General features: G+C 49.9%; 1 protein-coding gene and 1 long non-coding RNA gene across 2 annotated transcripts; both read left to right on the top strand.

Annotated features, from left to right (window-relative positions):
* The first annotated feature begins 7,013 nt into the window (after positions 1-7,013).
* Positions 7,014-9,434, top strand: LOC146072213 (uncharacterized). The gene is made up of 3 exons (XR_014472992.1): positions 7,014-7,200; positions 8,295-8,407; positions 9,165-9,434. It is a non-coding gene; the product is annotated as an uncharacterized LOC146072213 (long non-coding RNA).
* A 13,684-nt stretch (positions 9,435-23,118) lies between these two features.
* Positions 23,119-52,246, top strand: ST8SIA1 (ST8 alpha-N-acetyl-neuraminide alpha-2,8-sialyltransferase 1). Its single transcript, XM_083180782.1, has 5 exons — positions 23,119-23,594; positions 39,721-39,865; positions 41,097-41,206; positions 44,691-44,783; positions 50,585-52,246. The coding sequence occupies exons 1-5, from the start codon at positions 23,398-23,400 to the stop codon at positions 51,072-51,074; spliced, it is 1,035 nt and encodes a 344-aa protein (XP_083036908.1). The 5' UTR covers positions 23,119-23,397; the 3' UTR covers positions 51,075-52,246.
* Positions 52,247-72,089: the final 19,843 nt, after the last annotated feature.

The following is a 72,089-nucleotide window of genomic DNA, read 5'->3' as shown; positions in this document are numbered from 1 at the left end:
GCCTACTTTTGAAAACTAGTTTCAGAGAGATTATAGTTGGTAATAGATTTTTGCACAGCGCCCCATTGAGGGGGTGTGTCATGCTCCACCCAATGGGCGTGTCTAGTTTCATATATGGAGAGATTGTGAAAAGAGATTGTGACCATGGCACCTGAAAGCAGGTGTGTCTACCGCTACATCTGAGGGGAATCTTATAAAATTAATTATATAAAAATGTAGATGATCCCAAAGCAGTTAGTAAGAGATACTATACTTGGTAAAGTGCTGGGAAATGGTGCTGATGATTCAGTGTAAATGTATCTATCTCTCATTCCTTTTTTCCTAAAAAAATGTAACAGTGTAATGGGGCTAGGTGGAATGAGGGAGATTGGTAGACTAATGAGGGAGAGAGGGAGATTGCTGTTATTTCAGGGAGTCTCCTGTAGAATGCAGGAGGGTAGGCAACTATGACACAAAGGTATGCAGCAGGGTAGACACACTAGGAGGGGTAAAACAAATGATTGATGATCTAGGTAGATTAGAGAAATGGTCAAGATCATGGCAACTACAGTTTAATGCCAAAAAATGCAAAATCATGCACTTGGGTCTCACAAATCCAAAGACTAAATATAGTATAAATGGCATTATAATGGAAACTACTGAGGAAGAGAGGGATCTAGGTGTCACTATTTCAGGGGACTTAAAGGCAGGTAGGCAATGTAACAAAGCAATGAAGAAGGCAAGTCAGATGCTTGGTTGCATAGGGAGAGGTATCAGCAGTAGAAAGAAAGAAGTAATAATGCCACTGTATAGGTCATTGGTACGGCCTCACCTGGAGTACTGTGTTCAGTTCTGGAGACCGAGGGGGACATTTAACAGGATTCCTAGTTGAATTTGTGCAATATTTAGGCACATTTTGGCCAAACTGCTTACTTAATAGGGTGCGTTAAGTCACGTAATTCGCATATGTTGTGCAAAAAAATCGCACTTTTTCACTTGCCGGTTTTAATTCGCATTTTTTTCACATCCAGATGTTTTCGCATTGAAAAGAAGATACTTGTGTATTATCACAGAGCCCATGCCTTATCGCATGCCATATTACATGCGATTTGCATAAGATTTGCATACGATATAGCGCACCACCGCTAGCCACGTCAGTTCAAAACGTGCGGTACGCGTCCTGTTCATACCCCCACTATCCACGTCGGTGTGGAGTTGATATTATAAAGTGTGGCGAGCGCAGCGAGCCACTGAGCCCGAAGCGTGGCGAGTGCACGCGGAAAATGGGCCCGAAGCGTGACGAGCGCACGCAAATTACTTGACATGTATTCTGCGTCCCCTCGCAGGGCTCACTGCGCTCGCCAAGCTTCAGGCTCACGTGGATAGTGGTGGTGTGCTAAATCGCATCGTATGCAAATCGATGCAGCTATGGTTATGTGCCCTGTACTTGTCCTCTGTTGTATCCAGCTGTCAGTCTCTCTCTCCTGGGTGATATACTCTGTACTTGTCCTATACTGTCTATAATTGTAACTCATTGTGGGGTAGATGCATGAACCAGTGATAAGGGAGGAGAAGTGATAAAGTGCCTGGTACTTTATCACCGGCCAATCAGCTCCTGACTGTTAAGTTACAGGCTGCTTTTAAATAGGCACAGTTAGAGCTGATTGGCCGGTGATACAGTACCAGGCTCTGTATCACTTCTCCTCCCTTATTACTGCTTCATACATCTGCCCCTATGTTCTTGCTATTGGTTTATGTGCTTTGTAAATGGGTGCTGCGGATCCCTTGTAAATAAATAAGGATAATTAGTAATAGCAAATGTGGGGGCAATGGTCACACAGTAGCCCCCAACTTCACCTCATAGAATTCGGCAGTGATAGGGAATGTCGCTGATTTCCGGGAATGCCTCAGTGCGCAGAGTGGAACATTGCAGAGAACTGAGCACAGGACAATATCTCCTCTTAGGAACAAGACACATCTGCATTGCAGACAATCACTCTGCCAGCATCACCACCCTCAGTGCCAGCACGTTCATGTACACACACACACAATATCTACATTCCGATAGCTAGTGATGGAGCCGGGCTCCCTCTTGCTGGCAAATCGCCAGACTGTCTCCGCTGCCGATCCGCCAGCAGCGAGGCGCTCCATCTGACTGAGACGCGCGTGCGTATCATACGCACGCGCGTCCCAGTTTCCGGGCGGTTGGGCGACGGGAACCCTGTCCCTCTCCGCTTCAGGGAGACGGACAGGGTTGGGGGGGGGGGGGGGTTCGGGGAGGTGGTGGGGACCCCGGGTGACCGCCGACAAGCCGGCGGGGACCCGGGGGAATCGGCGGGGACCCGGGGGAAGCACCGTCGGAAGGGGACTCGCGCACATCTCATGCGCGTGCGTCCCCTTTCGCATATCAGATGGCGGCTGGCGGGGGATGGCGGCTGGCGGGGGATAGCGGCTGGCGATTCTGCCGCCATCCCCTGCAAAGACAAGGCCGGCTCCATCTGTATATTCCGATACGCCATGTTGGTAAAAGCATTTAAAGGATATTTGTAAGCCCCCGGGATATTTGCAATGTTCTCTGCAGAGGAATTTCTATGTACATGTGCTCTGCAAGTCAACATACTGTATACGTAGCATAAACCTAGGTTCTATTACAAGGTCACCGTGGGGAACATGGTGAAGTCGCTCACAACTATTCCATTTAGATTCCGAGCTGTACGAAAATGCGATTCGCGGATCTGTGCACCATTGCGCTGCGAATAATGCTCTGTGATATAATCTGTGCACCTGTGCAGAACGATTTTAGTCACATACGATGGTGAGCAATCAGGGCAGGGTGTAACAAGGAATAACAAAGCCTTTTGGCAATAAGATGACCCGGTCCCACGCCCCCTCCCCGCACAGCTTATATCCAGTACATTCTTTAGAAGTAGAAGCTTTAAGGTTTGATACTTTTACGCCTGTAATCCTCTATTTGTATCTTTCTGTAGTATCTGTAGTATCACTTTCTGCTGGAATGCAAAAGTTATAAAAAATCTGGACCCGTTTGCTGTACGGCCCTCCCCAGAGCAGCACCTTATGGGCAGATAATGTGCGCGAGGGGTGGAGCTTACCAGTGGGAACAGAGGATGACCAGTACAGAAGTGTAAGCAGTAAACTCAACTAAAAAAGGTTGCCCGTCTCCTATGCCAGCTCCAGTCCAGAGTGGGATTCACATGGAAGATGGCGTATTTTCCCCGGATGCGTGTATGACCATGTATCGGACAGAACCCTATGGCAAAGAGCTACTTCTGGTTCATTCTTCATCACCAGATGTCAGATACTTGTGTCCTGATGCAGTCATTTGGTCTACAGCATTACGGTCGACAGTCATTAGGTCGACACCATTAGGTCAACATGGGAAATGGTCGACATGGGGAAAGGCCAACATGGGAAAAGGTCGACATAGTTCTAGGTCGAAAGGTCATTAGTTCGTTAGTTTGACAGGTCATTAGTTTGACATTGTCTAAGACGACAGTAAAAAGGTCGACATGGGGTTTTTCACTGTTTTTTTGAGCCGACATGTGCCGACAGGCGGTATTTCATGCCCTACCATCCACTAGGGCATAGTGGGAGAATAAAACAGTGTGCCGAGCGCAGCGAGCGATGCGAGGGGATGCAGTGAACTTTAAACTGTGTCCATGTTGACTGTTGACATTCAGGTCAAAAAAACTGTGAAAAACCCCATGTCTACCTTTTGACTGTCGACCTAGACAATGTCGAACTAATGACCTGTCAAACTAACGACCTGTAGAACTAATAACCTTTCGACCTAGAACCATGTCGACCTAGAACCATGTAGACCTAGAACCATGTTGACCTAGAACCTTGTTGACCTTTTCCAATGTCGACCTAATGGTGTCGACCTAATGACTGTCGACCATAATGCTGTAGACCAAATGATCCCAACCCTCCTGTGCCAACCTCAGACACCATGACATGGCAAAAGTTTGTCATGAGTTTTTATTTTTAAACTGACTTGTTCATATTTTACCATGCCAGTGGGCACCGTACCCGAAGCATGGCGACTCGGCGAGTGCAGCGAGGACGGTGTGTACAGTTATCCCATCGTGGTGGACTCCACTCCTGCTTTGGAACCTGTGATTATAAGGGATAGGTTAGTAACAATGGCACCAGACGCTCACACTCAATGCAATACGAATACTCCCTGTTGAGGAAGGCACCCTCCCCCGTTGAGGGCATCTGACTGTGTTGAGGAGGGCACCTACCGGTGTTGAGGAGGGTACTATCCCATGTTGAGGAGGGTACCAGCTCCTGTTGGGTAGGGCACCTGCTCTTGGGGAGGGACATAGTACATAGGAGGGCTTGGTACATTGGTTTGCATTAGCCTGTATTGGAGAGGGCACCAGTCTTTGTTGAGGAGGGCATCTGACTGTGTTGGGGAGGGCACCATCCCATGTTGCGGAGAGCACCATCCCGTGTTGAGGAGGGCAACAGCTCCTGTAGGGCAGGGCACCTGCTTGTACTGGGCAGGGCACCTGCCCCTGTGTGGGAGGGCACCTTTTCTTGGGGAGGGACATAGTACATAGGAATTGTTATTGTAGGAAATAAATTATGTAATGTTTGGTATGATTTGAAACAATAAATATGGGACACTCTAGCCTGCCCGGAAATTGAAAGATATAGACCAGGGAGATCCCCTGAGGAGGAATAAAATATCCTTTACCATGCGATCTCCTGGCTGGATATAAGATGGAAATCGCATGGCGAACTCCACGGCTCTCAAATAGAGCTAAGGATATAACAAATGCACAAGAAAATATAAATCACACAACGAAATCACAGGAGTAGTGTAATTAACACCAATATGTAATTTTTCTTCTATGCACTATTAGACTATGCACCTTTGCAAATATTTAAACTTAAAAATAGAAATAGAAGTAAGGTGTCACTTAAAGCACTGAATAAAACAATCAAGTAAAGGATTCGAGATTAGCTCAAATGCAAGATATTAATGTATAACACAAAATAGAACGAAATAAGAAGAGAGAGCGTGGAGCTCGCTATGCGATAGATTGGAGTTTGCAATTTAGAACTATGGATAAAGTAATTCAATGACGGACAGACAATTAAGCATCGCCAGAAATGTTCAAATCAATATTTTAATTCTAGCATGTACAATGAAAAATGTTTAAATAAAGTTGGAATTTAAAAAAAAAATTAACTTTTATTGAAAAATATATAAAATTCTGCAAAATAGTAAACATACAACATATAGCGATACACACAAAGACAATGACAGTGTTTCATTAAACAATATTTTTTAAGGTGGCGAGCAGGTGGCACATTCTTTAAATGCTTCATTCTTTAAATGCTTAATGAAGAGTTTTTACCAGTGTCTTTATGAGTTTTTACAAGTGGATTTTTTTCCCTCAGTTTAAATGTACATGTGGTTTCACAGTAATAGTTATGTAGCGTAGTGATCAACTAAATTTGTATAATGAAGCAGCCACGTTATTCTCCTGACCCGGCTATGTATTCGTCTGCCAGGATGTTGGAGACACACCAGTGATACCTGGACACATGCTACCCTGATAAGGGCTGTGGGGCCATGCGCTGGTCAATACAATAAAAATAAAAATACAATTTACATTGGTGTTAATGTGCCACTCTGCTCACACAACCGCTAACCGACGTACGTTTCGCAGAGTAGCTTTCTCAAGGCCAACCCGACCTGAAATCCGGCATCATTCAAATACCCTAGTTGGTGTCTGTGCCACCAATCAGTGAGTTCTGACGTCAAATTTCGTAGTGATTCCCTCCTCCGGTCCCTTGTGATTGACAACTCTGGCTCAAGGAAATACCAGGGAGGGTTTGAAAGTTTCTTTCGGATACATCTGATATTTACTATGATAAGACCAGGTTATTTTTGGAGACAGGTGTTATTAAAGGGTGAAGTGACCCATATATGCGTCTGTAATAAGGTTAATCCATAGTTACAGAAGACTCCATCGATGGGGAGACTGTTGTCAGCAGCTCATTCTGGTAGGATGAAATTGAACTGTAGTTACAGATAATCATATACATTGTAAATTCCAATAAATGACTCTGGGGTTAGTCTAAAAATAAAAAGTATGTAGATAGTTGTAATTGTAGTTGAGGTTCTTTGTTATTGAGCCCAATTAAAGTCTCATTACTGTTCATCATTGTGTAATTGATCAAACGATGCCAGCCTCAAAATCCTAAGTGTAGTTGCAGGCTACCCGGGGAACTGCCATGACGCCTATATTCTGAGGCACTCAGCCCTCTTGGACCGATTCTACGAACAACAAATGCCAGAGAGCTGGCTACTTGGTAAGGACATTTTTAATTCTTTAAATATCTTCTCCTGTGGAGTGTACCTATAGTCTGTGAAATTTACCCACACCTCCATTAAATCCTCATTAAGATTGCAATGCCCATTAATTGTGTGTCAAATATGCTGATAGCTGTTGTTACAATCACTCATTACCAACAGTAAGGGTTCCCTGGAGTAATGTGCATGTTGGTTTACATCTAAAGTGCTACTGTAGTGTGTAGCCCCTCTACTTTTACATTTTCACATGCCTATTTCTGTTGTCCCACTTACTCATGTTAGGCCAATGCACATACCTTACCATATACTGCACTGACCGCATCTTTTCTGTAAAGGTGACTCAGGATATGGGTGTCTTCCATGGCCCATGACACCTCTGCATTCCCCGGAAGGCCCTGCACAGCACCGCTATAACGAGTCACATGTTGCCACCCGCAATGTTGTGGAACGCACCTTTGGGGTGCTGAAAAGTGGTTTCAGGTGTTTGGACAGGTCATCAGGAATACTGCTTTACCACCCAGCAAAAGTAGTGATGATCGTCCAGGCTTGCTGCATGTTACACAACATTGCCCTGGCCCAACCTTCCTATGTTGAGGATGCCGATGCAGCAGTCGTGCAGGAAGCTCAAACTACCTTGGCAACGGTAGTGCGGGGTCCGCAGAGGGGGGATCTGATGCGCAGGGAGATCATCAGGCGCTGCTTCTCAGCTAAGTAAATGTGTCTTTTAACCTACCCTGTACCTTGCCTGTAAGTGTGCATGCATAAACTGACCCAAATACCATACTTTCTCATCAATATATAGGGGAGTAGTTTGAGGCCTATTGATGACAATGATTCATCCTGACGTTTCCCTTGGTGACAGCATGCTGGTAAGTACATTATTGCATTTGGAAATACCAGTGACATCACACTCATGGGTCTGCAGCTGCTGATCAACTACACATCCCAACATGCTCTGGCACAGTTTAAGCAATCCATTGTAGGAAAGGTGTGCCAGATCATGCTGGAATGTGTACTTCCACAGCAACTGGAGGCCCATGACTTCAACTCCATAGTTGTATACCTACTACACTTACAAGGAAAGGGAGTGGTGACATTTTCTAATATACCTACACATTTTGACCATTTCTATAGCATGAAACCTTTTCTGGCATAGCAAAAAAAATATTTATTTATAATTGACCACAGAAACTTCTGTTTGATGCATGTCATTTTTACTTGAAAAATTTCATCAAATGCCACTTTTTTTGTGGCCAAACATGAACAATATTTACAAATATGTTCAAAGATAAAGAAGAAAAACATTCAAAAATATACATGTATAAACTCTCCCATAAATGTGATAATAAATGCATTATAAAATGCTTTATTTTTGAGGTGGCTGAGCACGCGCACACCCTCCCTTGGCACCTGAGCCCAGGCCGCCCCTTGGTCCTAACACTCCGACGTAGGGGAGAAGTGGGTGAGCCACTCACTGGTGTGCTAGACACACTACTAACAGTAGAGGTAGGTGCCCCTACCAAATAAAGGTCCATATGGGTAATTTGCGCCTGCATACCAATTAATGCATTTGTTTGCGCAGTTAGAGCTTGATTTTGCCCAATAATGGTTTCAGTAAGGGTGGCAATATGAGTATTATGCTCCCGTATGCCATTACTTATTTCGGACAAACGGGTGGCTAGGGTAGCAGCCATCCGCACTTGTGTGCCCACAGCAACACGGGCACTGCTGCCTAATCTTTTAACTTGTTGGAACAAGTTACGAATGTAGCCTTGGATGTTACCTATTTGGTGACTTTGCATCTCCATAAACTCCAGCTGCCTAGTTTTAAAAGTATGCAATGAGTTAGCAATTTCTGTGGGTGTAATTGGTGGGTGGGTCGATGGGGTGGGTGTGGGTTGGTTTGGGGTCACCACACTTGCAGCATTCTGAGTGTCTGATGTCGGCATGCTTTCTTCCTCAGGTGCCCAGGAGTCCACCGGCTGTAGAATGATTTCCATATCTTCCTCAACCACTTGGGATGATGTTGTGAGGTTTTCCCCTAGTTATGATTGTCCTGTGGATACATAATAATTGGTCAGTATTGGAGCATAATAGAGCAGTGTATGTGTAGTTAGATGTGACTAAGCTATACTGAGGGATATGGGGCACATTTATCAATGATCGCATTTGCAATGCGATCTGGGCGGAATATTACCGCCCAGAATCGCATTGTAAAATGCGATCAGATCACTGGGATGTATCATCCCTGGCACTGCAGGGACGGGGCTCCGGAAGGAGCCTGTCCCTGCGAAGTGCTAAACCGGAAGTCCTGCTCGGCAGTGCGATGTGTAGCCATAGGCTACAATGGGCTATCGCCATCCCAGAATGGCGATAGCCCAGGGGTGCGAAGCCAGGCTGCCTGATGTTGATACATTGGGCAGCTTCGCATCCCTTATAGAAACCTATAGGGGATGCGGCCAGCGGCGCTCCCGGGGGGATTGCAGCAGGGATCAGAGATTTCTGCTGCGGTCCCCCTTTAATACATTTAGGTGAAACTTAATATTTGCGGTAAACCCCCAAAAACGGGTGTTTTTCGGGGATTTAACCGCAAATATTAGTTGATAAATGCGGCCCTATGTCACATGCCAATGGGTATTATGTACGTACACATGTACCCTGTGACTTCATGTCATGGTAGCATTGGTAATAAGAGTGATGGCTGGTTGTCATTGCATTCATTTCCGTAGCCATGTGGCACCCAGATATGAATGTAATGTTGGCAATTGTGTATGTGATATGGGTGTGTGTACTGTATGTGTAATGCTGCTTTCTTGCTTCCCCTTACCTGCAGCCTCTGCTTCTGTGGGATCTTTTCTGGGGCGCTGCGGTGCGTGAGCACTTCGGGGCGGATGATCTGCAAAGGAAAAGATGGACAGACGTTATGCACCTTGCATGGGCAGCATTTGTGAAAATTATTATAAATTATTGAGTGCCATTAAAAATCTTGCATTGGACTGTGGACTGGCCTGATATGTTTGGTGTATAGGCGATTATGGTATACCACCAGGAGACCTAAGTGTGGGCTCACATCCATGTTAAGCTGCTACAGAAACTGGTATATATTTGTGGAAAAGCAGCAGGTGTGGAACTACATGGCCCAGCATAATGAACAGATTGTATGTATGAGCATTACATGTATCTATAATGACCTTGCTGGGATATGTAGTTCCACACCAGCACTATTGTTATGCTAACATTATAAGACAGCATTAGATGTAAGACACATTGCAATGTATGGGTCAGTTGTACATTTGGGAGACTTATCAGCGCAGGGTGGCGTTGGTGGCCTATCAGTATCCGCCACATGGAGGCCAGGAAGCACCTCGGGCGGTATGATCCTCCTCAGTTTCTTCTCATAGCTGGTAAAAGATACATGTTTTGCAGGTCCTCCCCCAGTGCGGGTATCTTCTTTAATCTCAGCGCCCATTTTGGCCTTCAGGTGCCGCTTAATATCATTGAAGCGCTTCTTCACATTTTGGACAGTGCGCTTGTGGTTGCTCACTGCATTGACGGCCTGAGTAATGGCCAGCCACATGGCCCTCTTACGCTGTGCAGTGGACTTATGATGGTGTTTCCCCAACAGCCGGTCATATACAGGTAGCATGGCCCTCACTAATGCCACATTCTCTTCATATGCGAATCTGACCTTGTGGCCACTTTGGGTGCGGCCAGTATCTCCCTCCTCCTCCAGTTCCTCCATGGCCATGTCCGCCTCCTCCTCCAGGCCAGTCTCCTCCTCCTCCTCCTCGCCTCCATCTTCCTCCACTTCACCCCAGTCGACCTCTGAGATGTGGGCCTCCTCTGTCTGGGTGATGAACACATCCTGGGTGAGAGAATGTGATGGGGATGCCAGAGGGTCCTCCACCTCCTCCATCTGGGACTGCTCCTCCGGAGCCTGTGCTGGCCTTGCTGTGGCCATGCTGCCTGCCACACTGCTGCCTCTCCCTCTGCCACTGCTGCCTCTCAGCATACCTCTGCTGCCTCTCCCCCTGGCTCCTCTGGTAGTGCTGGGTGTGACTGGCCCCCTGCTGCCTCTTCCAACTCCCCTTTCACTGCTATGTCCTCTCACTGCAATAGCTCCTTTCCTCTCCCTGCTCCTTACTCCCTATCAAAGATTAAAATGGCGCCAGTGCCCCTTTATATAGGGGGTGTGATGCATAATGTAGGGGACTTAGGTGGGCCAATAGGTTAGGGGGTTCTTTGGCATGGGGAGACAGTGTTGTAAATCGCATTCCGGTTGGTCCAAAACTCGCACATGACCGGCGCATTAAATCGCACTTTTCTATGTCATAATCTCGCACCACATTGCACTTTTTATCTGCTTATGCGCATCCCATTAAATATGCGATTTACACATGAAAACTGCAAAAAGAAAGTGCGATTTGCGGCGATATGGTGCGATTTTAAAAAGTGAGAAAAACTCTCATTCTATTAAATGTCACCCTTAATATCTAACTACTGTGGAGTGGTGCCCAAGTGCCCATTCCCTTAAGTGTTGCTACACGAGCTTATAACTGCAATGGTGTAGTTAATTGAGACAACCAGTGATTACCTTATAGAAAGGCAACATTAAACCATATTGCCTCACCTAAGTAATGTGACACAAGAGTGAAAGTGAGACTCAGTTTTGTGTCATGAAGTGTTAAGCTACATAACTATTACTGTGAAACCACACGTACATTTAAACTGAGGGGGAAAAATCCACTTGTAAAAACTCATAAAGACACTGGTAAAAACTCTTCATTAAGCATTTAAAGAATGAAACATTTAAAGAATGTGCCACCTGCTCGCCACCTTAAAAAATATTGTTTAATGAAACACTGTCATTGTCTTTGTGTGTATCACTATATGTTGTATGTTTACTATTTTGCAGAATTTGATATATTTTTCAATAAAAGTTAATTTTTAATAAATCTTTGGTGCACCACAATTAGGACAGTCCTTCTTCTCTCTCTCTCTCTCTCTCTCTCTCTCTCTCTCTCTCTTGCTTGTCCTCCCCAACACAGTCAGATGTCCTCCTTTGCACAGGCAGGTGCCATCCCCAATACAGGCTGGTGCCCACCTATGTACCACTTTATGAGTTTTATGAGTAAAAACTCATAAAGACGCTGGTTCAAACTCTTCATTAAGCATTTAAAGTATAATCGAATGTGCCACCTGCTCGCCACCTTAAAAAATAATTTTTAATGAAACACTGTCATTGTCAGTGTGTGTATCACTATATGTTGTATGTTCAATATTTCGCAGAATTTGATATATTTTTGAATCAAAGTTAATTTTTAATAAATCTTTGGTGCACCACAATTAGGACAGTCCTTCTTCTCTCTCTCTCTCTCTTGCTTGTGCTCATACTTTGTAGTCCCAAGGTAGCACACCCTCATTTAAATATGCCTGATTTAAGTATGTCCATTACTCCTTGAGGGTCCACAACTTTGAAACCATGTCCTGTGCGAGTGGCACCATCTCTCTGTGCCTCCTACTGTATAAGTGAAGTAAATTCACATTCCAGCCATTCAGTACAGATTAGTAATTTGCAAAGAAGGAATTACAAATCCTACACATCACAAATATTCCATATGTAATAATTTTCTAGCAGATCAATGTAACTGATCACGCAACCCAACCAGTGAACCGTCAGTGCAAAACCAACAATGTCCAATCAGGAGGCAGGACCAAGTGTCCTACCCACATTCAGTCTAAGTCAGTAACTGACCAACAGACAAGATAACCTTAGAAAATCCATGGAATCTCTGTTGGAAAAAGACATCTCACATCTAAATACTACACAAGATGACTGGCTAAATGATCTATATCAACTGAAATCCAAACACAAAGAAAGAGCAGTGTCCAAGTGTGGTGCACCTTTAGAATGATTGATTGCGACACTTAAGAAATAACTTTTATTGGATAAATTAAAAGCGGCGAAATATTAAAAACATACATATAATGACACAAACAAGTGAAAGTAGTGCGTGTTTAAAAACAGCATGTGCAGGGATTCTCCGTGTGCACTGTAAATTCTCTCTTATTCTAGCAGAGACTCAGTGTCACAGTTGATTGTGTATAGCATGTAACAATCTCATATTATTTGGCAACTGTATATGCCTTATATGCGATATTTCAAGTTAGAGATCGGAGCTATTTGTCAACTGTCAAAAATAGATACAATTGTTGCCCGTCCTGAGTTTGTAATGGTTAGGGGTATCAAACGGACAAGTGCTGTCTGTGAGAGGTTATAAACACCTGTTTATATTAACACTTCAATATAAAGGCCCTTATTCTGATCTGGGCGGTACGGCCCGCGTGCGGCCGTACCGCCGATGTTTTCGCTCTGCACATGCGCAGAGGTCACTCTGCGCATGTGCAGGGGAAATCGCCGCACACAAATTTAATACGCCGCAAAGGGGGCGTATAGGGGCGTGAGGGGCTTAATAGCCTCATTTACCTATGAATACGCCTAGCGTTTCATGGGCGTTCCCATGCAAACGCGGGGCGTATGCATGGTAATGAGGCTATGACGCCAGTGATGGGGGCGGAAAGCTGACATCGCCGGATGTCAGCTCTCCGCCCCCATACAAGCTTTCACACGGACGATTGTCCGTGTGGTCTAAGCTGGCGGGAGCTGCTGGAGCGTGCGGCCCTGCCTTCGATGGTCGCCGACCATCGAATGCAGGGGGCAGCTCCCACCATGGTGGAGGCGTACGCCCCACCATTTTCATGCGGATCGCCAGCCGTCCGCGTACGGACGGCCGTGGCGATCCGTATTGTAGGCGGGGATTGGTTTGTGCGGCCGGAGCAACGTATGCGGCTCCGGCCGCACAGACCAGAATAAGGGCCAAAGAGAGGTAGTCTGTTACTTGATACCTCGCTGTAACCTGGATGGCTAGCAAGTTGCGGACATACATATACACTAAGCCAAATATTGTTATACTAGCCGGACAACAGCAACACATATACACTAGTGCCGGGTATGTCACCTCTGGCAGCTAGTGGTTGCGGCCAAAACACCCACTCGTTGGTGTGGTGTGCTAGTCACTCGGCTGGACTCGTAATGTGACAGTGCAGCCCATTGAAAAATGGCAGGAGCACTGTCACTACAGTTGGCAAAACACAATCAAAAATAGCAATCACATTAGAGCCCTAAAAAGGGCTGGGTATGTTTAGGAGCTGAGGCTAATGATATTAGCTGACGGAGAAGGCACACGTGAGAATGCACCTGCACGGCCGTGCTGCGGGCGCGCGCTTCGCTACTTGCTTTTTCAAGGCAAGACGCTCTGTCATTACGGAAGGGTTTAAATAGCGTCATCGGGATACCATGTCCAATCGCCTCTCCAGACGTCATGTCCTACCCACACGCACTACTTTCACTTGTTTGTGTCATTATATGTATGTTTTTAATATTTCGCAGCTTTTAATTTATCCAATAAAAGTTATTTCTTAAGTGTCGCAATCAATAATTCTAAAGGTGCACCACACTTGGACACTGCTCTTTCTTTGTGTTTAAATTGTTATTTGAGTGTCAGTGGTAGCACACCCCATGAGAAATCACTGGCCATGGCCACACATTTAAAATAGGGGGCCACACCGTTACTTTGTAAGAGGTGATCCTTGTCCTGTGCGGTAGACTCCCCCACTTGTCAACTAAAATTCATATTGATCATCATAAATTTAAAGTAGAAATGGAAGGGATGGAGAAAGATATTATCAGCAGAAAGAAAAATAAACTCCAATGAGACCAAAATGACTTCCTAACAGAAAGACAAGTGGAGTAATTACAACAGAAAAAGGACACTCCAAACCAATCCTCTTCACTATAGCACATCAGAGATAGACTCATCAGGCAATGATACAACATCAGAAATGACACCCAGAAACAATGATAGGTCCTCCTCCTCTTTTTTAGGGGTCAGCCTCAAAGATACTCGAGACCGTTTAGGTTGGGACACCGTAGGACGAGGAGGGGGAAGAAGTAGAAAAATAGAAATGAGAGATTGGAGGGAGGATACAAGAGACTATCGGAGATACAAGAGATAGAAAACTCAGACTCCCTTAAAATCATCAATCTATCAGAACACACTCTTCACTAATGCTGAAACACTAGTTCTAAAAAAGGCCTCTCTTTCTCCCCCACCAAGTCTTTTAATCGGTTTTAATATGAAAAAGACATAAATCTCTTTGTTAGGAAACTGCTCCTTAAAAAATTCTTCAGCAAAAAAGAAGAATACCAGGAACCGAAAATGTCTGATACCATCAGTGATAGCCGAATAGGCCATCGACTCCTCTTCAACCTACAAGAGGAAAGAACAGTTTCCATATTTGAAGAGCTCCAGGAAGAGTCTGGGTTAGAGATTTCAAACACAGAAGCTAAGGATGTAGGAGAGAATGCATCCAGTACCCTAAAGAAAAAATCCAGGGGAACCGCAATGGGAAGCACGTGAGCCCCGACATATGCCAATCTATACTTGAGATGGTGGGAGCGGGAGTTTGTGTTCAAAGAGGAGAATGAAAGATTCAAGGAACACATTCTCCTTTGGCTCCGTTACATTGAAGACCTCCTGATTATCTGGGAAGGTGATGCAGACCTATTTGTACAGCTGATGAACATACTGAACATCAATGATCTCAACTTACATTTGACCTATGAAATGAGTCAAAAACAGGTGAATTACTTGGATCTCCATATAAAGGTGGAGGAAGATGGATCAATCTCTACGGATACATTCCGTAAGAAAACAGCGACGAATTCCATATTACATCACAAAAGCCAGTTTTGAGAGGACTCCCTAAGGGGGAGTTTCTCAGAACCAGAAGAAACTGTTCAGATGATGAGACATTTAAGGAAAGAGCGAAGGATCTCCAAAAACGTCTAACAGACACCGGCTACAGTAACAGGACTGTTAAAAAGGACTATAAATAAGCACTTAAATGTGATAGAGAACAACTTCTAGTTCCAAAACTGAAAATACCAAATGATAAAGATGACAATGTGATACGTTTCAGAGGCACATATTGCTAGGAATGGCAAAAAATTCAAACCATCATGAACTGGCACTTGGGAGTTCTTAAGACAGACCAGGATTTGGCTAATATCCTGGGTGACAAAATTTAAATAAGTTGGCGGAGAAGCCACAATCTCCAAGACCTCTTGGTACATAGCCACCTGGACAAACTTAAAAAACCCACAACCAGGAAAATTGGATCTTTCCAGATCCAAAGCCTGTTCCATTATGGTTTCACAACAAACTTACTGTGACAAGTATGGGAAAACTTGGAAGATTGGTGACTAAATCAATTGTGATACTGCTGGGGTAATCTACCATCTATGATGCCCCTGTAACAAATCATATATTGGAAAAACGATAAGACCTCTAAAAAAAACGGCTTGAACACGTCTAGCATTAAAAATGCAGATAAGGATAAACGTGCCTTGAAAACTCTGACCCCGATTGCCTGTCACTTCCACAGATTCCACCAGGGAAGAATACAAGGACTACAAGCCTTCGGCATGTTGAAGGTTAATATGGGTATGAGAAGGGGGGACCTGGATAACAAACTTCTAAAACAGGAAACCAGGTTAGTCTTCTTGAAGGACACACTGTCCCCAAAGGGTCTCAATGAAGAAAACAGTTATGCAGCATTCCTTTGATCAATGAAGCAGACCAACATGTAAGATGAGAAACTGACAACAAGATTCCATCACTGGAACAGTAATACTTAAACACATTACACAAAAATTGAGGATCCCTAGGAACAATTAATAACCGGTGAGCCATTAACTAGACTAATCCACAGTCAGCCCCCTCACACTTTTCCAGTTTTTATCACTTGTTTTTGCACCAGACAATTTATATCAACCTCACTTTACATGTTTTTAGTTGTCACCCTGGATGGATATCACAGTAGAAATCGATTATTTTCCACTATGCACGGATTAGTATGAAGGCACATATACAGCCCAAGTCTAGTGAGATGTAGCACTATTGACATTGGAGCTCCTTAACGCTCACACAGTTTATTTGAAAATTGCACAACCCTTCCCTTATTTGTTTATTTTTCCTATATCTTTATTGAAAAATTCCCTAACCAAATATAGGACATCATATTTATATTAGTATTATACCACTATTACGGCTGGCTAACAAGCGGACATCAAGCCGATAATCACCTTAATCAATTGACACATATACTCTGCTTTTCACAAAAATTATGTATTTTGTTAAAAAAAAATGTCTTCTTATTTATCTGATAAGGAACATCCTGTGGACCCATTGTTAAATACACCGATCCAGAAAAGGTTTCTCGAATGACGCATATCTTTATTACAGTATATCATGGTCAGATAATGCATTATTTCCCCATATGTGTATATGGGATATACATGCCGATAAACTGCCGTCAGCTGTTTTTTTTATTTTGCCAACAGTGCACTTGCAGTATTCCATACATATAAAAATCTCATCTCTTATTTCTACATCCTTGTTTAGCCCATCACAATGATGAACAATGATGACACTTTAATTGGGCTCAATAACAAAATGATGATTATCTGTAACTACAATTCAATTTCACCATACCAGAATGAGCTGCTGACAACAGTCTCCCCATTGATGGAGTCATCTGTAACTATGGACTAACCCTATTACAGAAACATATATGGGTCTCTTCACCCTATAATAAAAACTGTCTCCAAAAATAACCTGGTCTTATCATAGTAAATATCAGATGTATCTGAAAGAAACCTTCAAACCCTCCTTGGTATTCCCTTGAGCCAGAGTTGTCAATCACAAGGGACCAGAGAAAAGAATCACTACGAAATGTGATGTCAGAACTCACTGATTGGTGGCACGGACACCAACAAGGGTATTTGAACGATTCTGGGTTTCAGGTTGGGTTAGCCTTGAGAAAGCTACTCTGCGAAACGTACGTCGGTTAGCGTTTGTGTGAGCAGAGTGGCACATTAACACCAATGTAAATTGTATTTTTATTTTTATTGTATTGACCAGCGCATGGCCCCACAGCCCTTATCAGGGTAGCATGTGTCCAGGTATCACTGGTGTGTCTCCGACATCCTGGCAGACGAATACATAGCCGGGTCAGGAGAATAACGTGGCTGCTTCATTATACAAATTTAGTCGATCACTACGCCCGGGCAGGAGATCCTTCTACAAACGGGATCAGTAGTGTATATGTGTATAGGATACCTATCTCCACAAAACAGTCTGTGTCAGCTTAAAGAAAACAGAGCGGACAAACAAACCTAATACATGCTGAGGTTTAATAGTAATAACCCCTGTAAGGCTCTGCATCATTTATTAGCTGCTATACATGCCAGACTGCGTTTGATCAATTAGCAACCACGTTCTAGATTTTTAACTTATAGAAAGGCAACATTGAAACCATATTGCCTCACCTAAGTAATGTAACACGAGAGTGAAAGTGAGACTCAGTTTTGTGTCATGAAGTGTTAAGCTACATAACTATTACTGTGAAACCACACGTACATTTAAACTGAGGGCAAAAATCCACTTGTAAAAACTCATAAGGTCCATAGACACTTGGCGACTATGCCCAGTATGTATGGACAGCGATGATGCCACTGAGCGACTTTCCCCCTGCCTGGCGCCGACGGAGGGGGGAGGACAGCTTTGCATAGTGCAGAGCTATGCAAAGCCGTCCTGAAAGCCGCTCATCTGCTGGTATAACCAGCAGATGAACGGCTTTCCCGGCAATGATGCGGGAGCGTGCAGCAGCGCTCATGGACGGGGCATACACACTGAAAGCCGCTCAAACTGGGTGTTTTGAGCGATTTTCAGCTCAAAGTCGCGCAGTGTGTATGGTCCTATAAAGATGCTGGTTCAAACTCTTCATTAAGCATTTAAAGTGTAATCGAATGTGCCACCTGCTCGAAACCTTAAAAAATAATTTTTAATGAAACACTGTCATTGTCTTTGTGTGTATCACTATATGTTGTATGTTTAATATTTCGCAGAATTTGATATATTTTTCAATAAAAGTTAATTTTTACTAAATCTTTGGTGCACCACAATTAGTACAGTCCTTCTTCTCTCTTGTGCTCATACTTTGTTGTCCCGTGGTTGTACACCCTCATTTAAATATGCCTGGTTTAGGTATGTCCATTGCTCCTTGAGGGTCCACAACTTTGAATCCATGTCCTGTGCAAGTGGCGCCATCTCTCTCTGTGCCTGTGTTGGCGAGGGCACCACCCCGTGTTGAGGAGGGCACCAGACCCTTTTTAAGGAGGGCACCTGTCTGAATTGGGGAAGGCACTTGCCTGTGTTGGGTAAGTCACCTGCCCTTGGGGAGGGCATCGACCTGTGTAGGGGAGGGCACATGGGCATGTCACTAGAATGTAATGGGGAAGGCACAAGTCTATATAGGGAGGGTACTAACCTGTATTGGGGAGGGCAACTGCCTGTGTTTGGGAGGTCACCATCCTGTGTTGGAGAGGGGACGAGCCTGTGTTAGGGAGGGCACAGAGCAGCCATTATTGGGAAAGGCACCAGCCTATATTGGGTAAGGCACCAGCCTATGTTGGGGAGGGCACCAGCCTGAATTGGGTAATGCATCTGACTGGGGGTGGGTGGCACCTGACCCTGTTGGGGGCACAGAGCAGGGTACCAGCCTTTGTTGGGAAAGGCACCAGCCTGTGTTGGAGAGGACATAGGGGCACAGCATCAGCCTGTATTGGGGAGGATACCAGCTTGTACTGGGGAAAGGCACCAGCCTGTGTTGGGGGGGGGGGGGGGGCACATCCTTCGTTAAGGAGGTTACCAACCCATTTTGAGAAGGGTACCAGCCTGTAGTGGGAAAGGCATTCAGCACCTGTTGTGGATGACACCAGCCTGTGTGGAGGATGGTACAAGCCAACTTGGGGAGGGCACTAGCCTGTGTTAGGGAGGGCACCAGCCCATGTGGAGTATGGCACCAGCAGATGTTGGGGAGAGCACTAGCCTGCATTGGGGATGGCACCAGCCTGTATTGGGGAGGGCACCAGCATGCATTGGGGAGGACACCAGCCCCTTTTGGGGAGTGCACCAGCCTGCATTGGGGAGGGCACCAGTCCTTGTGGAGGATGGTACCAGCCTGCTTTGGGGAGGGCACCAGCCCACATTGGGGAGTGCACCAGCCTGTATTGGGGAGGGTACCAGCCCGTGTGGAGGATTGCACCTGTTGGAGTTTGGGATGGCACCAGCCCGTATTGGGAAGGGCACCAGCTTGTGTTCGGGAGGGCTGTGTGGAGGATGGCACCAGCCTGTATAGGGGAGTGCACTAGCCTGTATTGGGGAGGGCACCAGCCCATGTGGAGGATGGCACCTGTCTGTGTTGGGGAGTGCACTTGCCTTTATTGAGGATGGCACCAGTCTGTGTGTGGGATAGCACTAGCCTGTGTTGGGGAGGGCACCAATCTGTGTGGAGAATGGCACCAGTCTGTGTTGGGAAGGGCACCAGCCTGTATTGGGGAGGGCATCAGCCTGTATGGAGAATGGCACCAGTCTGTGTTGAGGAGGGTACCAGCCTGTAATGGGGAGGGCACCACCCCATGTGGAGGATGGCACCAGTCTTGAGGAGGGCACCAGCCTACCTTGGGGAGGGCACCAGCCAGTGTGGAGGATGGCATCTGCTGATGTTGGGGAGGGCATCAGTCTGCATTGGGGATGGCACCAGCCTGTGTTGGAGAGATCACCAGCCCATGTGGAGGATGGCACCTGCAGATGTTGGGGAGGGCATCAGTCTGCATTGGGGATGGCACCAGCCTGTGTTGGGGAAGGCACCAGTCTGCTTGGGGAGGGCACCAGCCCGTGTGGGGAATGGCACTAGCCCGTGTGGGGGATGGCACCAGTCTGTGTTGGGGATGACACCATTCTGTGTTGGGGAGGGCACCAGCTTTTATTGGGGAGTGCACCCACCTGTATAGGGGAGGGCACCAGCCTGTATGGAGAATGGCACCAGTATGTATTGAGGAGGGCACCAGCCTGTAATGGGGAGGGCACCACACCATGTGGAGGATGGCACCAGTCTTGAGGAGGGTTCCAGCCTACCTTGGGGAGGGCACCAGCCCGTGTGGAGGATGGCACCTGCAGATGTTGGGGAGGGCATCAGTCTGCATTGGCTATGGCACCAGCCTGTGTTGGAGAGATCACCAGCCCTTGTGGAGGATCGCACCAGCCTGGGTTGGGGAGGGCACCAGCCCATGTTGGGGAGGGAACCAGCCTGTATTGGGGAGGGCACAATCCTGTGTGGAGGATGGCACCTGCAGATGTAGGGGAGGGCATCAGTCTGTACTAGGGAGGGCACCAGCATGCATTGGGGAGAGTACCAGCCTGTGTTGGGGAGGGAACCAGTCTGTATTGGGGAGGGCACAATCCTGTGTGGAGGATGGCACCTGCAGATGTTGGGGAGGGCATCAGTCTGTACTGGGGAGGGCACCAGCATGCATTGGGGAGAGTACCAGCCTGTGTTGGGGAGGGCACCAGCCCATGTTGGGGAAGGAACAAGCCTGTGTGGAGGATGGCATCAGCCTGTTTTTGGGAGGGCACCAGCCCCTGTTGGGGAGGGCACCAGCCCCTGTTGGGAAGGGCATAAACCTGTATTGGGGATGGCACCAGCTCACGTTGGGGAGTGCACCAGCCTGTATTGGGGAGGGCACCAGTCTGCTTGGGGAGGGAACCAGCCTGTGTGGAGGATGGCACAAGTCTGTGTTGGGGAGGGCACCAGCCTGCGTTGGGAAGGGCACCAGCCTGTATTGGGAAGGGAACCACCTTATGTTGGGCAGGGCACCAGCCTGTGTGGAGGATGGCACCGCACCAGTCTGTGTTGGGGAGGGCACAAGCCTGTATTGGGAAGGGGATCACCCAATGTTGGGGAGGGCACCAGCCTGCGTGGAGGATGGCACCAGCCTGCATTGGGGAGGGCACCAGCCTGTCTGGAGGATGGCACCAGTCTGTGTTAGGGAGGGCACCAGCATGTATTGGAAAGGGGACCACCCCATGTTGTGGAGGGGTGCCAGACGGGGTCCCGACAATAGGGATCCCAACAGTCATTTCCCGACGTTGGGATCCCGACTGTTAAAACACCGACAGACGGGTTCCCAACGGCCACCGGCTATTCTCCCTTGTGAGGGTCCACGACCCCCATAGAGGGAAAATAGAATAGATGGCCATGCTGTCTGAGGAGAGGCACCAGCCCGGGTTGGGGAGGGAACCAGCCTGTGTGAAGGATGGCACCAGCCTGCATTTGGGAGGGCACCAGCTGCCCGTGTGGAGGATGGAACCAGCCTGCATTTGGGAGGGCACCAGCCCGTGTTGGGGAGGGCAGTGGGCACCAGCCCATCTTGGGGAGGGAACCAGCCTGTGTGGAGGATGGCACCAGCCTGCATTTGGGAGGGCACCAGCTGCCCGTGTTGGGGAGGGCAGTGGGCACCAGCCCATGTTGGGGAGGGCAGGGGGCACCAGCCCGTGATGGGGAGGGCAGTGGGCACCAGCCCATGTTGGGGATGGCAGGGGGCACCAGCCCGTGTTGGGGAGGGCAGTGGGCACCAGCCTGTGTTGGGGAGGGAACCAGCCTGTGTGGAAGATGGCACCAGCCTGCATTTGGGAGGGCACCAGCTGCCTGTGTGCAGGATGGAACCAGCCTGCATTTGGGAGGGCACCAGCCCGTGTTGGGGAGGGCAGTGGGCACCAGCCGGTGTTGGGGAGGGCAGTGGGCACCAGCCCATCTTGGGGAGGGAACCAGCCTGTGAGGAGGATGGCACCAGCCTGCATTTGGGAGGGCACCAGCTGCCCGTGTTGGGGAGGGCAGTGGGCACCAGCCCATGTTGGGGAGGGCAGGGGGCACCAGCCCATGTTGGGGAGGGCAGTGGGCACCAGCCCATGTTGGGGAGGGCAGGGGGCACCAGCCCGTGTTGGGGAGGGCAGTGGGCACCAGCCCGTGTTGGAGAGGGAACCAGCCTGTGTGGAGGATGGCACCAGCCTGCATTTGGGAGGGCACCAGCTGCCCGTGTTGGGGAGGGCAGTGGGCACCAGCCCATGTTGGGGAGGGCAGGGGGCACCAGCCCGTGTTGGGGAGGGCAGTGGGCACCAGCCCATGTTGGGGAGGGCAGGGGGCACCAGCCCGTGTTGGGGAGGGCAGTGGGCACCAGCCCGTGTTGGAGAGGGAACCAGCCTGTGTGGAGGATGGCACCAGCCTGCATTTGGGAGGGCACCAGCTGCCCGTGTTGGGGAGGGCAGTGGGCACCAGCCCATGTTGGGGAGGGCAGGGGGCACCAGCCCGTGTTGGGGAGGGCAGTGGGCACCAGCCCATGTTGGGGAGGGCAGGGGGCACCAGCCCGTGTTGGGGAGGGCAGTGGGCACCAGCCCGTGTTGGAGAGGGAACCAGCCTGTGTGGAGGATGGCACCAGCCTGCATTTGGGAGGACACCAGCTGCCCGTGTTGGGGAGGGCAGGGGGCACCAGCTCGTGTTGGGGAGGGCAGTGGGCACCAGCCAGTGTTGGGGAGGGCTGGTGGCACCAGCCCGTGTTGGGGAGGGCAGGGGGCACCAGCCCGTGTTGGGGAGGGAACCAGCCTGTGTGGAGGATGGCACCAGCCTGCATTTGGGAGGGCACCAGCTGCCCGTGTGGAGGATGGCACCAGCCCGTGTTGGGGAGGGCACCAGCCCGTGTGGAGGATGGCACCAGCCCGTGTTGGGGAGGCAGGGCACGGGGAGGGGCATGGGACAGGAATCAGTGCCGGAGATGTGACACTAGCAGCAGGCTGAGGAGGATAATGAGATTGGAGCCGCTGCAGCCGGGGGGGACACAGGGGAGGGGGTGAGATTGGGGATCACACAGCGTTTTGCAGCATTGCAGCACGTTGCATCCAGCTCTCCCCATCCGGTAACAAAGGGACGGGCAGCTGCCCAGCCGGTGGTAGCACCGGGCATAGGGGGCGCCTCCAGGATGCCGCAGCCCCGCTCAGCACGGAGTAGGGCGCCCAGGGCCCCAGGGGCCCCCAGGTTACCGGCATGTGATGATGAGACGCAGAATGTGGTGGAAATGCCCCCGTACCCGGTGCCCGGTGGGTGCCAGCGCCCTGGCCGTCTTCGTGCTTTGCTGGCTCTACATCTTCCCGACGGAGCGGCTGCCGGACCAGAAGGAGGTGGTGCAGGAGGTGCTGCAGCGCGGCCGGGACTGGCGGAGGAACGACAGCGCCGTGCGGGCATTCAGGTACCCGGGCACCGCTGCCTTACTGCCATCCCCGACACTGATACCCACTGAAACCACCCCCCCCCCCCTCCGACACTGATACACACCCCCCCTACTCTGATGCCTACTGCCATCCCCGACACTGATACCCACTGCCAACCCCCCCCCCACTACACTGATACACCCCCCCCCTACTCTGATGCCTACTGCCATCCCCGACACTGACCCCCCTCCCCTACAATGATACACCCCCCCTCCTACACTGATACCTACTGCCACCCCCGACACTAACCCCCCTCCTCTACACTGATACACCCCCCCTACACTGATACCTACTGCCACCCCCGACACTAACCCCCCTCCTCTACACTGATACACCCCCCCCCTACACTGATTCCTACTGCCATCCCCGATACTGATACACCCCCCTACTCTGATGCCTACTGCCATCCCCGACACTGATACCCACTGCCACCCCCCCCGACACTGATACACCCCCCCTACACTGATACCCACTGCTACCCCCCCCCCGACACTGATACACCCCCCCTACTCTGATACCTACTGCCATCCCCGACACTGATACCCACTGCCACCCCCCCCCCCGACACTGATACACCCCCCCCCCCCTACTCTGATGCCTACTGCCATCCCCGACACTGACCCCCACTCCCCTACAATGATACACCCCCCCTCCTACACTGATACCTACTGCCACCCCCGACACTAACCCCCCCCTCCTCTACACTGATACACCCCCCTACACTGATTCCTACTGCCATCCCCGACACTGATACACCCCCCCTACTCTGATACCTACTGCCATCCCCGACACTGATACACCCCCCCCCTACTCTGATACCTACTGCAATCCCCGACACTGATACACCCCCCCTACTCTGATACCTACTGCCATCCCCGACACTGATACACCCCCCCTACTCTGATACCTACTGCCACCTCCCTACACTGATACACCCCCCTACTCTGATACCTACTGCTACCCCCAACACTCCGTGCACTTGTACACCCCCCCCACACTGTTACCTCCATCTCACATACCCTACATTCCTCCCAAACCCCCCCCCCCACTCTTCTAACTACTGCTACCACCAACACTGATACGCCCCCTGCACAGATACCCCACTGCACTGTTACCTCCATCTTTCCCAACCCACCCCCTGCACTGCTACCTACTGCTACCTCCAACACTGATGCCCCCCCCCCCCTGCACAGATAACCCTACCCCACTGCACTGATATCTCCTATTCCTCCCCCCAAAAACCTGCACTGCTAGCTAGTGATACCCCCAAAACTGATACACCCCCCATGCCCTGATACCCCTATCACTGTCACACTACTTACCTAATAGTGCCCCCACTACCAGAACTGATATCCCACCCTCTGAACTGATACCCTTACCCATAGCACTTCTACCCCACTCCATTCTGACTGATACCTCTATACCAAGCACTGCTACCTACTAGGCTACTTTTAGCCCTATCTCGCAAACCCCCACCCCAGCACTGCTACCTACCTACTGCTACCCCCTCAACCCCATTAATGCTACACCACAGCACTGCTACACCTATCCCCTTCTCAATGCTACCTAATAGTACTCTACTGATACCCAACTCCATCCTAATATTCCACAACTACTCTCTGATACGACATAATACATCACTTCTGCTTCCCTCCAATCTCACCCCATTACTACCTCTGATACTCTACTGCCACCCACTATAATACTCCAATGCCATTCACTATAATACTCTACTGCCAACCCCTATAATACTCTACTGCCACCCACTATAATACTCTACTGCCAACAACTATAATACTCTACTGCCAACCACTATAATACTCTACTGCCACCCACTATAATACTCCAATGCCATCCACTATAATAATCTACTGCCAACCACTATAATACTCTACTGCCACCCACTATAATACTCTACTGCCAACAACTATAATACTCTACTGCCAACCACTATAATACTCTACTGCCACCCACTATAATACTCCAATGCCATCCACTATAATAAACTACTGCCAACCACTATAATACTCTACTGCCACCCACTATAATACTCCAATGCCATCCACTGAAATATTCTACTGCCAACCACTATAATACTCTACTGCCAACCACTATAATACTCTACTGCCAACCACTATAATACTCTACTGCCACCCACTATAATACTCTACTGCCAACCACTATAATACTCTACTGCCACCCACTATAATACTCTACTGCCACCAACTATAATACTCTACTGCAAACCACTATAATACTCTACTGCCAACCACTATAATACTCTACTGCCAACCACTATAATACTCTACTGCCACCCACTATAATACTCTACTGCCAACCACTATAATACTCTACTGCCACCCACTATAATACTCTACTGCCACCAACTATAATACTCTACTGCAAACCACTATAATACTCTACTGCCAACCACTATAATACTCTACTGCCAACCACTATAATACTCTACTGCCAACCACTATAATACTCTACTGCCACCCACTATAATACTCCAATGCCATCCACTGAAATATTCTACTGCCAACCACTATAATACTCTACTGCCAACCACTATAATACTCTACTGCCAACCACTATAATACTCAACTGCCAACCACTATAATACTCCAATGCCATCCACTGAAATATTCTACTGCCAACCACAATAATACTCTACTGCCAACCACTATAATACTCTACTGCCAACCACTATAATACTCAACTGCCAACCACTATAATACTCTACTGCCAACCACTATAATACTCAACTGCCAACCACTATAATACGCCAATGCCACCCACTGAAATACTCTACTGCCACCCACTATAATACTCCAATGCCATCCACTATAATAATCTACTGCCAACCACTATAATACTCTACTGCCACCCACTATAATACTCTACTGCCACTATAATAATATACTGTCAACCACTATAATACTCTACTGCCACCAACTATAATACTCCACTGCCAACCACTATAATACTCTACTGCCAACTACTATAATACTCTACTGCCAACCACTATAATACTCTACTGCCACTATAATAATATACTGCCAACCACTATAATACTCTACTGCCACCAACTATAATACTCCACTGCCAACCACTATAATACTCTACTGCCAACTACTATAATACTCTACTGCCAACCACTATACTACTCTACTACCAACCACTATAATACTCTACTGCCTACCGGTATATTACTCTACTGCCAACCACTAAATACTCCATTGCAACCAACTATAATACTCTACTGCCACCAACTATAATACTCTACTGCCAACTACTATAATACTCTACTGCCACCAATTATAATACTCCACTGCCAACCACTATAATACTCTACTGCCACCAACTATAATACTCCCCTGCCAACCACTATAATACTCTACTGCCTACCGGTATATTACTCTACTGCCAACCACTAAATACTCCACTGCTACCAATTATAATACTCCAATGCCATCCACTGAAATATTCTACTGCCAACCACTATAATACTCTACTGCCAACTACTATAATACTCTGCTGCCACCCACTATAATACTCTACTGCCAACCACTATAATACTCTACTGCCAACAACTATAATGCTCCACTGTCAACAACTATAATACTCCAATGCCACCAATTATTATACTCCACTGCCACGCACTATAATACTCTACTGCCACCCACTATAATACTCTACTGCCATCTGGTATATTACTCTACTGCCACCCACTTTAATACTCTACCCACTCTAATACTCCACTGCCACCCACTATAATACTCTACTGCCATCCGGTATATTACTCTACTGCCACCCACTTTAATACTCCACTGCCCCCAACTAAAATACTCCACTGCCACCCACTGAAATACTCTTCTGCCAACCACTATAATACTCCACCACCAATCACTATAATACTTTACTGCCAACCACTATAATATTCTACTGCCACCCACTATAATACTCCACTGCCACCCACTGAAATACTCTGCTACCAACCACTATAATACTCCACTGCCAACCACTATAATACTCCACTACCACCAACTATATTACTCCACTGGCACCCACTACAATACTCTACTGCCAACCACTATAATGCGCCACTGCCACCCATTATAATAATTCACTACCGACCACTTTAATACTCTACTGCCACCAACTATAATACTCTACTTCCACCCACTATAATAGTCCACTACCACCAACTATAATACTCTACTGCCACCCACTATAATAGTCCACTACCACCAACTATAATACTCTACTGCCACCCACTATAATAGTCCACTACCACCAACTATAATACTCTCCTGCCACCAACTATAATACTCTACTACCACCCACTATAATACTCTACTGCCACCAACTATAATACTCCACTGCCACCCACTATAATGCTCCACTACCAACCACTATAATACTCCACTGCCAACCACTATAATACTCCACCTCCACCCACTATAATACTCCACCGCCAAATACTATAATACTTCACCGCCACCCACTATAATACTCCACTGCCACCCACTATAATGCTCCACTACCAACCACTATAATACTCCACCACCACCCACTATAATACTCCAATGCCATCCACTATAATGCTCCACCACCAATCACTATAATACTCCACCACCAACCACTATAATACTCCACCACCAACCACTATAATACTCCACTGCCAACCACTATAATACTCCAATGCCATCCACTATAATACTCCACCTCCACCCACTATAATACTCCACCGCCAAATACTATAATACTTCACCGCCACCCACTATAATACTCCACTGCCACCCACTATAATGCTCCACTACCAACCACTATAATACTCCACCATCAACCACTATAATACTCCACTGCCACCCACTACAATACTCCACGTCCACCCACTATAATACTCCACCTCCACCCACTATAATACTCCACCGCCAAATACTATAATACTTCACCGCCACCCACTATAATACTCTACTGCCACCCACTATAATGCTCCACTACCAACCACTATAATACTCCACCATCAACCACTATAATACTCCACTGCCACCCACTACAATACTCCACCGCCACCCATTATACTACTCCACCTCCACCCACGATAATACTCCACCGCCAAATACTATAATACTCCACCACCACCCACTATAATACTCCACTGCCACCCATTATACTACTCCACCTCCACCCACGATAATACTCCACCGCCAAATACTATAATACTCCACCACCACCCACTATAATACTCCACTGCCACCCACTATAATACTCCACTGCCACCCACTATAATACTCCACTGACACCCACTATAATACTCCACCGCCAACTACTATAATACTCTACCGCCACCAACTGTAATACTCCACCGTCAACCACTATTATACTCCACCGCCACTCACTATAATACTCCACTGCCACCCACTATAATGCTCCACTACCAACCACTATAATACTCCACCACCACCCACTATAATACTCCACTGCCACCCACTATAATGCTCCACTACCAACCACTATAATACTCTACTGCCACCCACTATAATACTCCACTGCCACCCACGATAATACTCTACTGCCACCCACTATAATACTCCACCGCCACCCACTATAATACTCCAATGCCATCCACTATAATGCTCCACAGCCACCCACTATAATACTCCACTGCCACCCACTATAATGCTCCACTACCAACCACTATAATACTCTACTGCCAACCACTATAATACTCCACTGCCACCAACTATAATACTCCACTGCCAACCACTATAATACTCCACCACCACCCAGTATAATACTCCACTGACACCGACTATTATACTCCACCGCCACCCACTATAATACTCCACCACCACCCAGTATAATACTCCACTGACACCCACTATAACACTCCACTGCCACCCACGATAATACTCTACTGCCACCAACTATAATACTCCAACGCCACCCACTTTAATACAGAAGTGCCAGCTTACTCAGTGTTCCTTTATTACACAACTACTTCTTGTATCGCTATATTCCTGCCACCATCATTTCAGGTACCCATCACCCTACTACAGTGATGGCTAACCTTGACACTCCAGCTGTTGTTGAACTACACATCCCAGCATGCCCTGCTATGGTTTTACTATTTGGCCATGCTAAAACTGATGCAGGGCATGGTGGGATGTGTAGTTCAACAACAGCTGGAGTGTCAAGGTTGGCCATCACTGTCCTACTACCTACCTGTGTATCTGATATGGAGAATAGCCCCTATTCCCCCATATTGTTTACACTCCTAGCAGCCGTCCCAGAAACTCATATTAGTACCCGTATCCGTCCCAGGTCACCTCAGGCCCAAACCCCAGAATTATTCATTAAGCCCAGTGTAGACATCTCAGGGTCAGGTTCTTCCTGTATTGTGGTGGTATCACCCTCATAGCGATCCCTCATGTGGGGATCACTCACTGCTGGCCCTGACCCCCGGTATCCATCCCTATGTATTGTGGTGGTATCACCCTCATACCGACCCCTCATGTGGGGGCCACTCACTGCTGTCCCTGACCCCCGGTGTCCATCCCTATGTATTGTGGTGGTATCACCCTCATACCGATCCCTAATGTGGGGGCCACTCACTGCTGGCCCTGACCCCCGGTGTCCATCCCTATGTATTGTGGTGGTATCACCCTCATACCGACCCCTCATGTGGGGGTCACTCACTGCTGGCCCTGACCCCCGGTATCCATCCCTATGTATTGTGGTGGTATCACCCTCATACCGACCCCTCATGTGGGGGCCACTCACTGCTGGCCCTGACCCCCGGTATCCATCCCTATGTATTGTGGTGGTATCACCCTCATACCGACCCCTCATGTGGGGGCCACTCACTGCTGGCCCTGACCCCCGGTATCCATCCCTATGTATTGTGGTGGTATCACCCTCGTACCGACCCCTCATGTGGGGGTCACTCGCTGCTGGCCCTGACCCCCGGTATCCATCCCTATGTATTGTGGTGGTATCACCCTCATACCGACCCCTCATGTGGGGGCCACTCACTGCTGGCCCTGACCCCCGGTATCCATCCCTATGTATTGTGGTGGTATCACCCTCATACCGACCCCTCATGTGGGGGCCACTCACTGCTGGCCCTGACCCCCGGTATCCATCCCTATGTATTGTGGTTGTATCACCCTCATACCGACCCCTCATGTGGGGGCCACTCACTGCTGGCCATGACCCCCGGTATCCATCCCTATGTATTGTGGTGGTATCACCCTCATACCGACCCCTCATGTGGGGGTCACTCACTGCTGGCCCTGACCCCTGGTATCCATCCCTATGTATTGTGGTGGTATCACCCTCATACCGACCCCTCATGTGGGGGCCACTCACTGCTGGCCCTGACCCCCGGTATCCATCCCTATGTATTGTGGTGGTATCACCCTCATACCGACCCCTCATGTGGGGGCCACTCACTGCTGGCCCTGACCCCCGGTATCCATCCCTATGTATTGTGGTGGTATCACCCTCATACCGACCCCTCATGTGGGGGCCACTCACTGCTGGCCCTGACCCCCGGTATCCATCCCTATGTATTGTGGTTGTATCACCCTCATACCGACCCCTCATGTGGGGGCCACTCACTGCTGGCCCTGACCCCCGGTATCCATCCCTATGTATTGTGGTTGTATCACCCTCATACCGACCCCTCATGTGGGGGCCACTCGCTGCTGGCTACTGATATCCATGTATTTATTTATTAACAGTTTCTTTTATAGCGCACACATATTCCGCAGCACTGTACAGAGAATAGTTGAACATTCACATCAGTCCCTGCCCCAGTGGAGCTTACAATCTATATTCCCTACCACATGTACACACGCACACACAAACATTCTAGGGTTAATTTGTTGGGAGCCAATTAGCCTACCAGTATGTTTTTGGATTGTGGGAGGAAACCGGAATACCCGGAGGAAACCCACGCAAGTACGGGGAGAATATACAAACTCCGCACAGTTAGGGCCATGGTGGGTATCGAACCTATGACCTCAGTACTGTGAGGCAGTAATATTAACCATTACACCATCCCCCAAGCCCCATATACAATCTCTTATATATTTGGCTACATCTGTCACTCAATGTGTGAGTGTGTCTATAACGCTGGGTGGAGCCTCTGACTCCGCCCACACACACTCACATAGTGACAGAGAACCAGCCCACAGTGCCAGACACCTTCTGCCTCCCCAGGCTGCCAGGCAAAGACACTGCTACTCCACAGCCACCAGGTGAGCGGCAGGTCTGCCTGCATCCCCCCCCCCCTCTGCCAGCACCCTCCCGCGATTCACGCCCCCCCCCCCCGCGCCACTCCCGCGATTTGCGACACACACACCCCGCGATTCGTGGCACCCCTCGCGACCCGCTCCCGTGATTCACGGGCACCCCCCGCGACTCCCGCGATAAGCGGCACCCCCGCGTGCCCCCAAATCGCCACCAATGCCAACCATTGATGGCGTCTGCACCAATGCCCATCCCTACTCTGCAACAGTCAAAATCCTTTACTACCCTTCATGCCCACACACCTCTATCACTGCCCTGCCTCCTGTTCTCCTGCCCCGTAACTTCCGCCAGTGGGGACCCGCTCACCCTTGTTGCCCACATTCCCCTATCATGCTTTACCACCCAGCCTCCTGCTCTCATGCACCCTAACTCCCACCCAGTAGGAGGAGACACTGACTCAGGGCCACCATCCTGTACTCCTGTGCTGCCACGCTGGACCCTCACCCACTGGCAGAAGCTGCACAGTGTCCTCCACCCTCCTGTTTAGTCCCCGTATGCCCACACACCCCGATCACTACCCAGGTTCCTGCTCTCCTGAACCGTAACTTCCACCACTGGGGAGCCGCTGACACCCTACTATACTATTGTACAAAACACACACCTAAACAACATGCACACACACACACACACCCACAAATGTCACTGTACCATCCACACTATCAATGTACATCTTACTCTGTAACCGCTTTTTAATTAAACAAAACAATACACCCCCCTTCCACATCATATGCTCTCTATGTAACACATTTCACCTATAACTCAAGTTGCAATACAGGCCATCTTTCATACAATTCTAACCATCTTTCTCATATACAAATGTTCACAAATTAAGGGGGCGCAGACCCTTACGCCAGTGTGAAGAGCGCCCGTAGGGCGCGATGAATCACCTAGTATATATATATATATATATATATATATATATATATAGTCCATGGTACTGGCACTCAGATCGACATGGATAACTTGCTGGGGTGACAATCCAGGGTAGAGAACTTGCTAGGAGGTCACTACTTTGTATAATAACACAGAATGGAGTCACTCACCAGTCTTTCAGGCAAATCAAGATGGGTTTATTCAGGCAGCATGGCAATAGTAGTGGGCATCGACGTTTCGGTCCGCCTCTGGGACCTTTTTCAAGAAATATATATATTATATATATATATATTATATATATTAGTCAAAATACTTAAAATGCCCAGGTGCCCATCACATATGGAACCAAATCCACACATATATATAGATGGATGTCACTCCGGGTCTTGAGATAACCAAAAGAAGTTTACTGGTGTCTAAGGCATTTCAGGCGTTGCCCGAAATGCTGTAGGCACCAGTAAACTTCTTTTGTTCATCACAAGACCCGGAGTGACATCCATCTATCTATCTATCTATCTATCTATCTATCTATCTATCTATCTATCTATCTATATATATATATATATATATATATATATATATATATATTATGTTTATGACCTCTGCCATAGTTAGCCTTCTCTGGTCATGTGCCAGCACCCTGGACCCCGGCTGTGGTACCCAACACTGAGAGCTGGATAAAGCCAGCATCCCCCCCTCCATGTAACCAGCCCTGACGCCGTACATACTGATCCATCCTCCCCTCAGCCAATACCCCTCCCTCTGCCCTATTACATTGTTCCTGGGACCACCATTGTACCCAGCAGCCCCCGGACACCACAGGAGAGGAGACTGAGCAATCATTAATAGTAGAGGATGGAGGAGGGGGAGAGACAGGAGCTGTCAGGAGGGGTCTTCTTCCTCCATTAACCCTACATATGTCCTGTCTTTGTCTCCTCTTTCTACATGAATGTGTTGTGGTTCTCTCTCGCTCTCCCCACCCCCCACCTGTCTGTTTACACTCGCCCATCTCTCACTTCCCCTCACCCGCTTCCTACTCCTGTCATATAACACATATTATTATATACATGTACAATATGTAAGAGATGTTAATATATGTATGAACAGCACATTCTGATGGCATCACACATAACTGCTCTGTGATGTCATCAGTTCTGTGTTCTTTAAAGAAAAATCACGATATATAGATATAGATATACAGTATATATAGCTGCATCTCTCATGTTGGCACACGCAGACCTGGGCACATTGGCACTGGTTACCACTGTCTCTAACTGGGAGTTGACGTCAAACCTTGTAATTTGATGGAATGAAGTGGATTTAATTTGTCGGCGGGTGACTGTAACACGTAACAATTGTCTATTGTCTAACCATGTCTATTGGCATGGTGACAGCAGGCCAGGGAGCAAGGATTGCCTTCTCCAAACTAGGCTGCACACATGAAAACAGTGATGGAATATTAATTTTATTGCAATAATACAATATTATTATAATCCTTTATTAATATAGCGACACAAGGGGTCCACAGCGCCTTACAGAGAACATAAACTGATACAGCAGGAACAGAACATGACTTACAGTACAGAACACTGCGGGACAAGGTGCACAGACATTGCTGCTTCAGCAGGACCGTAATATTCCGAGAGGTAGCGCAGCGTCAGCACCTGAGAGAAGTGCGGAAAGGAAAACGGGGCCCTGGTTATGAGAGCGTACACTCTAAATAATCAATATAATAGTACAATATCAGTAATACATGAAAGCAATATTATATGATAAGATAATCAATACAACAAAATATTAATAATATATGTCAGTACAATAAAACAATACCTATAATCTCTTATATATTTAGCCAGATCTGTCACTCATCCCCTGTGTAGCTAACGTTCCCGCCCAGCAGGATACACAAACCCGCGCCCCCCCCCCCCCAGGGAAAAGACCAGTGTTTTATGTGTATAACGTTTTCATGTGTACAACGTTCCACCCCCTTGACATCACCTCCCCCCGCCCAGCCAGGGCTACAGTACACGCCCACCATCCACCATTACTCCACAGCCACCATCCACCATTACTCCTGCACCCCCCACGACCCCCCTTCCGCGATTCGCGGGACCCATACGACCCCCCCTCCCGCGATTCGCAGGACCCCGCGACCCCCCCTCTCGTGATTCCCAGGAACCCTGTGACCCTCCCGCGTTTCGCGGGAACGCCCGCGACCTCAGGCGACCCCTCCCGCGATTTGCGGGACCCCCGCGACCCCCCTCCTACGATTTGCCACCCCCCCTCCTGCAATTCCCGCCCCCCTCCCGCAATTCTAGGCCCCCCCCCCGCGGTTTGCGGACCCCCTCGGCACCTCCCGCGACCCCCCTCCCGCGATTTACGGCACTCCCCGCGATTCACGGACCTCCACAACCCCCCTCCCGCAATTCACTGACCCCGACAACCCCCCTCCCGCAATTTGCAGACCCCACTTCCCGCAATTCAAGCCCCCTCCCACGATTTGCGGGCCCCCTCCCGCTAATCGCGGATCCCCGCACACCCCCCCCCTCCCGCAATTTGCAGACCCCCCTGACCCCCTTCCAGCAATTCCACCCCCCAGCAGACCCCCGCGACCCCGCTCCCGCATTTCACGTACCTCCGTGAGAATGGGGGATCCTGTACCGCCACAAGCAGGTGCCGCCCCTAGGTGGGAAATCCGGCCCTGGCTGCCACGCTGCAGGTTCCCCGACTGCCAGAAGTGTCCCTATGGTCCTCTGCACCAGCGCCACAACTTTTATCAATGTCTTGCCCTTATACCACTATTATACAGCCTCCTGCTCTCATGCACCCTCACTCCCTCCCAGTGCGAGGAGATGCTCACCCACTGCCGGGAGCTGCATACTGTCCCCCACCCTCCTCCAGTTCTAGGGATGCCCATTGACCATCAATGATTTCAAATCATCGAGGGTTTATGGCCGATGTTGAAAACTTTTGCCATCGATGTGGGAGGACCAGATGGTTTCCCTACATCAATGGCAAAGGAGAACCGATCAAGTTTCAAATTTTTTTAAGGTGCCGGGACACGGAGCATAGCTCCGTCCACCCACACCCGGAAGTCCCGACACCAAGTTCTGATTGACCCACGGCCTATTCAGTCAGATATAATGGATGACCATCGATAGCTACAGCAATCGATGGCAGGGTGCAAAATCGCCATCAATGCCAACCATCGATGGCGTCTGCACCAATGCCTATCCCTACTCAGCAACAGCCAAAAACCTTTACTACCCCTCATGCCCACACACCTCTATCACTGCCCTGCCTCCTGTTCTCCTGCCCCATAACTTCCGCCAGTGGGGACCCGCTCACCCTGTGTTGCCCACATTACCCTATCATGCTTTACCACCCAGCCTCCTGTTCTCATGCACCCTAACTTCCACCCAGTAGGAGGAGACACTGACTCAGGGCCACCGTCCTGTACTCCTGTGCTGCCACGCTGGACCCTCACCCACTGGCAGAAGCTGCACAGTGTCCCCCACCCTCCCCTTTAGTCCCCCTTATTCCCACACACCCCTATCACTACCCAGCCTCCTGTTTTCCTGTGTCATGACCTCCGCCAGTGGGGAGCCGCTGACTCAGAAACACCCTACTATACTATTGCACACACACACACACACACACACACACACACCTAAACAACATGCACACACAGCCCCCCCCCCCCCCCCCACACCCACAAATGTCACTGTACCCTCCACACTATCAATGTACATCTTACTCTGTAACCGCTTACAAAACAATACACACCCCCTTCCACATCATATGCTCTCTATTTAACACATTTCACCTATAACTCAATTTGCAATACAGGCATCTTACATACAATTCTAACCATCTTTCTCATATACAAATGTTCACAAATTAAGGGGGCGCAGCCCCTTACGACGGTGTGAAGAGCGCCCGTAGGGTGCGCTGAATCACCTAGTCCCTAATAAAGTGTTAGGGTGTGCTAACCTGAAGCAACCCAGCCATATGCTGCGTCATGGCTAGGATCCACCATTAATAACAGGATTGTATAGGACTAAGCAGGACACAACCTGTGACTGACATGTGCTGATACAATGCCGCAGTCCCCGGGACGCGTTAGATTCCGCGCAGTTACGCTGCTTCATGGCGAGGATCCACCAATAATAACAGGATTGTATGAAAGAACCTAGAACAGGGGCACTTGCATAATAGATGTGACCATTATATGGAACAGGACGCCGGCTATGAATGGGGACATTGTAATGACTGTGGCTGGGTAACCGTGTATCAGATGCGTGAGAGACGTCCTCTGTGCGGTGAATACACCGCTGTCCAGAGCCACAAATACAAGTGCACGACATCTGCTGACATTCGGCGTGAGAGTTCTGAATCCCCCCCTCATCATGAGACATGTGGCTCATTTCCAGATGTCATTTGTGTGTCGTCGTCATCGTCCCCCCTCCCTCCGTGCTCTGGGCTGTGATCATACAGAACTGAGGGGTAGAGGAATGAGGCAGTGATAAGGGAGGGGAAGTGGCCCATGGCAACCAATCAGCTGCTCTGTATCATTTTATATTATGCAAATGACAGTTGTTACGTCAGTGCTGATTGGTTGCCATGGGCCACTTCTCCCTTATCACTGCTTCATACATCTACCCCAGAGATCTGTCTCGCTCAGTGCTCAGGAGAGACCATTATCGTGGAGGGTAACAATGGGCTGTATTCATCCGCGCTGCATGGGTGAGCGCAGATCTCGCCGCTTCCTCTCTGCAAGGAAATGGTTTACATGTAAGCAGCGATGTCACAAGACGGAGAAATGTTCAACCCCGGAAATGTCACTGATGCTGATAGGTAGGAGAGGAACCAAAGACGATCGTTTCCCAACCTGCAATTCTTCTTGTGAAGGGAAAAATCCCATTCTGCTGAGTTCCAGCATTTCCACTTCCCAACCCAAAGCTGGTGCCAGCGATACTGATGCGTAGGCGTCGCCATAGCTGGTGCCAGCGATACTGATGCGTAGGCGTCGCCATAGCTGGTGCCAGCGATACTGATGCGGAGGCGTCGCCATAGCTGGTGCCAGCGATACTGATGCGGAGGCGTCGCCATAGCTGGTGCCAGCGATACTGATGCGGAGGCGTCGCCATAGCTGGTGCCAGCGATACTGATGCGGAGGCATCGCCATAGCTGGTGCCAGCGATACTGAGTCATACACAGGGCCGGACTGGGACCAGAAATTAGCCCAGGCATCTTGAGCACACAGGCCCACCTGCAGTAGGAGGGACCCTTGCGCTGCGAAAAGGGGGCGTGGTCTCATGGAAAGGAGGCGTGGTATCAGAAAAAGAAGGCAGTACACGGCCCATTACACATTATGGAACACACCGTTATTCCCATTACACAATATGTCACACACCATAATGCCCATTACACATTATGCCACACCGTAATGCCCATTGTGTATGCCGCACACCGCAATGCCTATTACACAATATGCTGCACACCGTGATGCCCATTACACAATATGCTGCACATCGTGATGCCCATTACACAATATGCTGCACATCGTGATGCCCATTACACAATATGCTGCACACTGATGAGGCTAGTCTTCTCACCAGCATCAGTGGGTCTATTGACCCCAGCACCAGCCGCAGTTCTGCTCCTGCTCCCTGGACACTGTTCGGCACCCGATCCCTGGCCACTGCTTGTGTCTTGATCCTCGGCACTCCCGGCTGCAGCTCTGCATTCTCTCCCCGGTGCTTCTTGTCACCCTCTCCCAGGCGCGTGACTGCTGCTGCTGTACTGTTGAAGGGTCTCAGCCGCGGCTGTAGCCACAAGACATACTGGACCACCAGGGCATTTTAAAGTGGCCCAAAACACTAGAAACAGAGTGTCCTGGGGGGCACATGGCACCCTGCCGTCCGTTCACATGCAGGCACACGGCAGCAAAAGACGGCGGCCAGGAGCAGCCGCTGCACAAAATCAGCCCACAAGGCCATAAAAGTGCCAGATGGCCAGTCCGGCTCTGGTCATAGATGTACATAAAGCACGGTACAAAGCACACATACAGAACAGTGCAAAACACCCATACAGCACGGTACAGAACACATACAGCACGGTACAGAGCATACATACAGCAAGGTACAGAACACATACAGCACGGTACAGAGCATACATACAGCACGGTACAGAGCAAACATACAGCACGGTACAGAACACCCATACAGAACGGTGCAAAGCACACATACAGCACGGTACAGAGCACACATACAGAACGGTACAGAGCACCCATACAGAACGGTGCAAAGCACACATACAGCACGGTACAGAGCACACATACAGAACGGTGCAGAACACATACAGCACGGTACAGAGCAAACATACAGCACGGTACAGAGCACACATACAGAGCGGTACAGAGCACCCATACAGCACGGTACAGAGCACACATACAGCACGGTACAGAGCACACATACAGCACGGTACAGAACACACATACAGCACGGTACAGATCACACATACAGCACGGTACAGAACACACCTACAGCACAGTACAGAACACACATACAGCACGGTACAGAACACACGTACCGCACAGGAATGTTGGAAGATATTTACACTGATACACCAACCAAATTGCATATGGTATGTAGGAGGTGTCTGTGTGTGTGTATGTATGGGGGGGGGGGGGGAATTGATATATAGAAAGCCTTTTGTAAGGTACCAGCCAATGTATCTTCTTTCGGAGTGTCCGATTTATGTTCTCACCCATATACATGGCTATGTTGCTAGAAGTCATATGTTAGTTATATGTTAGTTATATGTTAGTCATATGTTAGTCATATGTTAGTCATATGTTAGTTATATGTTGGCTCCTGGTAATTTTGTGTTTGTGTCTTTCAGGAAACTATTGGACAATTGCTGTGACCCCGCACAGCTGTTTTCTATGACAAAAGTGAACACCCCGGTGGGCGAGAACCTGTGGTTTGATGGAGAATTGTTATATTCATTGATTATCGACAATGCAACATACAACCTCTTCCCGCAGGTGAGTAGAGGGGCTCAGTCTGTACCTGCAGGGTCCCGGCAAAGATGGGAGGTGGAGATGTCTGGTCATAATATCTGTAGCATGTGATATAGAAGTGTAGGCACCTACTGCCCTCCCTGCGGCACCCACTGCCCTCCCTGCAGCACCCACTGCCCTCCCTGCCGCTCTCACTGCCCTCCCTGCGACACCCACTGCCCTCCCTGCAGCACCCACTGCCCTCCCTGCAGCTCTCACTGCCCTCCCTGCAGCACCCACTGCCCTCCCTGCCGCTCTCACTGCCCTCCCTGCGGCACCCACTGCCCTCCCTGCAGCACCCACTGCCCTCCCTGCCGCTCTCACTGCCCTCCCTGCGACACCCACTGCCCTCCCTGCAGCACCCACTGCCCTCCCTGCAGCTCTCACTGCCCTCCCTGCAGCACCCACTGCCCTCCCTGCCGCTCTCACTGCCCTCCCTGCGGCACCCACTGCCCTCCCTGCAGCTCTCACTGCCCTCCCTGTAGCACTCCCTGCCGCACCCACTGCCCTCCCTGATGCTTGCACCCTCTGCCCTCCCTGATGCACCCACTGCCCTCCCTAATACACTCACTGCCCTCCCTGATGCACTCACTACCCTCCCTGCGGCTCCCACTGCCCTCCCTGCGCTCTCCCTGCCCTCCCTGATGCACCCACTGCCCTCCCTCAGGGCGCTAGTTATTTGCTATTCACAACAGGGACCCCGCCGGCCGCAGCCAGCTTTATACACATGACGGCGCCGCAGGTACCCCTACGGCACTGCAGGGACGCCGGGGCAGCAATTTTTTTACACAGTTCGCTGGGGGTGAGGGGCAAACTGCCGCCCTCCAGGTGCCGGCGCCCTAGGCAAATGCCTAGAGCTGCCTAGTGGTGGCGCCGGCCCTGCACTCCCTGATGCATCCGCTGCCCTCCCTGATGCTTGCACCCACTGCCCTCCCTAATGCACTCACTGCCCTCCCTAATGCACTCACTGCCCTCCCTAATGCACTCACTTCCCTCCCTGCGGCTCCCACTGCCCTCCCTAATGCACTCATTTCCCTCCCTGCGGCTCCCACTGCCCTCCCTGCGGCTCTCCCTGATGCACCCACTGCCCTCCCCGCGGCACCCACTGCCCTCCCTGTGGCACCCACTGCCCTCCCTGTGGCACCCACTGCCCTCCCTGATGCACCCACTGCCCTCCCTGATGCACCCACTGCCCTTCTCTTGTCTCTGTTGCTAGGATACTCCATTCAAACTGCCCCTGAAGAAGTGCTCTGTGGTCGGCAATGGCGGGATACTGAAAGGGAGCAGATGTGGGAAGCGCATTGATGAAGCCGACTTTGTGATACGGTAAGAGAGACCCCAGACCTCCTGGCGCATTTCTGGGCACCCTTTACGGGACCAGTGCACGTGCGGCTGATGCTGGAATAGTGGGGTGCGTCTAATGCTGGAATAGTGGGGTGTGTGTCTGATGCTGGAATAGTGGGGTGTGTGTCTGATGCTGGAATAGTGGGGTGCGTCTGATGCTGGAATAGTGGTGTGTGTCTGATGCTGGAATAGTGGGATGTGCGTCTGATGCTGGAATAGTGGGGTGTGTCTGATGCTGGAATAGTGGGGTGCGTGTGATGCTGGAATAGTGGGGTGCGTCTGATGCTGGAATAGTGGGATGTGTGTCTGATGCTGGAATAGTGGGGTGCGTCTGATGCTGGAATAGTGGGGTGCGTCTGATGCTGGAATAGTGGGGTGCGTGTGATGCTGGAATAGTGGGGCGCGTCTGATGCTGGAATAGTGGGGTGCGTCTGATGCTGGAATAGTGGGATGTGTGTCTAATGCTGGAATAGTGGGGTGCGTGTGATGCTGGAATAGTGGGGTGCGTCTGATGCTGGAATAGTGGGATGTGTGTCTGATGCTGGAATAGTGGGGTGCGTCTGATGCTGGAATAGTGGGGCGTGTCTGATGCTGGAATAGTGGGGTGCGTCTGATGCTGGAATAGTGGGGTGCGTCTGATGCTGGAATAGTGGGGCGAGTCTGATGCTGGAATAGTGGGGTGCGTGTGATGCTGGAATAGTGGGGTGCGTCTGATGCTGGAATAGTGGGATGTGTCTGATGCTGGAATAGTGGGGTGTGTGTCTAATGCTGGAATAGTGGGGTGCGTGTGATGCTGGAATAGTGGGGTGCGTCTGATGCTGGAATAGTGGGGCGCGTCTGATGCTGGAATAGTGGGGTGCGTCTGATGCTGGAATAGTGGGGTGCGTCTGATGCTGGAATAGTGGGATGTGCGTCTGATGCTGGAATAGTGGGATGTGCGTCTGATGCTGGAATAGTGGGGCGCGTCTGATGCTGGAATAGTGGGGCGCGTCTGATGCTGGAATAGTGGGGTGCGTCTGATGCTGGAATAGTGGGGTGCGTCTGATGCTGGAATAGTGGGGTGCGTGTGATGCTGGAATAGTGGGGCGCGTCTGATGCTGGAATAGTGGGGTGCGTCTGATGCTGGAATAGTGGGGTGCGTCTGATGCTGGAATAGTGGGGTGCGTCTGATGCTGGAATAGTGGGGTGCGTGTGATGCTGGAATAGTGGGGCGCGTCTGATGCTGGAATAGTGGGGTGCGTCTGATGCTGGAATAGTGGGGTGCGTCTGATGCTGGAATAGTGGGGTGCGTCTGATGCTGGAATAGTGGGGTGCGTCTGATGCTGGAATAGTGGGGTGCGTCTGATGCTGGAATAGTGGGGCGCGTCTGATGCTGGAATAGTGGGGTGCGTCTGATGCTGGAATAGTGGGGTGCGTCTGATGCTGGAATAGTGGGGTGCGTTTGATGCTGGAATAGTGGGGTGCGTCTGATGCTGGAATAGTGGGGTGCGTCTGATGCTGGAATAGTGGGGTGTGCGTCTGATGCTGGAATAGTGGGGCGCGTCTGATGCTGGAATAGTGGGGTGCGTCTGATGCTGGAATAGTGGGGTGCGTCTGATGCTGGAATAGTGGGGCGTGTCTGATGCTGGAATAGTGGGGTGCGTCTGATGCTGGAATAGTGGGGCGTGTCTGATGCTGGAATAGTGGGGCGTGTCTGATGCTGGAATAGTGGGGTGCGTCTGATGCTGGAATAGTGGGGTGCGTCTGATGCTGGAATAGTGGGATGTGCGTCTGATGCTGGAATAGTGGGGCGTGTCTGATGCTGGAATAGTGGGGTGCGTCTGATGCTGGAATAGTGGGGTGCGTCTGATGCTGGAATAGTGGGGTGCGTCTGATGCTGGAATAGTGGGGTGCGTCTGATGCTGGAATAGTGGGGTGCGTCTGATGCTGGAATAGTGGGATGTGCGTCTGATGCTGGAATAGTGGGGTGCGTCTGATGCTGGAATAGTGGGGTGTGCGTCTGATGTTGGAATAGTGGGGTGCGTCTGATGCTGGAATAGTGGGGTGCGTCTGATGCTGGAATAGTGGGGTGTGCGTCTGATGCTGGAATAGTGGGGTGCGTCTGATGCTGGAATAGTGGGGTGTGTCTGATGCTGGAATAGTGGGGTGTGTCTGATGCTGGAATAGTGGGGTGCATCTGATGCTGGAATAATGGGGTGTGTCTGATGCTGGAATATTGGGGTGCGTCTGATGCTGGAATAGTGGGGTGTGCGTCTGATGCTGGAATAGTGGGGTGTGCGTCTGATGCTGGAATAGTGGGGTGCATCTGATGCTGGAATAGTGGGGCGTGTCTGATGCTGGAATAGTGGGGTGTGTCTGATGCTGGAGTAGTGGGGCGTGTCTGATGCTGGAATAGTGGGGTGTGCGTCTGATGCTGGAATAGTGGGGTGTGTCTGATGCTGGAATAGTGGTGTGCGTCTGATGCTGGAAAAGTGGGGCGCATCTGATGCTGGAATAGTGGGGTGTGCGTCTGATGCTGGAATAGTGGGGCGTGTCTGATGTTGGAATAGTGGGGTGTGCGTCTGATGCTGGAATAGTGGGGTGCGTCTGATGCTGGAATAGTGGGGTGCGTCTGATGCTGGAATAGTGGGGCGCGTGTGATGCTGGAATAGTGGGGTGTGGCTGATGCTGGAATAGTGGGGTGCGTCTGATGCTGGAATAGTGGGGTGCGGCTGATGCTGGAATAGTGGGATGCGGCTGATGCTGGAATAGTGGGGTGCCTCTGATGCTGGAATAGTGGGGTGCGTCTGATGCTGGAATAGTGGGGTGTGCGTCTGATGCTGGAATAGTGGGGCGTGTCTGATGTTGGAATAGTGGGGTGTGCGTCTGATGCTGGAATAGTGGGGTGCGTCTGATGCTGGAATAGTGGGGTGCGTCTGATGCTGGAATAGTGGGGCGCGTGTGATGCTGGAATAGTGGGGTGTGGCTGATGCTGGAATAGTGGGGTGCGTCTGATGCTGGAATAGTGGGGTGCGGCTGATGCTGGAATAGTGGGATGCGGCTGATGCTGGAATAGTGGGGTGCCTCTGATGCTGGAATAGTGGGGTGTGTCTGATGCTGGAATAGTGGGGTGCGTCTGATTCTGGAATAGTGGGGTGTGAATATGCTGGGGACCGATCCAGCCTGAATCAGTCCCTATGTTCCTGTTATTATAATGTATAATGGGGTTAGTTTCCCGGTAATAGATAGATGGCGCCACGTTATGAAATTATAATAATTAGCTAAATATGCAGAATTGATTTTCTTGCGCAGTATTCCCTCCCTTATTGGGATCCTGGGGCGAACGCTCTGTGTATGTGGCGGTTACTAAATCTGGGGTCATTCCTGTTTCCTGGGTTCGGACAGATCCCTTTGTCCAGGTGACGCTGACCTGGCGGTGTTTATCTTCACACTGTGGCAGTAACGCAGTCGCACGTTGTCTCTACAGGTGTAACCTGCCCCCTCTGGGGAGCGAGTACAGTCCGGACGTGGGAACTCGGACGCAGCTGGTGACGGCGAATCCGTCCATTATAGACAAAAGGTAAATGATTGCCGATTTGTTTCATTGACATCATTTGCTCATCCCAGGTGCTGGGAGACTCTGTGGGATCGTTCTCAGGAATGAATTCCTCTATCTCAGCCTAAAGGACAGAACCTTGTTCAGGGGTAGATCCCCCAATGTTGCCTTATATCACGCACATACCCATTACTAAGTTATATAGGATACAAGACGCCTCTCTCTAGCTGGGGAAGAAAAGGAAGACAGTGACCCCAACTCTTAGTCACCCCCATCTGACATCTCCTGGCATCACAGCGAGTAAGCAGGGGAACCCCCAGTGACCCCAACTATTAGTCACCTCCATCTGACATCTCCTGGGCATCACAGCGAGTAAGCCGGGGAACCCCCAGTGACCCCAACTATTAGTCACCCCCATCTGACATCTCCTGGGCATCACAGCGAGTAAGCCGGGGAACCCCCAGTGACCGCAACTCTTAGTCACCCCCAACTGACATCTCCTGGGCATTACATTGAGTAAGCCGGGGAACCCCCAGTGACCCCATTTCTCCCTCTATCTGTGAACCTGTATAGGTCCCTGCAGTTACACACGTGGCACCTCCCACGTGACCCTCAATAACCCATATTATATCCATAATAACATAAGAGTAACGCAGGGAAGTGACGTCCAGCATTTCTTATTGCGGCATATTTAATCGAAATCAAACTTTGCTGACATTTTTGAAGCAGTAAAATCAATGGATATATCCTGGACAGAAGTGACCGGTACCCTTCTATTCTGTAGCACAACGGGTAGAATAATCACTGCACCACCTGCTTCTGTAGCTGTCAGTGGGACCCGTGCACCTGTGCGCAGGTAGTTTAGGCCACTCCCCCCCGCTCCGCCAGTCTCAGGTGTGATGGTGCTTCTCCAGGTGTCAGCTCTTCCCACAGATGTTTCGTAGGACTTTATCCTGGGACGTCACCGTATAAAGCCATCTGCGGCACAATATACTGACGTATTCCATTGCACAGTGGTCATTGTATGTACCCAGGATAGGACGTGTGGTCCAAATGAAATGTGTTTTATGTATATGTTTTGGAATGTTTTAATAAATTCATGGAATTTTTATTATTGCCTTGAACATCATTTAAGACGGTTGCACCCAACTAACCATTCTTGTTGTACATTGTAGTCATACAGTAAAACCAGGAAGGTCCCTAGTAGAAAAATGATCTTATTCTGTATTTCAATACCAAGCTGTAGATTATATGTACGTACTGGGTGCCACCTGTGCCATCTGGCTGGGGGGTATTGGTGCAGAGACATCTGTATTGGTTCTGTTATTGCTGCTTGTAGATATATCCGGGGGATGGTTATCGCAGGACGTTTAGCAGATAACACGGGTGGAAAGTGTCTCTCACATGTACCCATAGTATACTGACGTTCTGCAGGAAGTGTGATTACAGAGGACCTCGGAAACTGTGGTCCCGGCCCCCGGCCTGACACATCTGCTGCCGGCTACCATCTGTGTGTGGGTTGTGTGGACTGGAGGTCTCTGAGGGTGTCAGGAAGCAGCTGCGGCAGGTGACGGAGTGGTCACTGGTGTCCTGGAAGGGGAGGCAGATAGAGCAGGATATCTGGAGGAAGTCATGGATGTAATGCACAATATACAGAGGAAGAGAGAGCATCTGGTGGGTGGTGAGGGGAGGAAATGGTTAATGCCGTGATGGCATAGGACTGGGCATGGGAGATGGTGGGTGGTGAGGGGAGGAAATGGTTAATGCCATGATGACGTAGGACTGGGCATGGAAGATGGTGGGTGGTGAGGGGAGGAAATGGTTAATGCCATGATGACGTAGGACTGGGCATGGGAGATGGTGGGTGGTGAGGGGAGGAAATGGTTAATGCCGTGATGGCATAGGACTGGGCATGGGAGATGGTGGGTGGTGAGGGGAGGTAATGGTTAATGCCATGATGACGTAGGACTGGGCATGGGAGATGGTGGGTGGTGAGGGGAGGAAATGGTTAATGCCCTGATGGCATAGGACTGGGCATGGGAGATGGTGGGTGGTGAGGGGAGGAAATGGTTAATGCCATGATGACGTAGGACTGGGCATGGGAGATGGTGGGTGGTGAGGGGAGGAAATGGTTAATGCCATGATGGCGTAGGACTGGGCATGGGAGATGGTGGGTGGTGAGGGGAGGAAATGGTTAATGCCGTGATGGCGTAGGACTGGGCATGGGAGATGGTGGGTGGTGAGGGGAGGAAATGGTTAATGCCATGATGGCGTAGGACTGGGCATGGGAGATGGTGGGTGGTGAGGGGAGGAAATGGTTAATGCCTTGATGGCGTAGGACTGGGCATGGGAGATGGTGGGTGGTGAGGGGAGGAAATGGTTAATGCCATGATGACGTAGGACTGGGCATTGGAGATGGTGGGTGGTGAGGGGAGGAAATGGTTAATGCCATGATGGCGTAGGACTGGGCATAGGAGATGGTGGGTGGTGAGGGGAGAAAATGGTTAATGCCGTGATGACGTAGGACTGGGCATGTGAGATGGTGGGTGGTGAGGGGAGGGAATGGTTAATGCCATGATGGCGTAGGACTGGGCAAGGGAGATGGTGGGTGGTGAGGGGGGAAATGGTTAATGCCATGATGGCATAGGACTGGGCATGGGAGATGGTGGGTGGTGAGGGGAGGAAATGGTTAATGCCGTGATGACGTAGGACTGGGCATGGGAGATGGTGGGTGGTAAGGGGAGGAAATGGTTAATGCCATGATGACGTAGGACTGGGCATGGGAGATGGTGGGTGGTGAGGGGGGAAATGGTAAATGCCATGATGGCGTTGGACTGGGCATGGGAGTTGGTGGGTGGTGAGGGGAGGAAATGGTTAATGACGTGATGACGTAGGACTGGGCATGGGAGATGGTGGGTGGTGAGGGGAGGAAATGGTTAATGCCGTGATGGCATAGGACTGGGCATGGGAGATGGTGTGTGGTGAGGGGAGGAAATGGTCAATGCCATGATGACGTAGGACTGGGCATGGGAGATGGTGGGTGGTGAGGGGAGGAAATGGTTAATGCCATGATGGCATAGGACTGGGCATGGGAGATGGTGGGTGGTGAGGGGAGGAAATGGTTAATGCCCTGATGACGTAGGACTGGGCATGGGAGATGGTGGGTGGTGAGGAGGGAAATGGTTAATGCCATTATGGCGTAGGACTGGGCATGGGAGATGGTGGGTGGTGAGGGGGGAAATGGTTAATGCCGTGATGGTGTAGGACTGGGCATGGGAGATGGTGGGTGGTGAGGGGAGGAAATGGTTAATGCCATGATGGCGTAGGACTTGGCATGGGAGATGGTGGGTGGTGAGGGGAGGAAATGGTTAATGCCATAGGACTGGGCATGGGAGATGGTGGGTGGTGAGGGGAGGAAATGGTTAATGCCATGATGGCGTAGGACTGGGCATGGGAGATGGTGGGTGGTGAGGGGAGGAAATGGTTAATGCCATGATGGCGTAGGACTGGGCATGGGAGATGGTGGGTGGTGAGGGGAGGAAATGGTTAATGCCATGATGGCGTAGGACTGGGCATGGGAGATGGTGGGTGGTGAGGGGAGGAAATAGTTAATGCCATGATGGCGTAGGACTGGGCATGGGAGATGGTGGGTGGTGAGGGGAGGAAATGGTTAATGCCATGATGGCGTAAGACTGGGCATGGGAAATGGAGGGTGGTGAGGGGAGGAAATGGTTAATGCCATGATGACGTAGGACTGGGCATGTGAGATGGTGGGTGGTGAGGGGAGGGAATGGTAAATGCCATGATGGCGTAGGACTGGGCATGGGAGATGGTGGGTGGTGAGGGGAGGAAATGGTTAATGCCATGATGACGTAGGACTGGGCATGGGAGATGGTGGGTGGTGAGGGGAGGGAATGGTTAATGCCATGATGGCGTAGGACTGGGCATGGGAGATGGTGGGTGGTGAGGGGAGGAAATGGTTAATGCCATGATGACGTAGGACTGGGCATGGGAGATGGTGGGTGGTGAGGGGAGGAAATGGTTAATGCCATGATGGCATAGGACTGGGCATGGGAGATGGTGGGTGGTGAGGGGAGGAAATGGTTAATGCCATGATGGCGTAGGACTGGGCATGGGAGATGGTGGGTGGTGAGGGGAGGAAATAGTTAATGTCATGATGGCGTAGGACTGGGCATGTGAGATGGTGGGTGGTGAGGGGAGGGAATGGTTAATGCCATAATGATGTAGGACTGGGCATGGGAGATGGTGGGTGGTGAGGGGAGGAAATGGTTAATGCCATGATGACGTAGGACTGGGCATGTGAGATGGTGGGTGGTGAGGGGAGGGAATGGTTAATGCCATGATGGCGTAGGACTGGGCATGTGAGATGGTGGGTGGTGAGGGGAGGGAATGGTTAATGCCATGATGGCGTAGGACTAGGCATGTGAGATGGTGGGTGGTGAGGGGAGGGAATGGTTAATGCCATGATGATGTAGGACTGGGCATGGGAGATGGTGGGTGGTGAGGGGAGGAAATGGTTAATGCCATGATGATGTAGGACTGGGCATGGGAGATGGTGGGTGGTGAGGGGAGGAAATGGTTAATGCCATGATGATGTAGGACTGGGCATGGGAGATGTGTGGCGACATGAGAGATGTTTGCAGAATAATTTGGGAAGGTTCCAGGACAATCAGCCGTCACTAATTACAAGCTGGCAGGTCACACATCTCTATTATGGTGACAACAGAACCAGTTTGTGCGTTCTAGAGCGTGCCCAGAATAACCGATCATTATAACACAATCGCATATCATTATAACGCATTCACATACCATTATAACACGATCGTATATCATTATAACACAATCGTATATCATTATAACACGATCGTATATCATTATAACACAATCGCATATCATTATAACGCAATTGCACATCATTATAACACAATCGCATATCATTATAACACAATCGCATATCATTATAACGCAATCGCATATCATTATAACGCAATCGCATATCATTATAACACAATCGCATATCATTATAACACAATCGTATATCATTATAACGCAATCGCATATCATTATAACGCAATTGCACATCATTATAACACAATCGCATATCATTATAACACAATCGCATATCATTATAACACGATTGAATATCATTATAACGCAATCGCATATCATTATAACACAATCGCATATCATTATAATGCAGTCATATATCCTGTGTCGTCTGCTCACCGGTTATATGATTTATATTTATCTGACACAAAATTATTACCATCATTTAACTGACTCTGTAGATTTACTGACAGGTATCCGCCATCTACCCTGTAGAACATTGCGGTGTTAGCAGTCTCACGACAGATACTCACGGTACTCAAACTGGCACTGCCACCGATCTGACTATCGGCCAATGAGTGAGCACTATGAGATTTTATATCTTATTATTTACAGAAATTAACTAATTATGTATTGGCTTCAGGATACAGAGAGATAACTTTGCCCGCTGCCACGTGTACTCGGTGATGGGGCTGAAACCAATGAGGACATTTTCCCGATAGATCAATATGGCGGCTATATACAATAAATGCTCAATAATAAATCTAACACGGCACGTTGGACCCAAACGCTGTTGGTGGGGAAAATCACTTTGCATTGGGGGATGGGGGGATGTCCTGCTTGGAAAATGATTAGAAAACAATGGAGTTGTCTCTAAAATAAAAACCATCTCTCAATATAAGTTATCCTGTTACATTTAGCCAAATTTTGTCAAAAGTTCTCCCAAATTTCAGATTTTCTTTTTGAACTTTTTTTAGGTTCCAAAACTTGCTGTGGTCTAGGAAAGCCTTTGTGGAAAGCCTAAAGGTCTACAAGTCCAGCTATGTCTACATGCCCGCTTTCTCCACCAAGTATGGCACAGAGCCATCCCTGCGAGTCTACTACACCCTGACGGACTTCAGCGCCAACCAAACCGTGCTGTTCGCCAACCCCAACTTCCTGCGTAACGTCGGCAAATTCTGGAAGAACAAGGGCGTCCACTCCAGACGCCTCTCCACAGGTCTCTTCATGGTCAGCGCCGCCTTAAGCCTGTGCGAGGAAGTCACTGTGTATGGATTTTGGCCTTTCGAGATAGACCTGCAAGGGAAGACAATCAGCCACCATTACTACGACGATGTGCCACCGTTACGGTGGATCCACTCTATGCCCGAGGAGTTCCTCCAGATATGGTTACTTCATAAAAGTGGGATTTTAAAAGTACAATTAGAACAATGTGACACCGACAGCCAGAATCCTGGTGGGGACTAACTGTGGATCGTCGTTCTCAGAATTCCCAAATTTGGCAAAAATAAAAAAACATTTTGGTAACTTTTTGTGGAAAGGGAAAGACTTTACTTTTGCATTGAACGATAATCAATACTGGATAAGCTTTTGAAAGGGAGACTTCTGATACACTGACTGCACTTTAGGACAGCGTCTTAAAAAAGTGCCAAAATTTTGTCTGTCTCCCGGATTCTCCTTGCAACTCGCCGATGTCACAATCTTGGTGAACTTTTGTTTTTTCTTTCTTTTTTCTAAAAAAAAAATTAAAGAAAAATATTTTTTTGGCTGCTGAGTAGTTAAAGAAATAATTGTAGTATTTTTTAAAATAAAAGAACATCCCGTTCGAGAAACCAGCTTTTTTTAATTTATCGTACGGACTGAAACTGATTCGCCGTAATTCGGCATCATAAAAAAAACCAGCTGATCGGTTTAGAGCCTTTTCCATAAGGAGGAAAGGGGCGAGATGTGATGAGGCTGTCTGAGTTTTTGTTTGGGGGGGGGGGGTAGATTTTTTTTTTTTTGCTAAATTAGGTGTCTGTTTTTGAGAATTAAATTCCTCTGGATTGGACTAACGCACGTCTGCATCTGTGTCCAGCGCATGTTTGTTTTTGGTTGTTTTGTATATGCCGGCGGCGAATGAAAAAATAAATTTGTCTTTTTGAAGGATAGAACTTGGAGATTTACTAGGCTGCACATGGGCGCATTTCGCCACGTTGCAGAATCTCGTGTGGAGCTTATTAAATCTCGAGTATTATTCCGTATCTTGTTGATGGGGTGAGGAGTGAGTGTGGCTTCTGTTTCCGATATCACGGATATATAGGACGATTGTTCTGTATCTATCTGCTAATAGCGTCCCAGAATGCACTGATACAATGTAACAATTCCTATCAGGGCGAAGGAGGCTCCTCCCCCAGACCATAGCGCACTCCAGCACGCAGATTAGCAATACGCCAGCTACAACTGCACGAGACTTGTCCAGTGTTACCCAGCATGTAATCCAGCTTCACTGCGCGGCATAGAGACGCATTACTGCGTCAGGGCTGGATTGTGGGGGAGGGGGAGGAATATGTTTTGGAATTGTGAAACTGAAAATGTGAATTTTCTGTCAATTTTGCATTATGAATGGTAAATAAAAAGAGAAATCTCATTGGACTAAATGAAGATGTAGAGTTTTCCTATAGCTAAGCGATATAATAAACCACCTGGAAATTCATTGTCAGCCATTGCCCCCACCAATGTTCCCTCTAACTTTACAAAGGCTGTGTGCGGCAAAAGATTTTGGCTGTGCAACTTTGGAAGGAAATTAACATTTTTGTGCATCACTTATATATAACTGGAAAATGACGTTCAGCATTTGTGTTAACTTTACTTTAATATTAAACATTTAAAACCAGTGACGTGCGGTGAGGTTAGTGGATGGTGAGGCACCAGCTTGGTGGAGCCAGCGCCGACAAACTCTGTTGGGAGCACTGGGTCTGCGCTGCTTCTGCGCTGACAGGCAAGTACGGGAGCAGCCACCTGCATAAGCAGCTCCTACCCTGACCCAGCTCTCCCAGCAGACCCTGTCAGTGCTGGCTCCACCAAGCCGCCTCGGAGTCTGCCCATTGTTCTACCAACCCTGCTGATGGGGGGACTGGGCTGTTGGTGGGGGATGGTTTGATGGGGGCTCTGGCCTGGGGATGGGGATGGCTAGTTAGATAGGTGGGCACTGGGCTGGGGACGGGGATGGCTGGTTAGATATTGGAGCACTGGGCTAGGGAAGGGGATAGCTGGTTAGATAGTGCGGCACTGGGCTGGGGAAGGGGATAGCTGGTTAGATAGTGGAGCACTGGGCTGGGGACGGGGATGGCTAGTTAGATAGGTGGGCACTGGGCTGGGGATGGGGATGGCTGGTTAGATATTGGAGCACTGGGCTGGGGATGGGGATAGCTGGTTAGATAGTGGGGCACTGGGCTAGGGAAGGGAATAGCTGGTTAGATAGTGGGGCACTGGGCTGGGGACGGTGATGGCTGGTTAGATAGTGGGGCACTGGGCTAGGGAAGGGGATGGCTGGTTAGATAGTGGGGTACTGGGCTAGGGAAGGGGATAGCTGGTTAGATAGTGGGGTACTGGGCTAGGGAAGGGGATGGCTGGTTAGATAGTGGAGCACTGAGCTAGGGAAGGGGATAGCTGGTTAGATAGTGGAGCACTGAGCTAGGGAAAGGGATGTCTGGTTAGATAGTGGGGTACTGGGCTAGGGAAGGGGATGGCTGGTTAGATAGTGGGGCACTGGGCAAGGGAAGGGGATAGCTGGTTAGATGGTGGGGTACTGGGCTAGGGAAGGGGATGGCTGGTTAGATAGTGGGGCACTGGGCTGGGGAAGGGGATAGCTGGTTAGATAGGGGGCACTGGGCTGGGGAAGGGGATAGCTGGTTAGATAGTGGGGCACTGGGCTAGGGAAGGGGATGGCAGGTTAGATAGGGGCACTGGGCTGGGGAAGGGGATGGCTGGTTAGATGGGGGCACTGGGCTGGGGAAGGGTATAGCTGGTTAGATAGCGGGCACTGGGCTAGGGAAGGGGATAGCTGGTTAGATAGTGGGGCACTGGGCTAGGGAAGGGGATAGCTGGTTAGATAGTGGGGCACTGGGCTAGGGAAGGGGATGGCTGGTTAGATAGTGGGGCACTGGGCTAGGGAAGGGGATGGCTGGTTAGATAGGGGGCACTGGGCTGGGGAAGGGGATGGCTGGTTAGATAGGGGGCACTTGGCTAGGGAAGGGGATGGCTGGTTAGATAGTGGGGCACTGGGCTAGGGAAGGGGATAGCTGGTTAGATAGTGGGGCACTGGGCTAGGGAAGGGGATGGCTGGTTAGATAGGGGGCACTGGGCTAGGGAAGGGGATAGATGGTTAGATAGGGGGCACTGGGCTAGGGAAGGGGGTAGCTGGTTAGATAGGGGGCACTGGGCTGGGGAAGGTGCCTTCCCCATTATCTCTGTAGCTGCATCTCAGCTGCGCATAATTCCGGTGCCTTCCCCTTTATCTCTGTAGCTGCATCTCAGCTGCGCAAGTTTCCAGTGCCTTCCCCTTTATCTATATAGCTGCAGCGCAGCTATATAGATTCCGGTACCTTCCCCATTATATCTCTGTAGCTGCATCTCTGCTGCACATAATCCCGGTGCCTTCCCCTTTATCTCTGTAGCTGCATCTCAGCTGCACATAATTCCGGTGCCTTCCCCATTATCTCTGTAGCTGCATCTCTGCTGCATATAATCGCGGTGCCTTCCCCTTTATCTCTGTAGCTGTATCGCAGCTGCACATAATTCCGGTGCCTTCCCCATTATCTCTATAGCGGCATCTCTGCTGCACATAATCGCGGTGCCTTCCCCTTTATCTCTGTAGCTGCATCTCAGCTGCACATAATTCCGTTGCCTTCCCCTTTATCTCTGTAGCTGCATCTCAGCTGCGCATAATCCCGGTGCCTTCCCCTTTATCTCTGTAGCTGCATCTCAGCTGCACATAATTCCGGTGCCTTCCCCTTTATCTCTGTAGCTGCATCTCAGCTGCGCATAATTCCGGTGCCTTCCCCTTTATCTCGGTAGCTGCATCGCAGCTGCGCATAATTCCGGTGCCTTCCCCATTATCTCTGTAGCTGCATCTCAGCTGCGCATAATTCCGGTGCCTTCCCCATTATCTCTGTAGCTGCATCGCAGCTGCGCATAATTCCGGTGCCTTCCCCATTATCTCTGTAGCTGCATCTCAGCTGCGCATAATTCCGGTGCCTTCCCCATTATCTCTGTAGCTGCATCTCAGCTGCGCATAATTCCGATACCTTCCCCATTATCTCTGTAGCTGCATCTCAGCTGCCCATAATTCCGGTGCCTTCCCCTTTATCTCTATAGCTGCACCGAAGCTGCACATAATTCCGGTGCCTTCCCCATTATCTCTGTAGCTGCATCTCTGTTGCACATAATCCCGGTGCCTTCCCCTTTATCTCTGTAGCTGCATCTCAGCTGTGTATAATTCCGATGCCTTCCCCATTATCTCTGTAGCTGCATCTCTGTTGCACATAATCCCGGTGCCTTCCCCTTTATCTCTGTAGCTGCATCTCAGCTGTGTATAATTCCGGTGCCTTCACCATTATTTCTGTAGCTGCATCTCAGCTGCCAATATTTCCGGTGCCTTCCCCTTTATCTCTATAGCTGCACCGCAGATGCACATAATTCCGGTGCCTTCCCCATTATCTCTGTAGCTGCATCTCTGCAACACATAATCCCGGTGCCTTCCCCTTTATCTCTGTAGCTGCATCTCAGCTGTGCATAATTTTGGTGCCTTGCCCTTTATCTCTGTAGCTGCAGCGCAGCTGCACATAATTCCGGTGCCTTCCCCATTATCTCTATAGCTGCATCTCTGCTGCACATAATCGCGGTGCCTTCCCCTTTATCTCTATAGCTGCATCTCAGCTGCGCATAATTCCGATACCTTCCCCATTATCTCTGTAGCTGCATCTCAGCTGCCCATAATTCCGGTGCCTTCCCCTTTATCTCTGTAGCTGCATCTCAGCTGCGCATAATTCCGGTGCCTTCCCCTTTATCTCGGTAGCTGCATCGCAGCTGCGCATAATTCCGGTGCCTTCCCCATTATCTCTGTAGCTGCATCTCAGCTGCGCATAATTCCGGTGCCTTCCCCATTATCTCTGTAGCTGCATCGCAGCTGCGCATAATTCCGGTGCCTTCCCCATTATCTCTGTAGCTGCATCTCAGCTGCGCATAATTCCGGTGCCTTCCCCATTATCTCTGTAGCTGCATCTCTGTTGCACATAATCCCGGTGCCTTCCCCTTTATCTCTGTAGCTGCATCTCAGCTGTGTATAATTCCGATGCCTTCCCCATTATCTCTGTAGCTGCATCTCTGTTGCACATAATCCCGGTGCCTTCCCCTTTATCTCTGTAGCTGCATCTCAGCTGTGTATAATTCCGGTGCCTTCACCATTATTTCTGTAGCTGCATCTCAGCTGCCAATATTTCCGGTGCCTTCCCCTTTATCTCTATAGCTGCACCGCAGATGCACATAATTCCGGTGCCTTCCCCATTATCTCTGTAGCTGCATCTCTGCAACACATAATCCCGGTGCCTTCCCCTTTATCTCTGTAGCTGCATCTCAGCTGTGCATAATTTTGGTGCCTTGCCCTTTATCTCTGTAGCTGCAGCGCAGCTGCACATAATTCCGGTGCCTTCCCCATTATCTCTATAGCTGCATCTCTGCTGCACATAATCGCGGTGCCTTCCCCTTTATCTCTATAGCTGCATCTCAGCTGCGCATAATTCCGATACCTTCCCCATTATCTCTGTAGCTGCATCTCAGCTGCCCATAATTCCGGTGCCTTCCCCTTTATCTCTGTAGCTGCATCTCAGCTGCGCATAATTCCGGTGCCTTCCCCTTTATCTCGGTAGCTGCATCGCAGCTGCGCATAATTCCGGTGCCTTCCCCATTATCTCTGTAGCTGCATCTCAGCTGCGCATAATTCCGGTGCCTTCCCCATTATCTCTGTAGCTGCATCGCAGCTGCGCATAATTCCGGTGCCTTCCCCATTATCTCTGTAGCTGCATCTCAGCTGCGCATAATTCCGGTGCCTTCCCCATTATCTCTGTAGCTGCATCTCAGCTGCGCATAATTCCGATACCTTCCCCATTATCTCTGTAGCTGCATCTCAGCTGCCCATAATTCCGGTGCCTTCCCCTTTATCTCTATAGCTGCACCGAAGCTGCACATAATTCCGGTGCCTTCCCCATTATCTCTGTAGCTGCATCTCTGTTGCACATAATCCCGGTGCCTTCCCCTTTATCTCTGTAGCTGCATCTCAGCTGTGTATAATTCCGATGCCTTCCCCATTATCTCTGTAGCTGCATCTGTTGCACATAATCCCGGTGCCTTCCCCTTTATCTCTGTAGCTGCATCTCAGCTGTGTATAATTCCGGTGCCTTCACCATTATTTCTGTAGCTGCATCTCAGCTGCCAATATTTCCGGTGCCTTCCCCTTTATCTCTATAGCTGCACCGCAGATGCACATAATTCCGGTGCCTTCCCCATTATCTCTGTAGCTGCATCTCTGCAACACATAATCCCGGTGCCTTCCCCTTTATCTCTGTAGCTGCATCTCAGCTGTGCATAATTTTGGTGCCTTGCCCTTTATCTCTGTAGCTGCAGCGCAGCTGCACATAATTCCGGTACCTTCCCCATTATATCTCTGTAGCTGCATCTCAGCTGCACATAATTCCGGTGCCTTCCCCTTTATCTCTATAGCTGCACCGCAGCTGCACATAATTCCGGTGCCTTCCCCATTATCTCTGTAGCTGCATCTCTGCTGCACATAATCCCAGTGCCTTCCCCTTTATCTATGTAGCTGCATCTCAGCTGCACATAATTCCGGTGCCTTCCCCATTATCTCTGTAGCTGCATCTCTGCTGCACATAATCCCGATGCCTTCCCCTTTATCTCTGTAGCTGCATCTCAGCTGCGCATAATTCCAGTGCCTTCCACTTTATCTCTGTAGCTGCATCTCAGCTGCGCATAATCCCGGTGCCTTCCCCTTTATCTCTGTAGCTGCATCTCAGCTACACATAATTCCGATGCCTTCCCCATTATCTCTGTAGCTGCATCTCAGCTGCGCAAGTTTCCGGTGCCTTCCCCTTTATCTCTATAGCTGCACCGCAGCTGCGCATAATTCTGGTGCCTTGCCCTTTATCTCTGTAGCTGCATCGCAGCTGCACATAATTCCGGTGCCTTCCCCATTATCTCTATAGCTGCATCTCTGCTGCACATAATCGCGGTGCCTTCCCCTTTATCTCTGTAGCTGCATCTCAGCTGCGCATAATTCCGGTGCCTTCCCCTTTATCTCTGTAGCTGCATCTAAGCTGCCCATAATCCCGGTGCCTTCCCCTTTATCTCTGTAGCTGCATCTCAGCTGCACATAATTCCGGTGCCTTCCCCTTTATCTCTGTAGCTGCATCTCAGCTGCGCATAATCCCGGTGCCTTCCCCTTTATCTATATAGCTGCAGTGCAGCTGCACATAATTCCGGTACCTTCCCCATTATATCTCTGTAGCTGCATCTCTGCTGCACATAATCCCGGTGCCTTCCCCTTTATCTCTGTAGCTGCATCTCAGCTGCACATAATTCCGGTGCCTTCCCCATTATCTCTGTAGCTGCATCTCTGCTGCACATAATCGCGGTGCCTTCCCCTTTATCTCTGTAGCTGTATCGCAGCTGCACATAATTCCGGTGCCTTCCCCATTATCTCTATAGCGGCATCTCTGCTGCACATAATCGCGGTGCCTTCCCCTTTATCTCTGTAGCTGCATCTCAGCTGCACATAATTCCGTTGCCTTCCCCTTTATCTCTGTAGCTGCATCTCAGCTGCGCATAATCCCGGTGCCTTCCCCTTTATCTCTGTAGCTGCATCTCAGCTGCACATAATTCCGGTGCCTTCCCCTTTATCTCTGTAGCTGCATCTCAGCTGCGCATAATTCCGGTGCCTTCCCCTTTATCTCGGTAGCTGCATCGCAGCTGCGCATAATTCCGGTGCCTTCCCCATTATCTCTGTAGCTGCATCTCAGCTGCGCATAATTCCGGTGCCTTCCCCATTATCTCTGTAGCTGCATCGCAGCTGCGCATAATTCCGGTGCCTTCCCCATTATCTCTGTAGCTGCATCTCAGCTGCGCATAATTCCGGTGCCTTCCCCATTATCTCTGTAGCTGCATCTCAGCTGCGCATAATTCCGATACCTTCCCCATTATCTCTGTAGCTGCATCTCAGCTGCCCATAATTCCGGTGCCTTCCCCTTTATCTCTATAGCTGCACCGAAGCTGCACATAATTCCGGTGCCTTCCCCATTATCTCTATAGCTGCATCTCTGCTGCACATAATCCCGGTGCCTTCCCCTTTATCTCTGTAGCTGCATCTCAGCTGTGTATAATTCCGGTGCCTTCCCCATTATTTCTGTAGCTGCATCTCAGCTGCCCATATTTCCGGTGCCTTCCCCTTTATCTCTATAGCTGCACCGCAGATGCACATAATCCCGGTGCCTTCCCCTTTATCTCTGTAGCTGCATCTCAGCTGTGCATAATTCCGGTGCCTTCCCCATTATCTCTGTAGCTGCATCTCTGCTGCACATAATCCCAGTGCCTTCCCCTTTATCTATGTAGCTGCATCTCAGCTGCACATAATTCCGGTGCCTTCCCCATTATCTCTGTAGCTGCATCTCTGCTGCACATAATCCCGATGCCTTCCCCTTTATCTCTGTAGCTGCATCTCAGCTGCGCATAATTCCAGTGCCTTCCACTTTATCTCTGTAGCTGCATCTCTGCTGCGCATAATCCCGGTGCCTTCCCCTTTATCTCTGTAGTTGCATCTCAGCTACACATAATTCCGATGCCTTCCCCATTATCTCTGTAGCTGCATCTCAGCTGCGCAAGTTTCCGGTGCCTTCCCCTTTATCTCTATAGCTGCACCGCAGCTGCGCATAATTCCGGTGCCTTCCCCTTTATCTCTATAGCTGCACCGCAGCTGCACATAATCCCGGTGCCTTCCCCTTTATCTCTGTAGCTGCATCTCAGCTGCGCATAATTCTGGTGCCTTCCCCTTTATCTCTGTAGCTGCATCTCAGCTGCACATAATTCCGATACCTTCCCCATTATCTCTGTAGCTGCATCTCAGCTGCCCATAATTCCGGTGCCTTCCCCTTTATCTCTATAGCTGCACCGCAGCTGCACATAATTCCGGTGCCTTCCCCTTTATCTCTGTAGCTGCATCTCAGCTGCGCATAATCCCGGTGCCTTCCCCTTTATCTCTGTAGCTGCATCTCAGCTGCGCATAATCCCGGTGCCTTCCCCTTTATCTCTGTAGCTGCATCGCAGCTGCGCATAATTCCGGTGCCTTCCCCATTATCTTTGTAGCTGCATCTCAGCTGCGCATAATTCCGGTGCCTTCCCCATTATCTCTGTAGCTGCATCTCAGCTGCGCATATTTCCGATGCCTTCCCCATTATCTCTGTAGCTGCATCTCAGCTGCCCATAATTCCGGTGCCTTCCCCTTTATCTCTATAGCTGCACCGAAGCTGCACATAATTCCGGTGCCTTCCCCATTATCTTTGTAGCTGCATCTCTGCTGCACATAATCCCGGTGCCTTCCCCTTTATCTCTGTAGCTGCATCTCAGCTGCGCATAATTCCGATGCCTTCCCCATTATCTCTGTAGCTGCATCTCTGCTGCACATAATTCCGGTGCCTTCCCCTTTATCTATATAGCTGCACCGCAGCTGCACATAATTCCAGTGCCTTCCCCATTATCTCTGTAGCTGCATCTCTGCTGCACATAATCGCGGTGCCTTCCCCTTTATCTCTATAGCTGCACCGCAGCTGCACATAATTCCAGTGCCTTCCCCATTATCTCTGTAGCTGCATCTCTGCTGCACATAATCCCGGTGCCTTCCCCTTTATCTCTGTAGCTGCATCTCAGCTGCACATAATTCCGGTGCCTTCCCCTTTATCTCTGTAGCTGCATCTCAGCTGCGCATAATTCTGGTGCCTTCCCCTTTATCTCTGTAGCTGCATCTCTGCTGCACATAATCCCGGTGCCTTCCCCATTATCTCTGTAACTGCATCTCTGCTGCACATAATCCCGGTGCCTTCCCCATTATCTCTGTAGCTGCATCTCAGCTGCGCATAATTCTGGTGCCTTCCCCATTATCTCTGTAGCTGCATCTCAGCTGCGCATAATTCCGGTGCCTTCCCCTTTATCTCTGTAGCTGCATCTCTGCTGCACATAATCCCGGTGCCTTCCCCATTATCTCTGTAACTGCATCTCAGCTGCGCATAATTCTGGTGCCTTCCCCTTTATCTCTGTAGCTGCATCTCTGCTGCACATAATTCTGGTGCCTTCCCCATTATCTCTGTAGCTGCATCTCAGCTGCGCATAATTCCGGTGCCTTCCCCATTATCTCTGTAGCTGCATCTCAGCTGCGCATAATTCTGGTGCCTTCCCCTTTATCTCTGTAGCTGCATCTCTGCTGCACATAATTCTGGTGCCTTCCCCTTTATCTCTATAGCTGCATCTCAGCTGCCCATAATTCCGGTGCCTTCCCCATTATCTCTGTAGCTGCATCTCAGCTGCGCATAATTCCGGTGCCTTCCCCATTATCTCTGTAGCTGCATCTCAGCTGCGCATAATTCCGATACCTTCCCCATTATCTCTGTAGCTGCATCTCAGCTGCCCATAATTCCGGTGCCTTCCCCTTTATCTCTATAGCTGCATCGCAGCTGCGCATAATTCCGGTGCCTTCCCCTTTATCTCTGTAGCTGCATCTCTGCTGCACATAATCCCGGTGCCTTCCCCTTTATCTCTGTAGCTGCATCTCAGCTGCACATAATTCCGGTGCCTTCCCCTTTATCTCTGTAGCTGCATCTCTGCTGCACATAATTCCGATGTGCAGCTGTATCTCAGCGAGTACAGCCTCATATAGGTCACACAATGTATGTACAGGGGGGTGACCTCATTCTGGGGGAACCATTTATCTGCGGCACGGTCTGGTTTCTGGTTACAGAATATCTATTTTTATACCGCAGGTAATTAGGTTACGCTGAGTCACTGGTAGGTCTGTGATGTTATACAGCTTTATGTAGGAAATGTTCCCTCCTAGACCAGCTTTAACCCCCCCCCCATGACTCTAATTGCCTGGCACAGAATGCTGGGACTTGTAGTACCACATCAGCTGGAGAACCAAAGCACAGTTACTTACATACATGCCTACCTGACCCTCTCCTTCAGGGAGAAAATGCTCTGTTCCTGGGCTTCGCTGGTAATGTAGGATTGCCATCACCTGTGGTGACACCTTTCTTATCAGTTACCTAGCTCCCCACAGGTGATGGCAATCTTACATTATCCATACCTCCCAGCATTCCCCTCTCCAGGAGGACACAATGCTCTGCTCCTGGGCTTCCCTGGTAATGTATGATTGCCAGCACCTGTGGTGACACCTTTCTTATCAGTTACCTAGCTCCTCACAGGTGCTGGCAATCATACATTATCCATACCTCCCAGCATGCCCCTCTCCAGGAGGACACAGTGCTCTGTTCCTGGACTTCCCTGGTAATGTAGGATGCCAGCACCTGTGGTGACACCTTTCTTATCAGTTACCTAGCTCCCCACAGGTGCTGGCAATCATACATTATCCATACCTCCCAGCATGCCCCTCTCCGGGAGGACACAATGCTCTACTCCTGGGCTTCCCTGGTAATGTATGATTGCCATCACCTGTGGTGACATCTTTCTTATCAGTGACCTAGCTCCCCACAGGTGATGGCAATCTTACATTATCCATACCTCCCAGCATGCCCCTCTCCAGGAGGACACAATGCTCTGCTCCTGGGCTTCCCTGGTAATGTATGATTGCCAGCACCTGTGGTGACACCTTTCTTATCAGTTACCTAGCTCCTCACAGGTGCTGGCAATCATACATTATCCATACCTCCCAGCATGCCCCTCTCCAGGAGGACACAATGCTCTGTTCCTGGGCTTCCCTGGTAATGTATGATTGCCAGCACCTGTGGTGACACCTTTCTTATCAGTTACCAAGCTCCTCACAGGTGCTGGCAATCATACATTATCCATACCTCCCAGCATGCCCCTCTCCAGGAGGACACAGTGCTCTGTTCCTGGACTTCCCTGGTAATGTAGGATTGCCAGCACCTGTGGTGACACCTTTCTTATCAGTTACCTAGCTCCCCACAGGTGCTGGCAATCATACATTATCCATACCTTCCAGCATGCCCCTCTCCGGGAGGACACAATGCTCTACTCCTGGGCTTCCCTGGTAATGTATGATTGCCATCACCTGTGGTGACATCTTTCTTATCAGTGACCTAGCTCCCCACAGGTGCTGGCAATCATACATTATCCATACCTCCCAGCATGCCCCTCTCCAGGAGGACACAATGCTCTGTTCTTGGGCTTCCCTGGTAATGTAGGATTACTATCACCTGTGGTGACACCTTTCTTATCAGTTACCCAGCTCCCCACAGGTGCTGGCAATCATACATTATCCATACCTCCCAGCATGCCCCTCTCCAGGAGGACACAATGCTCTGTTCCTGGGCTTCCCTGGTAATGTATGATTGCCAGCACCTGTGGTGACACCTTATCAGTTACCTAGCTCCTCACAGGTGCTGGCAACTCTGTATGAGAACCAACCCTCACAGGACGGGTATAAAAACGAATGCACACAGCGGTCACTGGTAGCTGTGGGGAGCTAGGTAACTGATAAGAAAGGTGTCACCACAGGTGCTGGCAATCATACATTACCAGGGAAGCCCAGGAGTAGAGCATTGTGTCCTCCCGGAGAGGGGCATGCTGGGAGGTATGGATAATGTATGATTGACAGCACCTGTGGGGAGCTAGGTAACTGATAAGAAAGGTGTCACCACAGGTGCTGGCAATCATACATTACCAGGGAAGCCCAGGAACAGAGCATTGTATCCTCCTGGAAAGGGGCATGCTGGGAGGTATGGATAATGTAGGATTGCCAGCACCTGTGGGGAGCTAGGTAACTGATAAGAAAGGTGTCACCACAGGTGCTGGTAATCATACATTACCAGGGAAGCCCAGGAACAGAGCATTGTGTTTCTCCTGGAGAGGGGCATGCTGGGAGGTATGGATAATGTAGGATTGCCAGCACCTGTGGGGAGCTAGGTAACTGATAAGAAAGGTGTCACCACAGGTGCTGGTAATCATACATTACCAGGGAAGCCCAGGAGCAGAGCATTGTGTCCTCCTGGAGAGGGGCATGCTGGGAGGTATGGATAATGTAGGATTGCCAGCACCTGTGGGGAGCTTGGTAACTGATAAGAAAGGTGTCACCACAGGTGCTGGCAATCATACATTACCAGGGAAGCCCAGGAGCAGAGCATTGTGTCCTCCTGGAGAGGGGCATGCTGGGAGGTATGGATAATGTAGGATTGCCAGCACCTGTGGGGAGCTAGGTAACTGATAAGAAAGGTGTCACCACAGGTGCTGGCAATCATACATTACCAGGGAAGCCCAGGAGCAGAGCATTGTGTCCTCCTGGAGAGGGGCATGCTGGGAGGTATGGATAATGTAGGATTGCCAGCACCTGTGGGGAGCTAGGTAACTGATAAGAAAGGTGTCACCACAGGTGCTGGCAATCATACATTACCAGGGAAGCCCAGGAGCAGGGCATTGTGTCCTCCTGGAGAGGGGCATGCTGGGAGGTATGGATAATGTAGGATTGCCAGCACCTGTGGGGAGCTAGGTAACTGATAAGAAAAGTGTCACCACAGGTGCTGGCAATCATACATTACCAGGGAAGCCCAGGAGCAGAGCATTGTGTCCTCCTGGAGAGGGGCATGCTGGGAGGTATGGATAATGTAGGATTGCCAGCACCTGTGGGGAGCTAGGTAACTGATAAGAAAGGTGTCACCACAGGTGCTGGTAATCATACATTACCAGGGAAGCCCAGGAGCAGAGCATTGTGTCCTCCTGGAGAGGGGCATGCTGGGAGGTATGGATAATGTAGGATTGCCAGCACCTGTGGGGAGCTTGGTAACTGATAAGAAAGGTGTCACCACAGGTGCTGGCAATCATACATTACCAGGGAAGCCCAGGAGCAGAGCATTGTGTCCTCCTGGAGAGGGGCATGCTGGGAGGTATGGATAATGTAGGATTGCCAGCACCTGTGGGGAGCTAGGTAACTGATAAGAAAGGTGTCACCACAGGTGCTGGCAATCATACATTACCAGGGAAGCCCAGGAGCAGAGCATTGTGTCCTCCTGGAGAGGGGCATGCTGGGAGGTATGGATAATGTAGGATTGCCAGCACCTGTGGGGAGCTAGGTAACTGATAAGAAAGGTGTCACCACAGGTGCTGGCAATCATACATTACCAGGGAAGCCCAGGAGCAGGGCATTGTGTCCTCCTGGAGAGGGGCATGCTGGGAGGTATGGATAATGTAGGATTGCCAGCACCTGTGGGGAGCTAGGTAACTGATAAGAAAGGTGTCACCACAGGTGCTGGCAATCATACATTACCAGGGAAGCCCAGGAGCAGGGCATTGTGTCCCTCATGGAGAGGGTCAGGTAGGCAAGTTTGTACTGCACCCTATCTATGCATTACATCCTAACCTTCAGCAACATCATTTGGGGCAAACGCAGGATTTTCAGGAGTGGTTCCAAAAATACTGATCTGACACTTGCATGTAATACTGCCCTTGTGTTATCTGTGCTGGGTGTGTCATCCAGTGCGGTTCTCATGTTGCCGTACCCCTGTCAGATATATATATATATATATACGGTGAAGCCATTCACTAGCAATGAATAGCTGGTACAATGTGTAAGTGAATATCCTACTCTCCATTACACATCACACATTGACTTTTGTGCAGTTAGTTTTAATTCCATATTTATCTAGAATCGCGTTGTAACGTGAAGACAAAGCGCAGAGAAGACGTCAGAGAGGACGCCAAATACAGCTCCCTAATCCTAGCGATGATACATCAGAGGGAGCAGGGGTGGAACTACTACCTTCTGGGCCCCATAGCAAAGTTTTGAAAGGGCCACTGCGCCACAGGAGGAGAGGGTGACAGGTGTGTGGGGGGGAGGGAGATAGATTATATGGAAGGGGTGTAAAGGGGAGGTTGTAGCAGAAGAGAGGGAAAAAGAAAGAGGAGAGACATTTATGAATTTCGGTCCACAGGTCGACATGGCAAAAACTGTGAAAAAACCCATGTCAACTTTGCGACCTGTCAACGGTAAGTCATGTTGACTGTTTCACCTATACATTCTATATGTCGGTATTTTGACCCTGTCGGGATTTTAAATGTCGGGATTTTGTCCTTGTCGGGATTTTGTCCTTCTCAGGGCCGGTGCCACCACTAGGCAGGACTAGGAATTTGCCTAGGGTGCCGGGCACTGGAGGGCGGGTACTGAGCCGTCGAGGTACCATAGAGAGGTACCAGAAAGCATCCCATCCCGGTGTGAATCAACGCTGTCCCCCGCGCGCGCCGCCCGCTCCCTGATTGGGGGATTTTAGCGAGGACGGAGAGGACTCGCAGCACCCGGAAGCTGCATATCGCGGCTTGTAACAGCAGGTACAGCGCTCCGGGGGGTGGGGGTTTGCGGATGCCCACCGCAGTATCGGCCGCAAACCCCCCCATCCCCCCCCCGCCATGCCGCAGCAAGTATCGGCCGCACCCTCCCCACACTCCCCCCCGGCGGGTGGGCGGCGCAGGTTTTTTTGCCTGGGGCGGGCGGGGGGCTTGCACCGGCCCTGGTCCTTGTCGGTATTATGACCTATTCGGGATTTTGACCGTCGGGATTTCATACCAATACACCATACTGATACTGGCAGAAGGTCCGTGTGTTAATAAGCAGCCAGCTTGCTGCAGGCCTTGGCCTAAATTGAATGAAAACAACATTGTGAGCTGTAAAGTGGTCAAAAATGTCTGGAAAGGGCTGGAAATTAATGTTATTGAGGTTAATATTACTCTAGGGCAGTGGTTCCCAAACTGTGTGCCGTGGCACCCTGGGGTGCCTTGGGTGACTTGCAGTGGTGCCCTGCGATGGTAGTCCATGACCAATTCAATTTATTTATGACCAATGTAATAGGAAAATTGTGCACAAAAGGGAATCCTGCCCGTTACCACATAACTGAAATGAAGGACGTGACACAATTTACTTAATTTTATATTTTTCTTTTGATTTTATCAATGAAAAACGTTTGCCCTAGGGGGGCCATGAAAAGAATTCTGATACTTTGGGGTGCTGGGCAGTGTTCCCTCTAAGCTGTGCGCACGTGCGCGTGCACACAACTGAACAAGCGTGCGCACAGACATTACAACAGAGCGCACAAAGCAGCAGTGGTCCCTTTTTGCAGGTGTGGACTCAATTAATGTGTGTTTCACCCATTAACTACATTGTGTGCTGTGTTTTGAATGTTTAAATGTTTATTATCATTTTGAAGTAAAGTTAACACAAATACTGAACATCATTTTCCAGTTATATATAAGTGACGCACAAAAATAAAAATTTCCTTCCAAAGTTGCACAACCAAAATCTTTTGCCGCACACAGCCTTTGTAAAATAAGAGGGAACATTGGTGCTGGGATTCGAAATAGTTTGGGAACCACAGCTCTAGGGAGAAATAAAATGGATTTGGACGTCTTTTGAGCATTTTCTAAAAAAATCCGGTACTTGTGTATTATCAGGGCGCCCGCGAAATCGGCCGCAAATCGCATGCAAAAATCGGATGCGATTTTGTGGCGATTTTTGGCCGATTTTTCGCGTTTTCTGGCCGATTTGCATGCTGTTCCATCATTGCACACCTTGCACACCCCCGATTTCCATCGTAGTGCATCGCATTGCATCACATGCAATATAGCGGCATGCAATGCATGCCATGCAATTCGATTTTTAATTGTACAAGCACCCTGATGGGTGCTTACAATGTTAAATGCACCCCCATTGTCAACGCCACCCCCACTATCAACGCCAACCCGAAGCGTGGCGAGCGCAGCGGTACACGTCCTCCGACCTTTTCATACCCCCACTATCCACGTCGGCGTGGAGTTGAATTTAGATAGTGTGGCGAGCCCGAAGCGTGGCGAGCGCACGCGGAATACATGTAAAGTAATCCGTGTCCCCTCGCTGCGCTCGCCACGCTTCTAAAATCAACTCAACTCCACTGGATAGTGGGGGTATGAAAAGGTCGGAGGGCGCGTACCGCCGCCCCTCGCGGGCTCGCTGCGCTTGCCACGCTTCGGGTTGGCGTTGATAGTGGGGTGGCGTTAACAATGGGGGTGAATTTAAGATTGCAAATCAAATTGCATCGCATCGCATGTATGTGTTATGCCATGGTATGCGATGGGTGCCGTGCTAGGAAACACGTACCTGGGGGTGTGCAAGGATGGAATAGCATGCAAATCGGCTGAAAATCGGCCGCAAATCGGCTGCTAAATCGCATCACAGATCGAATCGGCAAAAAATCGACCGATAAATCGGATGCGATATTTTATACTATTTACATTACATCGGGCGGCCTGATAATACACAAGTACCAAAAATCCAAAGCCTTTCACCGTTGTTTAACAATTCCAAATCCCGGCGACGAATCCAAATCTTCAACACTGCCACCTGCTGGCTCACACATGCAATCACAGAAGGTAGCAGGCTAGGTTTTGAAGCTTTTGCTTTGAGGGGGTTTACCAGTATGTATAAATACACACACAATACATATTATATATATATATATATATATATATATATATATATATATATATATATATATATATATATATATATATATGTAGTTATTCATTACACATCATTATAGCCCAGTCCCACCCTGTCCCCCCCCCCGTCCCCCCCAGGATCCTCCATGTGAATTACTAGGACAGGCTCCTTACGTCGGCTTTGTAGTCACCCTCCCAGATAGAAGTGGCAGCCGGAGCTCAGCTGTTCCGACATCACTGGAAATCCCAGAGGAAATCAGGTCTCATTTGTCTGGTGACGATAAATCCCAGCTCTGATGCCGCGTACAGAGAACCTGGAATTATTCATATGGCGAATGTCTGCTCCTCACACAATGCGTTCTCTGATTCCAGAACCCACATATCTGGCAGCAGCACCTCCTGCAGATGCCACACGTTACAGAACATGTACAATGCGATGTAGGGAAGATTCAGCAGGGACCAATGTATTACAGGGAGCTGCAGTCCTATACCACTGTGCCTGCGATGCTCTGCAGATCCCTACAGGGGTCAGTCATGTAATAATCTGCAGGATATATCACTATGTACCTGTCAGGGGGTAGATGGGACAGAGCGATGTTCTGCAGATAACTATAGAGGTCAGTAATGTAATAATCTGCAGGATATATCCCTATGTACCTGTCAGGAGGTAGATGGGACAGAGCGATGTTCTGCAGGTCACTAGAGAGGTCAGCAATATAATAATCTGCAGGATATATCACTATGTACCTGTCAGGAGGTAGATGGGACAGAGCGATGTTCTGCAGATCACTAGAGAGGTCAGTCATGTAATAATCTGCAGGATATATCACTATGTATCTGTCAGGGGGTAGATGGGACAGAGCGATGTTCTGCAGATAACTAGAGAGGTCAGTAATGTAATAATCTGCAGGATATATCCCTATGTACCTGTCAGGAGGTAGATGGGAAAGTGCAATGTTCTGCAGGTCACTAGAGAGGTCAGTCATGTAATAATCTGCAGGATATATCACTATGTACCTATCAGAGGGTAGGTGGGACAGAGCGATGTTCTGCAGGTCACTAGGATTCAGCAATGTAACCATGCGCCACAATCCGTGAATCCGCACCGCTGACATGCTGAGCCAGCCACACATACATGATAATAAAGTCCATTTGTTTCAGCCTGTGCGTCTATACGCGGTTCTGTGCGCACAGTGATACTGGGCACCAGGCTATTACTGCAGCTGATGAGAAATAACATAGGACTGCAATATGGGGTCACTGTAATCTGATGGCTCCTTCTTGTTGTAGGAAAGGGCCCAACACTGCACACCCCAACTACATGTAATAGGAGGCACTACCCTGCTGAGACTTGTTGTTCCACACACACACACACACACACACACAGAATGTAGCTGCACTATTTAAACTAACTGTAATAATAACACATTTTGCATTTAAATAGAGGAGGTTTTTTTTTTTGACAAAAATAACAGGCTTACTGTCCTGGTAACCCCATCATAGGGTAATGGTATCTGCGTTCCTTCTCCCCCTGTTGTCTGCGTTGCTCCTCTCTCTAGTCTCTGCTCTTCCTCTCCCTGGTATCTGCGTTCCTCTTCCCCCTGGTATCTGCATTCCTCCTCCCCCTAGTCTCTGCTCCTCCAGCGGGTATCTGCATTCCTCCTCCCCCTGGTATCTGCATTCCTCCTACCCCTGGTATCTGCGTTCCTCCTCCCCCATGTATCTGCGTTCCTCCTCTCCCTGGTATCTGCGTTCCTCCTCCCCCTGGTATCTGCATTCCTCCTCCCCCTGGTATCTGCATTCCTCCTCTCCCTGGTATCTGCATTTCTCCTCCTCCTGGTATCTGCATTCCTCCTCCCCCTGGTATCTGCGTTCCTCTTCCCCCTGGTATCTGCATTCCTCCTCCCCCTAGTCTCTGCTCCTCCAGCGGGTATCTGCATTCCTCCTCCCCCTGGTATCTGCGTTCCTCCTCCCCCTGGTATCTGCGTTCCTCCTCTCCCTGGTATCTGCATTTCTCCTCCTGGTATCTGCATTTCTCCTCCTCCTGGTATCTGCATTTCTCCTCCTCCTGGTATCTGCATTCCTCCTCCCCCTAGTCTCTGCTCCTCCAGTGGGTATCTGCATTCCTCCTACCCCTGGTATCTGCGTTCCTCCTCCCCCTGGTATCTGCATTTCTCCTCCTCCTGGTATCTGCATTCCTCCTCCCCCTGGTATCTGCGTTCCTCCTCCCCCTGGTATCTGCATTTCTCTTCCTCCTGGTATCTGCGTTCCTCCTCCCTTGGTATCTGCTTTCCTTCTCCCCTGGTATCTCCATTCCTACTTCCCTGGTATCTGCATTCCTCTTCCCATAGGTATCTGCATCCTCCTCCCCGTGGTTTCTGTGTTCTTCCTCCCCTGGTATCTGTATTCCTCCTTCCTCTGGTATCTGCTACTCCACTGGTATCTGCTTTCCTCCTCCCCTGGTATCTGTGCTCCTCCCCCTGGAATCTGCATTCGTCCTCCCACTGGTATCTGCTTTCCTCCTCCCCTGAAATCTGCGTCCCCCCTCCCCTGAAATCTGCATCCCCCCTCCCCTGAAATCTGCGTCCCCCCTCCCCTGGTGTCTGCATTCCTCCTACCCTCTGGTAACTCTGTTACCCCTCCCATGGTATCTGCGTTCCTCCTTCCCTTGGTATCTATATTCATCCTCCCCCGGGAACCTGCATTCCTCCTCCCTCCTGTACCTGCATTCTTCCTCCCCCTGGTATCTTAATTCCCCCTCCCTGGGTGTCTGCGTTCCGCCTTCCCTTGGTATCTGCATTCCTCCTTCCCCTGGTATCTACATTCCTCCTCCCCTGGTATCTGCATTCCTCCTCTCCTGGTATATGCTACTCCCCTGTTATCTGCGTTCCTCCTCCCCTTGTATCTGCTCCTTCCCCTGATTTCTGCATTCCTTCTCCCCCTGGTATCTGCTCCTCCCCTGGTTTCTGCATTCCTCCTCCCCTGGTATCTTCTCCTATCCCTAGTATCTGCATTCCTCCCACCCTGGTGTCTGTGTTTCTCCCCCCTGGTATCTGCTCCTCCCCTGGTATCTGCTCCTCCCCCTGGCATCTGAGTTCATCCTCCTCCTGGTATCTTCTCCTCCCCCTGGTATCTACATTCCTCCTCCCTTGGTATCTGCTCCTTCGCTGGTATCTGTGTTCCTCCTCCCCCTGGTATCTGTAATCCTCCCCCCCCCTGGTATCTGTGTTCCTCCTTCCCTGATATCTGCTCCTCCCCTTGTATCTGCGTTCCTCCTTGCCCTGGTATCTGGTATCTGCGTTCCTCCTCCCCTGATATCTGCTCCTCCTCTGGTATCTGTGTTCCTCCTCCCCCTGGTGTCTGCGCCTCCCCCCCCCCCCCCCGGTATCTGCTTTTCCCCCTGGCATCTGAGTTCCTCCTCCCCCTGGTATCTTCTCCTCCCCCTGGTATCTGCATTCCTCATCCCTTGCTATCTGCTCATCCCCTGGTATCTGTGTTCCTCCCCCTGCTATCTGTGTTCCTCCTCCCCTGATATCTGCTCCTCCCCTGGTATCTGCATTCCTCCTCCCCCTGGCATCTGCGTTCCTCCTCCCCTGGTATCTGCCTTCCTCCTCCCCTGGTGTCTCCATTCCTACTCCCCTGGTATCTCCATTCCACCTGCCCCTGGCATCTGCGTTCCTCCTCCCCCTGCTATCTGTGTTCCTCCTCCCCTGATATCTGCTCCTCCCCTGG

This window comes from Crinia signifera, chromosome 4 (assembly GCF_055691185.1).
Source record: "Crinia signifera chromosome 4, ASM5569118v1, whole genome shotgun sequence".
In the NCBI taxonomy this organism is placed as follows: domain Eukaryota; kingdom Metazoa; phylum Chordata; class Amphibia; order Anura; family Myobatrachidae; genus Crinia; species Crinia signifera.
This window is presented reverse-complemented; position numbering and strand designations above follow the sequence as displayed.

What these genes read in the sequence shown, in the direction of transcription:
- ST8SIA1 (XM_083180782.1), top strand. Translation starts at nt 23,398, where the DNA reads ATGATGAGACGCAGAATGTGGTGGAAATGCCCCCGTACCCGGTGCCCG. An exon ending in AGCGCCGTGCGGGCATTCAG is followed by an intron (nt 23,595 to 39,720) that starts GTACCCGGGCAC and finishes TGTGTCTTTCAG; the next exon opens with GAAACTATTGGACAATTGCT. An exon ending in GAAGCCGACTTTGTGATACG is followed by an intron (nt 41,207 to 44,690) that starts GTAAGAGAGACC and finishes TTGTCTCTACAG; the next exon opens with GTGTAACCTGCCCCCTCTGG.